Genomic DNA, 70,425 nt, shown 5'->3' on the forward strand with positions numbered 1-70,425 from the left:
TTGGACAAGCCACCGAACCTCTCTGAGCCTCCGACTACTCCATGAAATGCAATTTTGTAAGAATTCAAATAGATACTAAGAGGTTGCTAGCACTAACAGGCCTAAAGGCAATGGCAGAGATTATCAGAGCATTCTGGTGCTTCCCACTCCACTCCCCTGGTGAACTAAATCCTGAGTGAGCACAGTTTAGGCTCTGACTGGGGCCCTAAGTGAGTGGCACTGCCCTGATCAGGGTACCTCGTGTGCCACAAGACCCCGTGTGCCCCACCCAGGTGAGAATGCTGCTGTGGGGCTCCTGTACCCCTCTCCCCTCTGGGGCCCTGGCCTCTGCCCAGCCCCCATCAGCCTCCTCCCCTGCCCACACCAAACAGCTGGGATCTGCTGTGTTGTTGTGCTTTAACAAACTATTTGGGGATCACACAAAAATTACAAATAATAGTTCAGAGAGGTCCCACACACCCTTCGCCCAGCTTCCTGTAATGTTAACATCTTGCATAACCATGGTATCAAAACCAGGAGATTAACACGGCACCATACTGAGCGTCCGGTGACAGCATAGAGATGTCTCAGCCCAGCCCTGCCCTCGAGGAGTCACGGCCTCAGGGAGAACAGATATGGAAGTGAGACAGTCACCCTGTGATGAGGTCCAGAGAGAGGAGGCTCATCTTGCTTGTGGGGTGCAGAGCGGAAGCCCTTCATTCCAGCACAAGAGGGTCCCGGTCTGAGCTGAGCCCTGAAGGACAAGTCTCCAGAAGTCAATGCTCTTCCCCAAGTACTGGTCCAGGGCTTACTGAGGGTCCCTTTCCCAGTGAATTTTCAGGGAAGACAAAGGCCGAACCATAGAGGGAGACGAGACCAGGAGGCAGACAGACGGGGGCCAAACCCCCGCTTCAACACTGTGCGACTCTGAGCAGGTGACTCAACTTTTCTGGGCTTCAGATTCCTTGCTCCTCCCATGCATCTCTCTCCATCTCTGTTTCAGACTCTGCATCTCGGGTCCTCTATCAGATGCAGTGTCTTCCTGCCTCTCTTTCATCTCGCCCAGTCTCTCTCAGCCTTGGCCCTCCCCCCATCCCAAGGCCCTTGGAGTCCCATTAATTTTGAGAGGCTGTCTGGATGCATTGCCGCCTGGCCCCGTCCTGGGGCTCAGAGAGCTGTGTAATTATCCACTTGGAGCTGAGGGGAAGCGATAACCAGTTCTCCCTCCCTCCTTCCCTGCTTGCCTTATGCTCATCCATTTTGCTCAAACATCCCCAGGGAAGCCGATTATGGAGGGGCCCACTGGGGGAGGTGGGATGGGGATCCTCATTACCTCAGACAAGGTCAGTGAAAGGGAATACCAAGGCCCTGACCCCCCAGCCTGGGCCCTTCTGTCTGTCCCGGACATCACAACTTAATCTCTAGACCATTATCTCCAGCCAGGAGCTCACTCCTGTGCCCCTGCCTTGTTCAGCCAACTTTCCCCGGGGCACCTGCTGCATACATCCCACAGGTCCTCAAATTCAACACCTCCAACCTAAACACATCATCTTTCCTCCCAGCCCTGCCTCCCCCATCCCTACCTTCCTCCTCCCACACCCCACTCATTGTCGCCTCAGCTAATGTGCCACAACCATCCATTTCTCTGTTTACCTCGGACCAGCAGGACCAGCTTCTGTGTCTTAAAACGTACCTGGGAGTGGACCCCTTCCCCTGGACAGCCCATGGACCCTGCACACTGGCAGTGTCCCAAGTCTAATTTATATCATCTTACCTGCAATCTCCCTGCCTCTGTGACACCCCCCTTCGCAATCACAGATACCAAATTTCTCCACCTCCTCCTGATCCCCCTACATACAACCCAATAGTCCCCATCCTGGGGCAGGAGAATGGACTTTGGAGTGGATAAGAACTGAGAGATAATCCCAGCTCCATCATTCCCTGACTGTGGCCTGGAGCAGGTCACTTCACCTCTGGCCCTCGGTTTTATAGTCTATGAAATGGGACTAAGGGGACCCACCTGGCAGGGCTGTTGGGAAGATAGGGTGAGAATATCCAGAATTACAATCTCAAATGACTAATGCACCAAGCAAGTAACATGCAGGAGTGAAGAGGCCTGGTGGGTGTGGCCAGACAGTGGATGCTCCATCAAAAGGGGACAGCTGTTCGTCACTCCAGCCATTGATGCCACAGGGGATATGGGCCTCGAATGGCCAGGACTTCCTAGTTCCCAACCATGTTTCCATGTGCAGTCTCCAGCTTTGTATATGTTGGCAATGAATTGAAATGTTTCTTTAGCACCACGAAGGCCAAACTGCCCCAGGGCGCCAGTTTGTAATCCTTGATGTATGCAAGGGGTTGAGCCCAGTGCTGGCCCAGAAGAATCAATAAACATTAATTCCCTAATCTGCCCTTCTTATTCACTCACTCTCTCAACAACCAAAAGTCTCCCCAAGCTATTCCTCCCATGCTGCCCTCACCCTTATCATCTTCATACAGCTCCTAGTGGCCAGCAGCCCCAGGCCGCACCCCACCCAAGGTGCCTTGCCCTGCTGGGCTCCTCCCTGGACACTTCCCAGTCAACAATCCTCTCCCTTTCATTTTCTCACTGCTCTTTCCAATAACATATCAAGGTGTGTAAGTAGTTATGATTGACCTCTAAAATAGTAATTACCACCCCCACCAAACAAATGAGGGAAGTGAGGTCCAAAGGGCGTGAGTCAGTCAACAAATACTGATTACACACCTACTATGCGCCAGGCTCTCTTAAATGGCAAGTCCAAGGTCACACAGAGTATTCTTGGTTGCAAGTGACAGAAACCTAAGTTAAACCTGCTCAGGCAGAAGCCAAGATGGCAGAACAGCATGGAAGTTTTCTGTGTGTCTCGTGTCCATGAAATACAGCCAGACCAACAATAAACCATCCTACACACCTAGAAAACTGCTTGGGGAATTAACACAACAACCTGCACAATCTGAGCCACAGAATTCAGCAGGTACACGGCACAGAGAGGTGAACTCGGGGAGCGAGAAGCCACGGTGGGCAGGGAGGTGCTTTTGCAGGCAGAGAGAGGACAGAGACGTGGGGGGGGGAGAGAATATGGGAAAAACACTCCTCCCCCCCAAAAGCAGCTGGAGAGAAATGGAAAATTGGAAACAGTCACAGGGACTAAACTAAAAAGGGAGAAAAAAGAGGGTTTAAATTCCATTAAGACTGTAAACAAGGGGAGAGCAAAGTCTGCAACTCCACAGCTCGATACCTGGTGCTGCTCTGGTGGGAAGGTCGAATCCCCAGGAACAGAGTGGGGTCTGGGAGGTTCTCAGGCCACATGGGGAAAGGCGGTCCCACTGCTGGAAGGACATTTGGTAGAGATTGTTGAAGCCACCTGGTCCCAGCAGACCCCAGAAAACGGCCACATTTGCTGGTGCTGGAACAAGGTCGTTAAGGGTGAAGCCTGGTGCCAGATGTGTGTTGTGATTTTCCATAATCCCTGAAACGCTGCTGCTACACTATCTCACGAACTTTTTCTGGGGCAGGCTGGCACCTGGCCGCAGTCTCAGGGCACCAGCAGCAGCAGGGTCCAGCAGGCGTTCCTGGATGCAGCCGGCATTTGGCCATTGCTTGGTGAGACCCTCCTGCAGAGGGGCAGAATGGGTCAAAGCCGCAGTCCTTCGGAAGTAAGGGGCCGGGGAAAACAGCTGCATCTGAGACAAAACTCGGGAGAGAGGTACTGCCTGGGGCTTGGTCACAGACAGTGAAAAAGCGGGGAGTGGACGAAAGCTGAAGACAGAGGACGGGTGTATGATTGCTGATCGGGGAGAACAGAGTTCCGATACTAGAGACTGGGTAGCTGGGTGCCGCCATTGTCACCGCTCTGGCGCATGCGCATAGGCACCTACGAGCGCCAGAGCAATCCACCACAGTAGGATAGCAGCGCCATCTAGTGGAGAGCAGAGCTATTACACTGAGACCCACCCAACTGGGCCAACCTCGCTCTTCAAGAACACAAGTCTCACCGCCTGCTTAGTTTATGGATTATAAAGCTCTTCATAGTCTGACTTCTAGGGGAAAACGAAGTAATTTCAGTCCTATTTCAATCTATTAGCAGGTCCATCTATTCAACTTCTTTTTTTTCTCTTTTTCACTTCTTTTCTTGAATGCAGAAAAAGAAAAACTTCATTTTTACTTTCAATTTCTATTAAAAATATTTTTCTTTAATTTTATTACTATATTTTTCACTTTTATATAATTTTTTTCAAATTCTATTTTATGTCCATCATTTTATTTTAGTCTAGTACAGTCTATTCACTTTTTCAAATTTTCAAACGATTTCCGTCTTTTTCTCTTTTTCCTCTTCTTTGTTTCTTTTCTTTTTCTTGAATACAAAAAGAGAAATTTTTCATTTTTATTTTTAATTTTTATTAAAAATATTTTTCTTTAATTTTTTCCACTATATTCTTTACTTTTGTGTAATTTTTTTCAAATTCTATTTTACTCCCATCATCTCATTTTAGTCTACTTCAGTGTATTCATTTTTTAAAATTCTCAAATGATTTCCTTCCCCCCCCTTTTTTTCTCTAATCTGTCAAACCACTTTCAACACCCAGACCAAAACACACCTAGAAGTAGCATCATTTATCCGATTTGTGTGTGTGTGTTTAATTTTTTAATTTTAATATTTTTTTAATTTTAATTTTTTAATTTTAATTTTTCTACCTCATTAATTCCTTTTCTCCCTTCAAAATTAAAAAATGAAGGAAGTCCCCCAAAAGAAAGAGCACAAAGAAATGACCACCAGGGGTTTAACCAACACAGATACAAGCAAGATGTCTGAACCAGAATTTGAATCACGATAATAAGAATACTGGCTGGAGTTGAAAATAGATTAGAATCCCTTTCTGCAGAGATAAAAGAAGTAAAAACTAGTCAGGATGAGATAAAAAATGCTATAACTGAGCTGCAACCATGGATGGATGCTGCAGCAGCAAGGATGGATGAGGCAGAACAGAGAATCAGTGATATAAAGGACAAACTTATGGAGAATAATGAAGCAGAAAAAAAGAGGGAGATTAAGGCAAAAGAGCACAATTTAAGAATTAGAGAAATCAGTGACTCATTAAAAAGGAGTAACGTCAGAATCATAGGGGTCCCAGAAGAGGAAGAGAGAGAAATAGGGATAGAAGGGTTATGTGAGCAAACCATAGCGGAAAACTTTCTTAACCTGGGGAAAGACACAGACATCAAAATCCAGGAAGCACAGAGGACCCCCATTAGATTCAACAAAAAACGACCATCAACAAGGCATATCATAGTCAAATTGACAAAATACTCAGGCAAGGAGAGAATCATGAAGCAGCAAGGGAAAAAAGGAAGACAGATCAGGTTTGCAGCAGACCTGTCCACAGAAACTTGGCAGGCCAAAAAGGAGTTAGAAAAATATGCAGCCAGGAATTCTTTATCCAGCAAGGCTGTCATTCAAAATAGAAGGAGAGATAAAAAGTTTCCCAGACAAACAAAAATTAAAGGAGTTTGTGACCACTAAACCAGCCCTGCAAGAAATTTTAAAGGGGACTTTCTGAGGGAAGAAAAGATGGAAAAAAAAAAAAAATATATATATATATATATATACCAAAAGCACCAAAAGATTAGAAAGCACCAGAGAACACCACCAGAAACTCCAACTGTACAAGCATCATAACGGCAATAAATTCATATCTTTCAGTGCTCACTCTAAACATCAGTGGACTCAATGCTCCAATCAAAAGACATAGGATAACAGAATGGATAAGAAAACAAGATCCATCTATATGCTGTTTACAAGAGACCCACTTTAGACCTAAAGACACCTTCAGATTGAAAATAAGGGAATGGAGAACCATCTATGATGCTAATGGTCAACAAAAGAAAGCCAGGGTAGTCATACTTATATCAGACAATCTAGGCTTTAAAATAAAGACTGTAACAAGAGATGAAAAAGGGCATTATAGCATAATCAAAGGGTCTATCCACCAAGAAGACCTAACAATTATAAATATTTATGCGCCAAATGCAGCAGCACCCAAATATATAAATCAATTAATCACAAACACAAACTCATCAATAGTAATACCATAATAGTAGGAGACTTCAACACCCCACTCACAGCAATGGACAGATCATCTAATTAAAAAAATCAATAAGGAGACAATGGCTTTGAATGACACACTGGACCAGATGGACTTAACAGATACGTTCAGAACATTTCATCCTAAAGCAGCAGAATATACATTCTTCTCCAGTGCACATGGAACGTTCTCCAGAATAGACCATATACTGGGACACAAATCAGCCCTAAGTAAGTACAAAAAGATCGAGATCATACTGTGCATATTTTCAGACCACAACGCTATGAAACTCGAAATCAACCACAAGAAAAAATTCGGAAAGGTAACAAATACTTGGAGACTGAAGAACATCCTACTAAAGAATGAATGGGCTAACCAAGCAGTTAAAGAGGAAATTAAAAACTATATGGAAGTCAATGAAAATGATAATACCACAACCCAAAACCTCTGGGACGCAACAAAGGTGGTCATAAAAGGAAGGTATATAGCAATCCAGGCCTTCCTAAAGAAGGAAGAAAGATCTCAGATACACAACCTAACCTTATGCCTTAAGGAGCTGGAAAAAGAACAGCAAATAAAACCCAAAACCAGCAGAAGACAGGAAATAATAAAGATTAGAGCAGAAATTAATGCTATCAAAACCAAAAAAACAGTAGAACAGATCAATGAAACCAGAAGCTGGTTCTTTGAAAGAATTAACAAAATTGATAAACCACTAGCCCGTTTGATCAAAAAGAAAAAGGAAAGGATCCAAATAAATAAAATCAAAAATGAAAGAGGAGAGATCACAACCAACGTAACAGAAATAAAAACAATAATAAGAGAATATTATGAGCAATTATATGCCAATAAAATGGGCAATCTGGAAGAAATGGACAAATTCCTAGAAACATATACACTACCAAAACTGAAACAGGAAGAAATAGAAAATTTGAACAGACCCATAACCAGTAAGGAAATCAAATTAGTAATCAAAAATCTGCCAAAAAACAAGACGCCAGGGCCAGATGGCTTTCCAGGGGAATTCTACCAAACATTTAAGGAAGACTTAACACCTATTCTCTTGAATGTGTTCCAAAAATTAGAAATGGAAGGAAAACTTCCAAACTCTTTCTTATGAAGCCAGCATTACCTTGATTCCAAAACCAGAGACCCCACTAAAAGGAGAACTATATACCCATTTCCCTGATGAACATGGATGCAAAAATCCTCAACAAGATATTAGCCAACTGTATCCACCAATACATTAAAGAAATTATTCACCACAACCAAGTGGGATTTATACCTGGGATGCGGGGCTGGTTCAATATCCACAAAACAATTAATGTGATTCATCACATCAATAAAAGAAAGGACAAGAACCATATGATCCTCTCAATAGATGCAGAGAAAGCATTTGACAAAATACAACATCCTTTTTTGATAAAAACCCTCAAGAAAGTAGGGATAGAAGGATCGTATCTCGAGACCATAAAAGCCATACATGAACGACCCAAATGCTAATATCATCCTCAATGGGGAAAAACTAAGAGTTTTCCCCCTAAGGTCAGGAACAAGACAGGGATGTCCACTCTCACCACTGTTATTCAACATAGCATTGGAAGTCTTAGCCTCTGCAATCAGACAACACAAAGAAGTAAAAGGCATCCAAATCGGCCAGGAGGAGGTCAAACTTTCACTCTTCGCAGGTGACATGATACTCTGTATGGAAAACCCAAAAGATTCCACCAAAAAACTGCTAGAACTGATTCATGAATTCAGCAAAATTGCAGGATATAAAATCAATGCACAGAAATCGGTTGCATTCCTATACACCAACAATGAAGCGACAGAAAGAGAAATCAAGGAATCAATCCAATTTACAGTTGCACAAAAAACCATAAAAATACCTAGGAATAAATCTAACCAAAGAGGTGAAAAATCTATACACTGAAAACTATAGAAAGCTTATGAAAGAAATTGAAGAAGACACAAAAAAATGGAAAAAGATTCCATGCTCCTGGATAGGAAGAACAAATATTGTTAAAATGTCAATACTCCCCAAAGCAATCTACATGTTCAGTGCAATCCCTATCAAAGTAACACCAGCGTTCTTCACAGAGCTGGAACAAATAATCCTAAAATTTGTATGGAACCAGAAAAGACCCCAAATAGCCAAAGCAATCTTGAAAAAGGAAACCAAAGCAGGAGGCATCACAATCCCAGACTTCAAGCTATACTACAAAGCTGTAATCATCAAGACAGTACGGTACTGGCACAAGAACAGACACCCAGATCGACGTAACAGAATAAAGAACCCAGAAATTGACCCACAAATGTATAGCCAACTAATCTTAGACAAAGCAGGGAAAAGTATCCAATGGAAAAAAGACAGCCTCTTCAGCAAGTGGTGCTGGGAAAACTGGACAGTGACATGCAGAAGAATGAACCTGGACCACTTTCTTACACTTTACACAAAAATAAACTCAAAATGGATGAAAGACCTAAATGTAAGACAGGAAGCCATCAAAATGCTCGAGGAGAAAGCAGGCAAAAACCTCTTTGATCTTGCTCACAGCAACTTCTTACTCAACACGTCTCCGGAGGCAAGGGAAACAAAAACAAAAATGAACTACTGGGACCTCATCAAAATAAAAAGCTTCTGCACAGCGAAGGAAACAATCAGCAAAACTAAAAGGCAACCGACAGAATATATAGGGTTAGTATCCAAAATCTATAAAGAACTTATCAAACTCAACACCCAAAAAACAAATAATCCAGTGAAGAAATGGGTGAAAGACATAATAGACACTTCTCCAAAGAAGACATCCAGATGGCCAACCAACACATGAAAAAATGCTCACCATCACTCATCATCAGGGAAATACAAATCAAAACCACAATGAGATACCACCTCACAGCTGTCAGAATGGCTAACATTAACAACTCAGGCAACAACAGATGTTGGGGAGGATGTGGAGAAAGAGGATCTCTTTTGCATTGTTGGTGGGAATGCAAGCTGGTGTAGCCACTCTGGAAAACAGTATGGAGGTTCCTCAAAAAACTAAAAATAGAACTACCCTATGACCCAGCAATTGCACTACTAGGCATTTATCCAAGGGATACAGGTATGCTGTTTCGAAGGGGCACATGTACCCCCATGTTTATAGCAGCACTATTAACAATAGCCAAAATATGGAAAGAGCCCAAATGTCCATCAATGGATGAATGGATAAAGAAAATGTGGTATATATATATATGTGTGTGTATATATATATATACACACACACACACACACACACACACACACACACACACAATGGAGTATTACTCGGCAATCAAAAAGAATGAAATCTTGCCATTTACAACTACGTGGGTGGAACTGGAGGGTATTATGTTAAGGGAAATTAGTCAGTCAGAGAAAGACAAAAATTATATGTCTTCACTCATATGAGGACATTAACAGGCAAAACAGATGAACATAAGGGAAGGGAAACAAAAATAATATAAAAACAGGAAGGGGGACAAAACAGAAGAGACTCATAAATATGGAGAACAAACAGAGGGTTACTGGAGGGGTTGTGGGAAGGGGGATGGGCTAAATGGATTAGGGGCACGAAGGAATCTATTCCTGAAATCATTGTTGCACTATATGCTAACTAATTTGGATGTAAATTTTTAAAAAACAAAATTAAATTAAAAACAAAATCTTACCCACAAAAAAAAAACCCAAAAAACAAAAAACAAAAAAACCTGCTCTGGAAAAGAGACCATGTAATAGTTCTGTGCCTGCAGGAAGGGAAACAATGTGGCTGGGCTCCACCGGCTAAGGGAGCTGGGATGCAAAGGCCTTTCCCAGAACTCACTTGCTTCTCTCTTGTTGCTGCTTCCACCAGCAGATCCAGAACATCTCTGTGTTTATCATCAGATGGACACTGCCCCTGTCCTGTGTTCAAATGCCCCTGGGAAGGACGCTTAGCAGCTCAGCTTGGGTCTGTGGTCACACTGGGCCAATCAACAGAGCAAGGTACCTATGACTGATTAGCTCAACTCGGGCCGGTCCCAGCCCTGGGCCAACCAACGCTCAACAAGACAGCAAGCCCTGTGGGGAGATTGTGGCTGGTTGGAGAACGGGGATTCCCCAGGAAGTGCTGTCTGTGCAGACAAGAGATGTCTTACTTAGCGCTCTCCCAAAAGCCAGGCCTGAGGATGAGGATTTACGTGCAAGTTGTTTGTTGGGGAGGTGATCCCAGGAAATATCAGCATGGGAATGGGAAGTGAGGCCAAGAAGGAAAGGAAGCTGGTGAAGGGCAGGTGATTGAGTGAGTTGCTTCCTTGGGCAAGTGAGATTAATCCCGCTGGGGGCCTCTGGGAAAGAGTAGGACTTGAGCCTCACAGTTACCTCAACCAAAGGGGGTAGAAGTTGGAGGATTTATTCCCTAATTTCTATCAGTCATTGGTTGAGGGCTACTCCGGTGAGGTGCCAATTTGGGGGTACTTCCAGCCACCCCATCATAAGCAGGGCCCCAGAAGCCCAGACAGCGCCAGGCAGGGCGGCAGGTGCTGGCCATGGGACGTTGGCCTGCCTACTGTAAATCACCGAGCTTTGCACAGTCCTCTTAATCGCCAACACAGAGCAGGCCAAGGAGACACGCAGAGGGCACTGACAGCATGTGCTACGTGTACTCACTACTTGAGGAAACAAACTTTAAAACCATCACTGACCAGAGGTGCAGGGCATTCCTGCCAGAGCCCAAAGGGAGGTCCCTGGCCCTTAGATGCTTGGGGCGAGGTTGTGGGGGGGCACCTGGGTGGCTCAGTCTGTGGAGCCTCTGACTCTTGGTTTGAGCTCAGGTCATGATCTCATGGTTTGTGAGTTTGAGCCCCATATCGGGCTCTGCACACCCGTGTGGAGCCTGCTTAGGATTTTCTCTCTCTGTCCTTCCCAGGCTCACACACTCTCTCTCTCAAAAAAAAAAATTTCTTTTAACCTTAAAAAAAAAAAAGCCTCACAGGAAACTGAGACAAGCTGCTGTGGTCACAGGGCACTAGGCGATGGGGACCATCTCCCCAGTGTTACTGTCAGGCTGACTGGAGCGATGGGGAGGCAGATGGGGGGAGTCAGTGCTGCCATGACCCAGCCCACCCAGAGCTTCAGAGACACTCAGAGATAGTAGAGAGAGACCAAGGGGCGGGGCCAGCTCCAGCCCCCACCCCACCCCACCCCCCGACCCCCAGCCTCAGGCTGAGCTTGGGAGCAGAGGCAGACTGGTGGAGTGGCTCCAGGGGCTCAGGAAGAGAAGGTCATCAGGGAAGAGGATGACGATGAATGCCATGCCCACCGGGGGCTCCAGGAAGGTAAGACAAGAATGTCTACCCTCCCAACTGGCTAGCGACAGCCTTCAGTGCCGGGGAGGAGAGAAGGGTGGGGAGCATGCCAACCGTCATTCCTATGCTTTCCATAGGCCCTGCTGTCTCTTCCATAACAGCTCTGTCACCTGCCACAACACACACAGAACAGGGACTAAGGCTGGGAAAGGAGAGTGGGTTTGGACATGGCTAGGGAGCAGAAGTGGGATTTGAACCCGGGGCCGTGTGGGTTCCATCTGTCGCACAGCCCTCCCCTGCTTCCCAGCTCTGCTTCTTCTCCGCCCTGTCTGCCTCCCACCCTTGCACCCCTACCTCCTTCCTAGACTCCTGCCATACCACAGCACCCATCATTCTGCCAAGGAACAGTCGGGAAGTCTTGCCACAAGCTTTCCATTTCCAGAAGAAAGCGAAGCTTCTCCAGCACAGGAGCAGGCTCTCCCACTAAGCCAGCCCAGGTCCTGAGATAGAGGCAGATCGTCTGCAGAGGAAGCTCTCCCAGGGGCTGGGCCCTGCCCTTCCCCCAGAACTACAGGAATGGGTCTCCTCCATTCCCTCAAGGTCACAAGCAAATACAGGACAGGAACCTGACCTGTGCATCCCTGTATCCTTCCAGTGGTGGTGAAGGATTGGACCGCTGAGGTCCACATGGCTGTTTACTTCCCCCATCCCCCCTCAACGAGTTGAGACAGGCTCCTCTAAAGACTGCCACCAAATAGTGAGGGAAAGAGATCAGAGAGCAGTATCAGCTCGGCCTTTCTCCCAGATAGGGATCCTCGCAGTGAACAACAGCATCTTGCATTTATGAGGTATTTATGATGTGCCAGGCACACACGTTTTGTATATTTTTATTCATCTAACCCTCACAGTAACCCTACAAGATGGATACTATAGTGGTCCCTGTGTTCCAGATGGAGAAAGTAAGGCCCAGAGGGGCTAAGAAAATTGCCCAGGGTTGGAAGCCAGTAAGAGCTGGGTAAGCAGGAGAGTTGGGTGGGAATTTGGGCCGCCTGACTCCAGAACCCATACTCTTAAAACAGCATCTTGACAACACGCTTCTGCTCAAAGATTCAGCAAGGCTCGTGGCTCCTTTGCTCTTGATAAACAGAAACATTCATTCATTCACTCATTATCAATCGCTCATTAGGCAGCTACTACGGGCCAGGGGCTGTGCCAGATGGTAGAGACAAGAATGAGCATGATTCCCATGGCCCAACCTCTGTGTCTGTCGTTTTGAAGACGGCACTCAAAAGGAGGAGAGGACATGAAATACACAGGCACTTCCCAACTACAAGTGCAGTTGTGACACAGTCACAAAGGAGAAGCAGGTGCCAAAAGAATGGGTGACAGAGAACCTGATCTAGTTTCAGGGGTCAAGAGAGGCTTTTCTGAGAGGGACATTTAAATCAAGATCTGGAACCTGAGGTGATGCTAGCTCAGGGAAAATGAGGAAAGATCATTAAGGCACGTGCAAAGGCCCTGACGTGGGAAAGAGATTCCTGTGTTCTAGAAAGTGAGAGAAGGCCAATGTGGCTGGAGCACAAAGATAGAAGGGAAGAGGCTCAGAACAAAGGGTAGCAGAAGCCTCATCGTGCAGGGCATTACCATATTAGCAATATGAGACTTTATGTCAAGACAGTGGGAGCCACTGAAAGGTCTTGAACAGATTTTTTTTTTAAACATGACTTGCATTTATGTGTTTGGTGCACGTAGAGCATTTGACCTAGTTTCTGGCACAGAGGAGGTGTTCAATAATGAAGCTGACATTACTACCCCATTTTCCAGCTTTTCCACCTCTCCTGAGGACAGGGAATGGACACCACCTTGACCCCACAGGCTGACTTCCCTTGTCAAAAGGACCAAAACTTTACTCTCATTTGTGAACAGGGGTTTCAATAGTCATCAACGGGGTGTCAGGCCACAGTGCCTATACTGCCCTTTGTCTGCTGCATTTAGAAGGGAGCCTGGGAGGTGGCTGGTGTCCAGAAGGGAGTCCAGCTCCCACCCACCCCATACCCATTAACAGGGAGAACAGGCAAGAAACAGGAAACAGGTGAGCTGACCCCACAGGGAGGCCAAGACTGTCTCCTGAAGTTAGGGCTCAGGGAAGGGTCCCTCCAAACCGGAAGGACATGTCAAAGATGATGAGGAGAGTCAGGAATGCCCTGGCTGAGGACCGGGGGACATGCGAGTAGGGCCAGAGAACCAGGAAAGAGAAGAGTAAGAGAAAGGATGACAGATAGAACGCATTAACCATTTGCAGGGCAAATGGCCCTCCAGCCTCCTCCCCTCTCCCTGGAAAGAAGGAAACCCTTCTTCAGCTCTGATGCATCGGCCCTGCTTTTTTCCCCTGCAAGCTTCCTGAAAAGGTTCAGTTTCTGCTTTCCCCACCCACTGCCTTCTAGCCTGTGTCACCACAGCCCTGCTGAACTATTCTGCCAAAAGTCACCATGGACCTCAACTGGCCTCTCCGCAGGTGGGTTTCCTGTATTGCACTTTCATGACATACATCCTCCCCTGCTTGCACTGGTTTAGCCTTCCACAGACAACGCTGTTTCTCACCTGCTTCCCAAAATGTCAGTGCTCCCCAGAGCTCTGCCTGGACCCTCTTCTCTTGTCACCCAGCACGCACTCCAAGGCCACCCTCTGGGGCTCCCATCACCTCCTTGGGGCCAGCTGCTGGCTGTGGACAGTCCACATGGCTGTCCTCCACGTGGAGCACTGACCTCACTAACTCCTGATCATCTGGGAAGAACCTGTGCATCCCCTTCCCTCCCCCACCCCCACCAGACAGCCTGCTTTTCCTCCTATGTTCCTTACCTCCAACAGCAAACCCACCACCTGCCAATCACTAACACAAGCAACCTGGGAACCATCGGGGTCTTCCTCCTACCTGCCCCCTGCATCCAGTCAGAACCCATACAGGCAGTGCTGGCTGTACTCATCAACCGCTTCCCAAATCCATCCCTCTGGCTCCTCTCTTGCCTAAATCAATTGCAATAACTTACTAGTCCCGCGTGCTTCTTCTCTCAAACAGAGGGAGCTTTCTAAACACATAGTCGATCCTTATTATTCACAGATTCCATATTTATGAGTTCGTCTATTCACTAAAATGTATTTGTTTAACCCCCCCCCCCCCCCCCCACGAAATCAATACACTCGGTGCTTTCATAGTCATTCGTGGACGTAACCAGGGCAGCCAAAAATTTGAGTCCCCGACTTGCATGTCCCCAGCTGACGCTGTTGGTGGTTTTGCTGTTTAAACTGGCCCCCGAGGGTAACACTGAAGTGCTGGCCAGTTCCTAAGCCCAGGCGGGCTATGTGGAGCCTTAGGGAGAAAACACATGGCGGTTCGATGAGCTTCATTCCGCGAGTTACAGTGCTTTTGGCCATGGGGTTAACGTTAATGATTCAACAATATATATTAAATAAGGTGTCTTTAAGAAGAAACACACATAAAACAAGGTTAGGTATTGATCAGCTGATGAAAATGTGGACAGAACCTGGCAGAACCTGACACTGCATTCCCCCCACTGGCAGTTTCAGTATTTGCTAATTCAGTGTTTGCGGTGACTTTACGGAACATAAGTACCACAAATAATGAGAATCAACTATACCGGTATGACTGTGTAGCTTCCTTCCCTCCCTCATGCCTCCCTCCGCACACAAGGTAAATCCAAACTTTTCAGCACAGTGTTCCAGGGTCTTTCAGGGTCCAGACTGCCCTTGCTTAACCTTCCAGGTGTCTTCTGGTGCTCCCACAGCCCCCCACCCAGTCCACTCTCTAAAGGTCTTCTATCATCTTTCACGGAGCTCCTTTGCATACTCTGGGCCCTCTGCCTCAGAGGCCTCTCCTCCTCGGCTCCTCTTGGTGAACTCCTACACATCCTTCAAGATCCAACTTAAATGTTACCTTGTCCGGATCTCCCTCTGGCAGAATGTGACGCTCCCTTCTCCATTGTATGTCCCTCATAGCACTTCTTACAATGTTGTACCTGATCCATCCGTGTGTCTCCCTCTCCTGGACTTGGAAATCATTTAGCGGGAAGAACGTAGAGGGGGACGGAGATGTGTGTGAATTTTTGCAGGGTGCATGAATTTCAGACATCATTCATTCAGTAAACATAAATGAGGCCTAACTTGGTACGAGGCACCATTCTAGGCACCAGGAGTAGAGCAGCAAACAAAACAAAGCACTGCCCCGTGTAAGTGTGGCCTCTGTGTGTGTGTGTGTGTGTGTGTGTGTGTGTGTACATGTGGGGCTGCACTGTGCTTGCTGTGGACCTGTGCTATTTGTGGCTCCCCCAGGTTTTGCATTTTTAACCCAAAGACAGCACTCGTCCACATGAGGTTTCCTCTGGTATGCCTGTCTCCCTCTCCCTTCTCTGCCTCCCCTCCATCTTGGAGAGAAAAGGCATAAGATTAAGGAAAAGGGAGGAAGTCACTTTTTGTGAGTGCCCACCCTGTGCCAGGCGAGTGGGGCCAGATCAGTTCACACGCATCAGGGGTAGTCCTAAAGAGGGCTTCCTTTGTGCCAGGCACTGTTCTAGCACCGTGCCTCGGTTAGCTGGGTTAATCAGTGCACCAACCCTACCAGGTAGGCGATCTTACTGTCTCACTATGCAGATAAGAAACTGAGGCATCACATAGAGGGGACGAGGCAGAAGTGGGATTCCGGCCACGCACCCTATGTTCAGTCACTGCACTGCATTGTGCTCACTGCCTCCAAGGACACTCCTCATGGGCAAAAAAAAAAAAAAAAAAAAAAAAAAAAAGTCTCATTGTACTTTGGAGAATAGGGAAATTTCCCAGGTCTAACAGTACCAGAGGTTGGGGCACCTAGGTGGCTCAGTCGATTAAGCATCCAACATCGGCTCAGCTCAAGATCTCGTGATCCGTGAGTTTGGCCCCACATCAAGCTCTGTGCTGATAGCTCAGAGCCTGGAGCCTGCTTCAGAGTCTGTGTCTCCGTCTCTCTCTGCCCCTCCCTGCTTGCACTCTGTCTCTCTCTCTCTCTCAAAGATGAATAAACATTTTTTTTTAATAAAAAATAAATAAAAGTACTAGAAGTGAAAATCAAATCCAGAGGGCGTGAGATTCCAGATGCAGGGGTGTGAGGCCCAGAGATGCATGTGTGCTCACTAGCTCACTCAAAATAAATAAATAAACTTTAAAAAATAATAATAAAACAAGGGTTGGTGGAAAGGCTACTGAATGCAGTGTTGGGGGTCGGGGGGTTCTGTGTATGTGTGTGTGTTGGGGAGGGGGTGGCCTTTTGCACAATCCCTCATGCACCCAGGGTAGGGGTGTAATGACTGAACTGGATTCCAGCAGGCACAGGATGGTGGAGAAGGGGAGACTGGGCCCCAAAACCTGTCCCATGGCCTCTTGGCAGTCATGAGAGGCTGTGCAGCTGGTACTGGTCTTATCAGCTAGTAATCAAGGCCAAGTTGGTGAGTTCCTGGAGGTCAGGGGCTTGTCTGCTTTATGTCCTGCTCACAGGTCCCTAAAACTGTCTGTTGATGTGGATTGATTTGTTTATTTAACAGACAGGTCCTACCTGGAACCAGCTCAGTTAAGATCAACTATTCCAATACAGTTACGATGATGTGGAAGTTCAAGGCCGTGGAAGCCCAGAGATGAGGCTCTAAGCCACCTGGAACGGCATAGTCAGGGAAGGCTTCTTGGAGGAGTACCAGGCAATGCGAAGAGCGAGGGAAGGGCATCCAAGGGTGAGCAAGGGATGGGGCAAAGCATTTGGGCTGGAGACAGTGTTTGGGAGTCACTGTGCTTCCGAAGGTAACTGAAGCCATAAGGATGGAAGGCCAGAGAGCAGCCTGTAGAGTCCCAAGAAGCAGCATGGGGCATTTCTGGAGAAGGATGAGAAGTCAGGATGGACCTCAGGTCCTCGCACACAAGGCCAAGGATGAGTGGACAAGCCGAGGTTCAGAGTGGACCTGTGGCTCTACCCTAAGAGGATGCCAGGATTCTGGGCTCAGCACCCAAGGAAGAGTGAACCATGAACCCTTAAGTTTCTGGGCCTCCTCAGAGGCAGTCTGGGGAGGCTGGGGCCCAGCCAATGGCAGTGCCACGTACAGCTCCGCCTCCTCCCAGGCCAGCGGCACACCCGGCTGCCTGCGGACTCTGCAGGCTCCGTCCCAGGAAGGCGCTGCCCCAAACACCCTCCCTGGTTCTGACATGAGTTCCAGCTGCCTCCGACTGCCAGCTGCCAGGACCCTTGAGGAGTAGCCACTCAGGTAAGGCCACCTGTGTCCAGATGGACCCTTGGTGTACCCGGCAGAGGGAGACATCTCTGATGGAGAGGCGAGGGAGGCAGCCTGGACATATTCGCCACCCTGGGTTCTGGTGGGAGAGGAACAGAGGGCTCCTCCCTCCACTGCTCTGGGTTCTTTCAGCTCTCCCCAGCTGAGCAGAGGCACGAGCCAGGGACCAAGTGGGAGAGGGGCTCACAGGGGTGCCAGAAGCTGAGCAAGCGAAGAGACTCTGCCTGGGCTTGCAAAGCCCCACCCCACCACACCCTAGGTGGGCTGGGCCAGAAGCCTCTGGGGACTAAGGGCTGGAGCCTCCTTGGCTGTTCCCTGTCAGGCTGCCAGGAGTTCCTCCCACCTTAGGCAGGACCGAGCAAAGATAAGTTGATGATTCACTACCAAGTGGTAGGTGGTATAGACAGAAGAGTGGAGAGACAGGGTAGGAGACAGGGTGGGAGCAGAGACGCCTCCAGCCTCCCTAACCTGACGTCCACCTCGTGGAGGAGAGGACGGGCACAGACCCCTTTCCTGCAGCTTAGGGAAAGGGGTCCAGGCCCCAGAGTGCAATTCAAATCCCAGCTCTGCTGCTTCCCAGCTGTGCAAATAGGAGCAAATTAATTAACCTCTCTGTGCTCCACTTTACTCATCCGCAAATTGGCAATAAAAAATAGCATACCCTTTCATACTATATTGGTTCGTGCAAAGTGCTCAGAACAGTGCCTGGTGTTGCATAAACACCCTATAACTGTTGGCTGTTATCACTACCCTGCCCATCTCTAACAGATCCCACAGGCAGGACAGGGCAATGCCCAATGCCTAGACCAGCGCTGGAAAGGGCACCAGGAACCCCTTACAGCAAGAGGCTGTGCAGTCTCCCTGAGGTCCTTGGGGATCCCAGCAGGTGAGACCACAGTACATGGGTCTCAGGGAACCACCCCCCAACCCAGGAACCAGGCAGAAGAACTCCAAGAGATCAAGTGGACACCACACACTCAGAATGGCAGTCATACTCCCTAAACGGAGTTAAATCTGATACCTGTGTGTTTATCACACTGAACTCACTGGTGAAACTGACCAGAGCAGAATTTCCCATTTTGCTGTGTTGACAAGACTGTTCCATAAGATGATTTAAAAAAAAAAAAAAAAAAAAGGTTCTGTGGTCAAAGGAGTTTGGGCAATGCTACATATTTCGTCCCCCTTTTGGAGACTCACAGTGTAAACGTATTAGCATGGTCAAGTAAAGGGACCTATTTAACTTTGCTGAACCTGTGTTTGCCTACCTTTCTTGGACACAGAATCCTTTTCTCTTACTACTCCTGTTGCCAAACTATGGACAGGATTCCATGGAACCCCAGTTTGGGAATCCAAACTACAGCATACCAGGCTACTCTAGGAAGGCCATTGGATAAAGAGAACCGTTGTCCCCTACTTTATCTCTCAGCTGGATTGTCATTGGCCTTGCTTCTAGTGAGTTGCATTCCAGCAAGACATTGCCTGGGTATTTACAGATGGCAGTCTGGGGACAAGTTTCCAGCAGCCTCTCCAGACCAGTCCCGCAAGCCAAGGAAAGGGCAAAGACCGGGTTCCCCTTCGGAGGGGCTAAGAGGAGAGAGCGGGGCTCAAAAGGAGAGAAGTCTTCCTGAGGCTTGGCCCCCTGAGGAGGAGGGCCAGGGTCAGGACAGAGGGAAAGGGCAGAGTGTCCACCTACTTAAACCTTCACTCTGCAGGACTGTAAGACCAGAATCTCGGGGCCCTGGGAGGAAAGACTAACTCCCTGGACCCACCTTCATGCACTTTTATGGATAAGAGTTGGGTTCTGGATTGAATTAGCTGGGCTCAAATCCCAGCTCTGCACCTAATAGTTGTGCAATCTGCATAACCCCCAAACCTCAGTTTCCTTCATCTGCAAAATGGGGACAATAATAGAACCTAGCTCCTCTGTGGCTATGAGAATTAAATACAAATGATATACAGTATTTCTATAAGGTGCTCAGAGTGAGTGCTCTATACATGTGGGGAATTCTTATCATTTCTCAGCAGTAGCAGCCAACAGCTGGGTCCACCATGAACTGGGGGATCTTCGAGGGGCTCCTGAGCGGGGTCAACAAGTACTCCACTGCCTTTGGGCGAATCTGGCTGTCTCTGGTCTTCATCTTCCGCGTGCTGGTGTACCTGGTGACGGCTGAGCGAGTGTGGAGTGACGATCACAAGGATTTTGACTGCAACACCAAGCAGCCGGGCTGCTCCAACGTCTGCTTTGACGAGTTCTTCCCCGTGTCCCACGTGCGCCTCTGGGCCCTGCAGCTCATCCTGGTCACCTGCCCCTCGCTGCTCGTGGTCATGCACGTCGCCTACCGGGAGGCTCGGGAGAAGAAGCACCGAGAGGCAGTGGGGGAGGATGGCGGGCGCCTCTACCTGAACCCCGGCAAGAAGCGGGGTGGGCTCTGGTGGACCTACGTCTGCAGCCTGGTGTTCAAAGCCGGCGTGGATACCGCCTTCCTCTACGTGTTCCACTCATTCTACCCCAAATACACCCTCCCTCATGTGGTCAAGTGCCACGCAGCTCCGTGTCCCAACACGGTGGATTGCTTCATCTCCAAGCCCTCAGAGAAGAACATCTTCACTCTCTTCATGGTGGTCACGGCCGCCATTTGCATCCTGCTCAACCTTGTGGAGCTGGCCTACCTGGTGAGCAAGAGGTGCCGTGAGGGCCTGGCAGCGAGGAGAGCCAGGGCCACGGGCGGAGGCCATCGCCCAGACTGTCCCACCTCTTCCTACAAGGAAGACGACCTCCTCTCAGGCGACCTCATCTTTCTGGGCTCGGACTCTCACCCTCCTCTCTTACCAGACCACCCTCGAGACCATGTGAAGAAGACCATGCTGTGAGAGCGGCCTGGTCAAGCCTGGTTGGAAAGGGCCCGGCATCTCCCATGGGTGCAGCCTTGGGGGCGGGGGAGCTGAGCTGCAAGCAGGGGCAGGTAGGAGGGGGCATCCTGCACCTGCCCCCTACTGTGGGGCCTCGGGAAGGTTACCCCTCCACACTGAACCTTAGTTTCTTTCTGTGTAAATTGGAGGTGAAGCCCACCTCGCTGGGTTGTTGCCGTGAGGAGGGGTTTATTTAGAGAATGGATGTGCCAGTGCCACCTGTGGGGGGGCACCCACGGTCAAGGCTTAATAGAAGTCAACTCCTCCACTTGCTTCGAGCCCTGCTTCGTTTCTTCATCCTTTGTGACCCCTGTCAGATCACTGGGTCAACGTCTCTTGCCCCTGCAAAGGGCTGGACTTGAACCAGCCAGGGGGAGGGGCCGTCCCCTCCCCCAGAAAAAGTCCCCAGCACTCCTGGGGGTCATGCCAATTGCTCAAGCTCAAGACAAGCCTTTATCCCCAGTTGCAAATTTAAGCCCAAGGGCTGTCTGCAAACATAATGGGGCTTAGCACGTGGGGACGTGTGTGTTGCAATGGAAAGTTCGTGAACTTTTGAGTCAGAACACTTGCATTCGAACCCATGTTCCACCGGGACTCTGGAAAAGTGACTTCAGCTCCTCTCTAAAGTGGGTTAATAACGTGGAGCCTGGAGGGGCTGGGGGGTGCTGGATGAGCTCATGGCTGTGGATGGGGTAAGCCAGCTGTAAAAGGCCACATAAATGTTAATCATTGGTATTAGGAAGTGCTCAATAAATGCTTGTGGGAAATCAAGCAGAAGAGCCCCTCCCTGGCTGCACATTAATCCTCACTATCCCAGCCACCGGGACAGTCAGAAAGGACACAGGCCCAAGGCCCTCTGCAGCCCCCACCCAGGAAGACCCTGACTTCCCTGCAGGCCTTCCCCAGGGACCCAGGTCTACGGAGACAGACAGGGAGGCTATGCCTGGCCCCATGCCAGCTGGGACGTTCCATGCTGCTGGCCTGCATTCCTTGTCTCCACCCGAGCAGCGGTATCCTTGTCTGAAAAACCAGAATCCGTCCCTCCCACCCCCACACAGCTCACCAGCAGCCCAAGCTCTAGTCCCCAGAAACGTCTCCACCTGGGTGCAACGTGATCCTGGGCTGAATCAAGGTTGCCCCTCTCCACATATACCACCTGCTGAGGACCCCAGAACCGTGCTTCCGAAAAGGGCAAGAGAGAGGCCTGGGGACAGAGGGACTAGGGGCAATAAGGCAACTGGAAGGGGCTAGGAGCAACAGACAGGGGCTAGCGTTGGGGCTGACCTGGGCCCTGACATGAGAATACAAGGCTCCTGCACTGCCTCCCCCCCTCCAACAGTTCCACCTACATACCTGCCAGCCCAGGGAGCCAGACCCAGCCATGCCCATCCAGGCTGGAGAGAAGGCGTGGGCCAGGGGAGAAGAGCCACACAGGTGTTTGCTCTGAATATGTGCCCGGGGAAGTCCGCCCGCCGGCCCACCCGCTCACTCTCCCTTGGCTCATTGGCTCAGAAAGCTCCACCCCGAAGAGGAGTGAGGAACAAAAGCTGCCTCTGGGAGGCCCTCAGGCACACAGACAAGCCCAGGGACCAGAGAGTGGCTGCTAGACCCAAGAAAGGTGAGGACCCAATCGGGCAGGAGAGGGGGCTGGGAAGCAGGGACCAGGTGGGCTGAGGAACCTCGTGAACTCAGGCTGCAGGCTGGGCTCCTGGGAGGAAGAAAGAGGACAGAGGATCCCTGGAGAAACCCCAGGGAAGCCCCAAGGAGGGGAGGGGACATCCTGCCAGACCAAAGGGAGGACAGAGGACCAGAGAAGAGACAAAGAAAAGGAGGGACCAGGAAGAGAGAGTTTCTGCTCAGTTCAGCAAACATCTATTGTGTGTTCACGGGGCCAGGCCTGGTGCTGAGTCCTGGGGGAACAGATGATCCAGGCGTAGAGGCTGCCCTCCAGACGCTGACAGTCTGGTGCAGGAGACAGGTAAACAGACTATTTGAACACCAGTGATCCATTCTGCCATGAGAGATAGAGGAGGGTATTCAGAAAATGTCCCAGGGTGAGAAGCTTTGAAGATGGTGAGGTCTGAGTCAGGGATGGGGTGGGGGGGCTGGGGCAGGAGAGAGAACCTGATGGCTCTCCAGATAAGGGGGTGTGGAGGACAGAGCACATCGGACAGAGGCCCAACCAGGAATAATGGGAGACCTGGCTGCCAATCAGAGAAGACAGGTGTCCCTGAGAAAAAGTACATGATCAGGGGTGGACCGAGCCAGAATCCTGCCTTTGTCCCTTTCCCAGGCCCTCCCTAAAGCCGAAATGGTTGGAATTCCAGAGGAACCCACTGTGGTCAGGACAGTCAGCGCTCGCATGGGTGCAGGGAAGGGGAGGCGCATGGGGCCAAACCGCCACAGCTCCAAAGAGCCTATTTAGTGTGGGAGGAAATGTCCGGGCTGGGGATGCCCTGGGCCTCTCAGTGAGGATGGTTATCACTCAGGGGTTCTTCAAAGAGGCCAATGTGACCACACCCAGCACAGGGCCTGGCTCATGTTGGTGCTCATTAGAAGCTGGAAGATAATGATACACACCCCTCATCCCCTGCCCCTGTCGAGCCCCAGCAGCTGGCAGGAGGGCAAATCATCCAACCTGTACCTTCTTCCTGTTTCTGTAGAAGTCATGCTATCCACAGAAACTTGGGGTCACAGAAGTCGGCAGGCACATCCATGGAAGATGATTACCTTTCACGTTTATCCATTACCCTGTAGAATAAAACATCCCCTGATTTTGGAGCTGGAAGATGGGAGTTCAAGACCAGCTCCACCATTTCCAGCAGGGGGAGGCCTTGGGTAGGTGGCTGTCTAGGCCTTAGTTTACCCACTGCCCCCCCCCCCTCCATGAAATGGGGATAACAGCCATCCCTACCCCCCCCCCCCACCACCACCAAGTCATTGCAGGTGAGGACGTGATGACAAGGTGGTTCTGAAAGGGTTTTGCCAATCGCACCTTCAATAAAGGGCACCCATTTCCAGGCTCTCCCAGGCCTCGTGGCCCCCACTCTGGAGTGGGCACTTGCGGTGTAGACCATCCACGTGAGGAAGCAAGGACACAGTCGGCATGAACTGGGCGTCCCTGCAGGGCCTCCTGAGCGGGGTCAACAAGTACTCCACCGCGCTAGGCCGCATCTGGCTGTCGGTGGTGTTCATCTTCCGCGTGCTGGTGTACGTGGTGGCCGCGGAGGAGGTGTGGGACGACGAGCAGAAGGACTTCGTCTGCAACACCAAGCAGCCAGGCTGCCCCAACGTCTGCTACGACGAGTTCTTCCCTGTGTCCCACGTGCGCCTCTGGGCCCTGCAGCTCATCCTGGTCACCTGCCCGTCGCTGCTCGTGGTCATGCACGTCGCCTACCGCCAGGAGCGGGAGCGGAAGCACCGCCTGAAGCACGGCCCCAACGCCCCGTCCCTGTACGACAACCCCAGCAAGAAGCGGGGCGGGCTCTGGTGGACGTACTTGCTGAGTCTCGTTTTCAAGGCTGCCGTCGACTCTGCCTTCCTCTACATCTTCCACCGCCTCTACCAGGACTACGACATGCCCCGGGTGGTGGCCTGCTCCGAGTCCCCTTGCCCCCACACTGTGGACTGCTACATCTCCCGACCCACGGAGAAGAAGGTCTTCACCTACTTCATGGTGGCCACAGCTGTGATCTGCATCCTGCTCAACCTCAGTGAGGTCGTCTACCTGGTGGGCAAGAGGTGCCTGGAGACCTTCAGCCCGAAGCGCCAGCGGTCTCCGCGCCGGGATCACCTGCCCGATACGTGCCCCCCATATGTCCTCTCCCAGAGAGAGCACCCCCAAGATGGGAACTCTGTCCTAATGAAGGCCGGGTCGGCCACGTTGGATGCAGGTGGGTTTCCATAACCTGTGAGGTTGGTGGCTGGGACCACCGGGTCCATGGTCTGTTCCCTAAGGCCACCGCAGGGCAGTGGCCTCTTTTCTGCAGCAGGGCAGGTGAGGAAGATGGTTGTGGGGCTCAGGAAGCACCCCCATGGGCCAGTGCTGGAGAGCAGCTTGGTCTCTAGGTCCTGAGCCCCGGGGGAGGGAGGTTGATGGCTGGTGGGGATTTTGTATATGGCAATGGGGTATGTCAAAACCTTAATAAATGTGATTTTCCCAGTATTTTGTAGACCAGGTGGGGAGTGGCGGGTAGAAGTGTCAGGGGGGTTCACCATGGACCTCAGAGAGGAGCCACAACCACTCAGTGGGTGCCTGCACCCCAGAACCTCAGATCCAAGGTCATCGATGCATCACACACACACACACCACCACACCACACACACTCACACGCACCGCACAACATATGCCACACATACACACACAGAGTGTGCCCCCAGGACGTGGTAGGAATGCCAAGAGGTGGCTCCAGGGGTCTCTGGACTCTGCAACCAGCCTTGGTCTGCAACCAGCTGGCCAAGGCAGGAGGAGTGGGATCCCAGGAGACCCTGGGCCCAGCACAGGTCAGTTCTCAGTGGGAGCCCCTGCAGTGAATGTGCATGGTTCAGGAGGCCTCGGCCCCTCCCCCATTCCAGCCTCCCTTACCCTGCCCATCACACTCCTCAGAGAGAGAGTCTCCCTGAGGGTATCAGGGGAAGGCTGGGAGGGAGGGGAAGGTGCTGAGAGTGAGCCCAGGGTGGGGAGTCTGTAGAGATATCCCCACAGGCCACGGACCTATTGAGAACATCAGAGCTACAGGTTCCGTCCCGGAGCCTCCAGTCTGAGGAAATCCCCCTCTCTTCACCAGACACACATTTCCTCATCCTCCCACCCCCATCCCCACCACTCAGACCTTGACCCCTCCCCAAATCACACCTCCAGTATGGACCTGCCTCAGAGCCAGAGCCCCCACCAACAGCCCAGGGGAACAACCCTCCGGGAGGCCCCCAGGCCTCCTCCAGTCAGCAGCTCCCATGCTGACCACACCTACCGTCCTCACACATCACCGACTCCCTGACCATGAATGGCACCCCAGCCACCCAGTTGTCCCAGCCAGGAGCTGGCCTGACACCCTCATGCCCTCCCCGTCTCCCAGCCTCTCACACCCCACAAGCCAGCGCCAGTGCAGTTCATCCTGCTAACTCCAACCCTAAATGTCTCTTGAATCTGTCCTTCCTTTCCCACCACCCTTCCACCATGGGGACAGAGTAGTCCTGCTATATATGAACCTGACTCTGGCATTCTTCCTGCTTTAAAAATTCTTCCACTACTACCACAACCCTCCATTGCCCTCAACCTGACCCCTGCTGGCCTCCCCAGTGTCACCCCTGCTTCCTCCCCCCTTGTTCCCACCAATAATACCAAAGGGCTTATGGGTCCCCAACCAGACACATCATGCTGTGTCATGCCTCATGCCTTCGCATATGTGTTCCTTCTGCCTGGAATACCCTTCCAATCTCCCCTGGGATGCTTCCTTGAACCCCACGGTTCAAAACCTTAAACCTAGCCTGTGCCTTTGCCTTTGCCCATCAGTCTGTGAGCCCTTCACGGGCAGGACGCTGACTCACCCAGGTCCCCAGCTACCTTTAATAAATGTTTGGTAAATGAGTAAATGGGCTATGAGCTGCCTGGCGGAAGAGACCTGTCTTGTTTATCTGAATCCTTCACCACACCTAGCCCAGGAAGCACAGATAAGTGTCCTCTCATTTGCTTATAGATTCCATTATTGTTGCTGTTTTAATTAAATCTAGCCTAAAGATTTCATTTATAGTTAAGGAAACTGGCCTGGAGAGGGGCCACCTAGCTGGGCTGTGTCTCTAGTGGTCCATAGAGAGCCTCTGTGCCCCACGCCCAATTACGGGACAAGATCAGGAGTCACTTCTTAGGTCAGGGTCCCTAGAAACAGAACCAACAGCAAGAATTTGTTTGCATGTGGTGGAAGGAGCAAGAGAAGCAGGCTAGGGAGGGGAGCAAACTGAGCTGGGTATGGGCTCAAGGAAACGGCCTTGGCCGGATCCCTGTGGGGTGAGGGGCCTTTGGATCATAAATCCCATCTCTGAGTTGTCCCAGCGAGAAAGGGCATCAAGCTTTGGAACTCCCATACCAGTCAGTCATTGGCTTCAGGCAACCCCATGGGCAGCAGGGCTGACAGGAAGGGGTAGGAGGTTCCTATTCAATCAAGGTCAATTCTCCAGGGACAGCTAGAAGCCATGAGTGCCCTATATTCACAGCAGCTGGGGAATGGTTGTCCCCCAGCAAAGGGGACATGGGCAGGGCACCAAAACCATCCACTGAACTCCTGCCTCCAGGAAATAAGGGTGGCTCTACCTCCAATCCAGACCAGAGCTGTGGCCACCCGATCCCAGAAAGCAGGCTGATGCTCTCAACCAGTTCAGAACTAGGTGACCCCATGCTTCTCAGACCAGCCCCCACCAGCCATAACCATATCCCTCTGAGATTCCAGATTCCCCATTCCAGTTTCTGCCAGCATATGGTGAGTGCATCCTGGGACCTGACTACTCCTGTGGCAGCCCTGTTCATAGGTACTGTTCTCGGAGATCCCAAGTCCTGAGCCAGTGACCCAGAGAGTGGTGGAACACCATCTGAGCCGCTAGCCATGGAACTTTTTTTCTCAGTCCTGCCCACACCCTCAAGGCCCCCCCACAGCCCTCACTACCACTCTCAGACCTTCCCATCTCCCCCTTCTTGAACTCCCTTCGCTCAGCTCAGGCCCCTGCCATCTGTCTCTTCTGCCTTCTGCCCCACCCCCATTGCTGCCACCTCATTGCTTCTAGCTCATTGAAGACTCGAGGATACAAGTCAGGGTCTTTGGGTATTCTCTCATGGCCCAGGGCTGCCGGAAACATCTGGGCGTCACTGTGTCCTTTTCGTTCCATGCCCTCGGTGTCTCTCATGACCTCCTCCTCTGTTCCATTTAGCTACCCACTCACAGGACCACACCCCAGACTTTGTCTTCACCCAGTACTACTCCACCTCTAGAATCTCCCACTTGATTCAAGCCAACAAATATTTATTGTTCACTTTTACGTGACAAGCCCCACGCTAGGTGCCAAGGATCAGACACAGTCCCTAATCTCGTGGAGGTTATATCCCATGAAGAGAACAGCTCTTAGCATCCTGGAGTGCACAGGGTGCTGAGGGGAGGGGGGAGGGAGGAGGGGGAAGGGGATCCAACATCCAGGGATTCAGGAAAGGCTTCCCTGAGACTTCTGAAGCTCACACCTAAAGAAAGAAGAGGATTTTGCCAAGCAGAGCAAGGAGGGGATGCCAGGTGAAGGGAAAACATGAGAAAGGCATGGAGGGAAGAGCAAGGACAGGGTGACCAGGACAGGAAGTAACCCAGAAGGGCTGGAGCCCAGTGAGGGGGCTGGCAGTAAGAGTCAGGCCCAAGTAGGCAAGGCTACATCATGCAGAGGTTTCATGGTAAAGCCCTGTTAAGGATTTTGGACTTCATCCTCAGGACAATGAAAAGTCACTGGAGAGACTCAGCACAGAGGTGAGATGATCTCATGTGCAGTGTCTTTGGTTAATGTGCAGAAGGGCCAAGGCAGGGCTACTTACTTGGAAAATGATGCAATAGTCCAAGTGACAAACAACAATGGCCTCAACAAGGGTGTGTGCATTGGGGATATAAAGAAGTTGCTGGATTTAAGGAAGATTTACGAGATAGAATCAGATCAATTGGGTGATTTGAGTGGGTGTGCGGATCAGGGAGAGAGGAACCATAGTGACGCCCAGGTTTCTTCTCAGGGTGGTGGTGCCATTTCCCCAGGGGAGAGGCAGGTTTGAGGGACATAGTGATAACTTCAGTTGCAGACACATTGAGTTGGGGAGACAAATAAGATATCTTGGTTATCTCCTCTTGTTCCTGGACCAGCTTAGCCCCTGGATCACCTTCTCTCTCTCTAAGGCTCTGCGTATTACCATTTCTGGTGACCACATCTAACACCTACCTCGCCATGCTTTGACTTCCTTGTTCCCCTCCATCTTTAGTCACCCACATATGTCTTGTCTTAACAAGAGCTGCATCATCTCCTAGCTCACCCACTCTGCTTCCCGCTCCAGCGCTCCCTCTGCCACATCTACTGTTTCACCATCCATCATCAGCCCCTTTATGTCCTCCCTCCCCTCTTTTCCCAGCTTAGACTCTGTGGGCCCCTCATAGATGTGTCCTGCTCTCCCTTGCCATTGCCTGCTGCTATAGTCACTCACCAGGCAAGACAAACCCCAGTTAAAACCAGCTCTCCATGTGGCACCCATTCCAGAGCACCTGGAGAATAACATAACTGCACTGACTGGTTTCAGTGGAAACTTCTGAGTACAAAGCTCCGGTGGGCACTCAGCACCTCAGGCAAGTCTACATTTTCCTAAAACTTTAACCCTAGTCTCCGAGATGACTATATCATACCTTCTCCTCTTGCCCCCTTTTGCCTAAACCTCCTCAGCTGACAGGCAAGCATTATGCGCCCCTTCACTCTGCCTTCTCCCTTGTGACACGGATGAGCGCCCCTGCTCCTGATACCCCCTCCTCTTGGACACTGGACCCCTCACCTCTCACCCCTCTGGACTGTGCTCCACAGCTATTGCCTCACAATTCTGTAAAAATGCTATAACGTTGTCCTCTCTCTTTCTGTCATTCCCTCTTGACATCACATCCTTCTCCAGCTACCACCCCCTTTGCAAAAAACAAAACTCTCTAAAGGTGGTCTATACTTGCTGTCTCCACCTCCTCATCACATTTACTCATTCTAGTCAGGACTGTTCTTCCCAAGTTTACCAATGGCCAACAAGCTGCCAAATCCAGTGGTTGGTTCTTCAATCTCATCTTACTCCCCCAGCAACATACGGCCACTGAGAGCTCCCTCCTCAAACACCATCTTCCTTTGGCTGCCAGGAAGCACCCTGTCCTGGCTTTCCTCCCACCACATTGAGGGGCCCTCCTTGATCTCCACCGATGCTTCTTCTTCCTCTTGCTGGCCTCTAAATGCAGGGTGCCTTAGGGCCCAGTTCTCTACCCTCTTTCCCCTCTGTGATCTTGTCCAGTACCATCTATAAAAACCATCTATAAACCGATGGCTCCCACATTTATATGTTCCCACCTAACCACTCCCATGAGTGTTGGACTCATATATCCAACACTTCCTTTCAGTCATCCAAAACAGAACTCCTGATCCTACTAACAGAGAACAGATTTATGTTCTCTCCCAGTCTTCCCACCTTGGAAGAGAAGATCCCCACTCACCCAGCTGCTGAGTTCAAAAACCTACATGCCTCTTTCTTCACAATTATATCCACACCATTAGCAAGTCACATTCATATAATTCTAAGTTCAAAGTCCATTCCCTTCAGACCGTCTCCAAGTGCTTCCATCCCAGGCCAAGCCATCTCACTGAACATCTGGATACCTGCAGCAACTGGCCCCCTCCTCTCTTACTCCTCTGCTGTTCCTTCTGCACGTGACAGCCTGAGAGGTATTTCAACCAAGATCAGTCAAGTCACCCCCTTGCTTAAAACCCTCCGAGTGGCTTCCATAATGGCCATAAAAATGAAAATTAACCATTCTTGGGGCATCTGGGTGGCTCAGTCAGTTGAGCATCCGACTTCGGCTCAGGTCATGATCTCATGGTTCATGAGATCAAGCCCCACATCAGGCTCTGTGCTGACAGGGCAGAGCCTGCTTGAAATTCTCTCTCTCTCTCTCTCTCTCTCTCTCTCTCTCTCTCTCTCTCCCTCTCTCTCTCTCTCTCTCTCTCTCTCTCTCTCAAAAATAAATAAATAAACATTAAAAAAAAGATTTTGTTCCAAAATTATCCCCCAGGTAGGAAGGATTTGTTTTATATCCAAGTCCTTACCAAGTCTCTCACATTGTGGGGCATGCTCTCAATTACTGCATTTTGAAAAACAGAATGCTCTTTGGGGGAAACTCATTAGCCTGAAATAACCCCAATCAATGAAGTCTTGGATATCCACAGAGGTCACTGGGGGTCACTGGGTAGAATCAGAAAAAATGGAGGCAAAGACATTTCACACAGATTCCATCATTACTCCCAGTGGTATGACCTTCCAATTGCAAATATTTTCTTCCTAGGCAAGCCCTTAAAAAAACAAAACAAAACCACATTAAGAACAATAAAAAAAAGTAGTTGTGTTAAGGAGATGACATATACACACCTACCAGATGATTTTTTTTTAAGTCATACAACCTAATATTACGCAACCGGGTTTTGTGGAGAGAATAAAGTTCTCGGTATCATTCACAGACTTAAAAAGCACTATTTCACAAATAACTTGGACAAAAATAAAGTTTGTGTGTTTTGTAAAGGTTAATGATATAAAACAAAACTCTAATGACTATTAACCCAGGTGTTACAGAAAAATGTTCAAAGTTTAAAGAAAATTGCTTCATAAACTATTCAGGGGAGAAAAAAATAATAGGTTTACTACATTGTTCTATATAATGTGATTTTTTAATTTTTTTTTAACGTTTATTGATTTTTGAAACAGAGAGAGACAGAGCATGAACGGGGGAGGGGCAGAGAGTGGCAGACACAGAATCTGAAACAGGCTCCAGGCTCCGAACTGTCAGCACAGGGCCCAATGTGGGGCTCGAACTCACGGACCGCGAGATTATGACCTGAGCCGAAGTCGGATGCTTAACCGACTGAGCCACCCAGCCGCCCCTATAATGTGATTTTAAAAACAGGTTGCAAACTCTAGAGAATATTATGCTAAGTGAAATAAGTCAGAGAAAGACAAATACCATATATATGATTTCACTCATGTGGAACTTAAGAAACAAAACAAATGAACATAGTGGTAGGGGGGCAGGAAAAGAGAGACAAATCAAAAAACAGACTCTTAACTATAGAGAACAAACTGATGGTTACCAGAGGGGAGCGGGGTCCAGAAATAGGAGAAATAAGTGATGGGGATTAAGAAATGCACTTGTGCGGGGCGCCTGGGTGGCGCAGTCGGTTAAGCGTCCGACTTCAGCCAGGTCACGATCTCGCGGTCCGTGAGTTCGAGCCCCACGTCAGGCTCTGGGCTGATGGCTCGGAGCCTGGAGCCTGTTTCCGATTCTGTGTCTCCCTCTCTCTCTGCCCCTCCCCTGTTCATGCTCTGTCTCTCTCTGTCCCAAAAATAAATAAAAATTAAAAAAAAAAAGAAATGCACTTGTGGGGCGCCTGGGTGGCTCAGTCGGTTGAGCGTCTGACCACGGCTCAGGTCATGATCTTGCGGTTTGTGAGTTCAAGCCCCACGTGGGGCTCTGTGCTGACAGCTCGGAGCCTGGAGCCTGCTTTGGATTCTGTGTCTCCGTCTCTCTCTCTGCCCCTCCCCCACTTGTGCTCTGTCTCTCTCTATCAAAAATAAAATAAAAATGTAAAAAAAAAAATTAAGAAATGCACTTGTGATGAGCACCAGGTATTATATGAAAGTGTTAAATCACTAAAATCTATACCTTGAAACTAGAATCACACTCTATGTTAGCTAACTAGGATTTAAATGAAAACTTGGAAAGACAAAAATATATAGGTAGCAAATTAAGTTAAGTAAATTATTATTTTGGTCACACTAAAAAGTTTATGTGTCCATATAAGCCCCCAACTTTTTAGAGGGTCCCCTCACTGGGAATATAGAGGGTTGCTTTTGTTTTTTTAATGTTCATTTTGAGAGAGAGAGAGAGAGAGAGTGCAAGCAGAGAAGGGGCAGAGAGAGAGGGAGACAGAATCCCAAGCAGGCTCTGCCTTGTCAGCACAGAGCCCAATGCGGGGCTCAATCCCATGAACCGTGAGATCATAACCTGAGCTGAAACCAAGAGTCAAAGGTTTAACCAACTGAGCCACCCAGGAGACCCTAGGGGGTTGCTTTTTACTTGGAGTTATCATATATCTGGGCTTATGGTAGGTGGTAACTCAAGCTGTGAAGGTGGCTAATACTGTACAGAGCCTGAGGGGGGAGAAACGAGAAGATGTCCTAGGATGGAGGCTTAGAGGCCAAAGAGAAGGGGGGAAAGCCAGCAAAGGGGACTGCAGGGTAAATTGATATCATAGAAGCCAAGGAAGTATGATGTCACAGAGGAGGAAGGTGATGTCACAGAAGCCAAGAGATGATTGTTCTAAAGAAGTTTGTAGAACTTCTAGAAGAGGAGTCTCTAGAGAAAAAGAAATGATCATCAGGGCCAAACATTGCCTTGGGTCAAATTAGATAAAGACTGAGAAGTGTTCATTCAATTAACATAGATGGTCACTGGTACCCATGGCAGGAGCCCATCTGTAGAGAATGGGGTACCCACCTGGTACCCATCTGTAGAAAATGGGGTGAGGAAACCAGGTCCCAGTGAAGTGAGGGGACAGTGAGGGCCAAGTAAATGGAGATAGCAACCATGAACAACTGGTTGGAAAATGGTGGCTGGGAGAAGAAAAGAAAATGAAAGGGTGTTCGTTGCAAAAGGATGGGAGCAGTCAATTTTTTCCTTTTGTTACGGTTTAAGAGACTTGGGAATATTTAAATAATGATGAAATGAATCCAGTACACAAGAAAGGAGGTCAAGGTCCCCCTAGAGCCAGAGGGAATGGGATGCAGAGCCCAGATGGAGGCACATCGGCTACTGTAACAGGAGGGAAGGAAGAAGTGGGGAGACAGGTGCAGGTCACCCCCGTCTCTTACCACAGCCTCCCCACCGCCCTCTCGCTTAGCTCCTCCCTCAACATCTGTCCATGTTTATTCAACAGATCGACAGGGGACCTGAGAGGCACCTCCAGACCTGACCCCATGACCTCCCAATCTGCTAGCCCCTCCTACATTCACTTCCTTCTGAATCTAGCCTAGGATTGGGATCCAGAGTCTCTCGCACCACCTCACATGAGAGCTCTTCGACTGGTGTCTGTCCTCCCCTCTAGACTGCAGTCTCTCTAAGAGCCAGAACAGTACCCATCTGGTTTGTCAGTGTATCCTCAGGCCCTGCATCATGCCTGGCATACAGTAAAAGGGTAAGAAGTATTTGCTGATACAGTAAAAGGGTAATAATGAGATAATGACTGGAATGAACTGCTGTCCTACCAATATCCCCATCGTCCCTCTGTCCCTCCTATCTAGCAGGACTCCAGGCCCAGATCAGTCCAACAGTGCTTTCCCATGGTTGCACCCTGTGCTGGGCTCTGCTCCAGTGAACCCAACAGCCAACCAGAGTGAGGTCACTGCAAATCCGTGTTCTCCTGCCCCACCTGACAGCCCTCGTTCTTCCCTGCTTTGGTCTGTCTGCTGTCATTCATGGTGGCGTTTGGCCTTCTCAGCCTTCTCCACTCCCCTCGAACCCTCTAGCCAGTTCTATCGTATCTTTATCCCACGTCTCAGAGAAAGCAAAAGCTATCCAAGAATGCTCTCCTGTTGACTGCCACCAGACCAGTCGCCCTCCCTCCTTTCCCCCAGCACAGTAAAAGGGGTGAGCCCACTCCCGTTAACGCTTTAAAACCCCCACCCCCACACCCTATGCCGAGGACTCCTCTCTCCCACCCCCTCCTGCCTTCCTGTTTCTTCAACCTCTAGCTCTCTCCTGGCTCTCCTGGCACTTAAGCAGGCTCACACCTCTCCCATCCAAAAATCAAAACAAAACCCTTCCTTGACCCCATGTCTCCCACAAGCATCTCCTTATCTCTCTCTTGGCTTTTCCAACTGTGCATCCTAAAACAGGTCTACACTCACCATCCTGACTTCCTCATCTCCCACTCCCTCCCACCAGCTATGATCAGTCTCTGCTCCATCACCCCACTCAAACCACCCTGCCCTTGCCAAGGGCACCTAAGATTCCTTTGTCACCAAGTCCAGTGAGCACTACCATTCCTTGAGCCAGGAGCCATTTAACAGGGTAAACAGCCCTCCCTCATTGTACCTCTTCCCGTATCATAGACACCTTGTACGTTCTGTCCACCTGGCCCTTCTCCAAGGGGGAGCTAAAGGCGACTGCCAGGCGTGCCACCGGGCCTCTCGACTTCAGGGTGGATGTGTGTTCCAGGTGGGACCACTCGGTGTTCTTCCCCAGATTATTTGAGTCTTTCCTAAGGGAAACTTGGGAAAGTGTGAGCTCAGAGCCCATGACCATGAGCAAAACCATGTGCAAAAACCCATCAACACATGGAGAGAAGCCAACGGTCAGAGAGGAGCAGAGGTGAGGCCAGCTGGAGAGGCTCTAGACACAGCCAGACGTGGCTCTACTGAGTGCTTCTGGGGCTCCAATACATCCCTCCCCTCCTCGTGTTTCTACAAAGCAATCAAGTGCCCAAACTAATTCAAGTCAGATTTCTGTCATTTGCAAGCAAGAGCACTGACTAATACACTCAGGCTTCTTCAGTTTTCCTGATGCTCCAGTCATACCCCCTCAATCTCCTTCAACATCCCCCGTTGGGGTGGTCCTTGGGGCTCTTCCCAAGCTGTTTGCTCCCCTCAGGCTCCACTCCCTCCCTGAGTGAGCTCCCCCTTTATCATGTCCTTCATCACCATCTGGACACTGCTGACTCCAAATCTGTATCTGCTTACAGATTATTTCCTCATCTCCTATTTTTCCCTCATAGTCCTCATTTTTCTTAATATTTCTATTGTGATAAGATATACGTGAAACTTCCATTCTAACCATTTTTAACCACACAATTCAGTAGAGTTAATTTCATTAATAACATACAACCATCACCACTATTTCCAGAACTTTCTAATTACCCCTAACAGGGGCACCTGGATGGCTTAGGTAGTTAAGCGTCTGACTCTTGATTTCAGCTCAGATCATGATCTTACCATTTGTGAGACTGAGCCCTGTGTCAGACTCTGTGCCAACAGCATGGAGCCTGCTTGGGATTCTCTCTCTCTCTCTCTCTCTCTCTCTCTCTCTCCCCCTCCCCTGCTTACATGTATATGTGTGCTCTAAATAAATAAATAAACTTTAATTCTCCCTAACAAAAACTCTGTACTCACTAAATAATAACCCCCACTCACTCCTCCACCCAGCCCTTGGTAGCCTCTAACGACTACTGTCTATGGATTTACCTATTCTAGACATCCAGAGATCATACAATATTTGTCCTTTTGTGTCTGGCTTATTTCAGTTGGCATATTGTCCTCAAGATTCATCCATACTGAAGCATGTATCAGACATGACTCCTTCGTATGGCTGAATAATACTCTACTGTATGGACATACCACCTTTTTGTTTGTCCGTTCTTCCTTTTGATGGACATTTGGGTTGTTCCCAGCATTTGTCTTGGCTATTGTGAATGGTGCTGCTATGACCACCCATATCTGAATCTGAGTCCCTCTTTTCAGCTCTTCTTGGCCTTTACCTAGGTGTGGACTTGCTGGGTCATATGGTCATCCTGCATTCTTTTGGAGGCACTGCCGATCTGTCTTCCACAGCAGCTGCACCATTTTCACACTGGCACCAGCAGTGCATGAGGGCTCCCCTTGTTCTTCTCTTTCCTGTCCCTGTCCCATGCATCCAGATACCTCTTGCACATCCACACACGTGTGTTCCACGGATTTGGATGCAGAGGAAAATTTGGTTGTGTGAACAACCAGTGCTGAGCCACACCCCACCCCTGAGGATCTGGGATGGGCTGTGTTGGGCATGAAGTGAGGCTCAGGGTTGGAGTGACACTGTCTGATGCTCACCTGAATCACAAAAATGGGGGGTTTACAAGTCATGTCTGAACACTCTCATGGCCTTGTCAAGATGACTGCACTGGAATATCATCAAACACACCTGTCATTTAGCCAGCTCCAGATACAATGAGCCTATCATTTTTTTTTTTTTTTTTTTTTTTTTCTGCTTCTCCCAACCTGCTTTCTGTCTTGTGCTTCCCAGCTTGGCCAATGGCAAACCATCTACTCAGGTGCCTATGTCAGGACCTCCCCAGTTCGTAGAAACAGCAAGTTCAGGAACCACAGCCCTGCAGCCCAGTCCCAGTCTAGGCTCTACTTCCTGAGGCCCAGGGCCTATCACCTCCTCAACCCAGAATCAAGGCTCCAGAAGCTCCCACACTGCAGGTGGCAGGCTGATTTCAGGCATCTGGCACACATCTCACCCCAGGCTGGCTTCATCAGCCCACACCTTTGCAGCTCAAAGGACAGCCCAAGCAAAGACTCCTTCCTCATCCAGAAGGAGAGCAGAGGCTGGGTGAAGACAGACAAACTCAGACAGACAGACAGCCCACCTGCCCCTTAAGTACCAGGTGTTTGAGCCTAGTAGCAGGAAGGAGGGGAAAGAGATGAGGCTTAATCAGTGAGGGCTTCCTGGAGGAGGCAGGTGGCCAGGGAAGGGACTTCTAGAGGATAGGTAGCTGGGACGCTAAGCTAAAAGGAAACTGGTGAGGGGCGCCTGGGTGGCTCAGTCGGTTGGACATCTGACTCTTGATCTCAGCTCAGGTCATGATCTTGGAGTTGTGATTTCAGGCCCTGCATTGGGCTCTGCACTGGGTGTGAAGCTTACTTTTAAAAAAAATTGAAGAAGGGAACTGATCAAATACCTGCTCTGTGCTGGCCTGGGATGGGGGTTTATTGTGTGCATGTATTTACTCGTTTGGCAAGTACTTTGTCTACAAAGTGCCAAGCACCATTTTAGGCACTGAGGATACACCAGTGGACACAACAGACCAAAAAAAAATAGCTGTCCTCACAGCTTCTAGTGATGGGAGAGACAATTAACAAGAAGAATATGCAAAATATAAAATATGTGATGTGATCATAGTTGCTAAGGAGAAAATTTAAGCAGGAGAGAGAGTGTGGGGAGGGAAAGGTCAGTTCTAGATGGGGAGGCCAGGGAAGGCAAGGCAGTACCCGGCACAGAGAAAAGCAAGCACGCAGGCCCTGAGGCTGGAAAGACCCTATGCAGACCCATGCACAGCAAAGAAGTCAACAGGCCTGGCAGCAAGAGAGCTGAGGGCCGTGGAAAACAAGGCCAGAGTCCTCAGGTGAGGCCTGAGAAGGACCACCTCACACAGGCCATCCTGATGCCCCTGGCTGTCACTCTCAGTGAGCAGGAAGCCTGAGCAGCGCTTTAGGGAAAAGAGGGGGCACAATCCCCTTGGTGGCTGCGTCAGCAATGGATAAATGGGGGCAAGGACAAAGCAGGGCAATCCGTTATGAGGCTACCGCAATAATCCAGGAAAGAAACAAGCCGTGGGTTTGATGTTACCAGGATAACCTTAACAGAATCTGTGAGAAGCGACCAGACTTTGAAAATATTTTGAGAGTAGCACCAAGATGATTCTGTGGCACTGAACATGGGGTATGAATAAAAGGAATCAACAATGACTCTTAAGTTTGGGGCCTTAACAAGTAGATGAGTAACATTGCCATTTACTGGAAGAGTAAGTAAGAAGGATGGAGAGGGATGTAAGGAGCAGGTTGCCGGGTAAAACACAGGACAGCCAGCTAAATTTTAATTTCAAAAAAAGAATAGATAAGTGTCGTTTAGTATAAGGAAGTCCCGTGTACAATCTAAAATTCAATTTTAACTGAGCACGTGATTCGGGGTATGGTTTTACTTAAGGGGGGGGGGGTGCGTTTACTTGTTTGCTTTGTCCCTAAATCTGACAATCCTACTAAAGGAAGGAGTTAGATCGGGGACAAGGTGAGTCTGCGATACTTACTAGACACTGATAGGAGAGGTGGACGGGCGGCTACGCACATGAGCCCAGGGTTCAGGGGGCTGGTCTGGCTGGAGATAAATAAGTATCTAGGAGTTGTCAGCCTAATTCTGATATTTTAAGCCCTGAGACTGAATGGCACCACCAGGAGAAGGAGTGGGGCCAGAGGAGAGAAGGAGCCTAGGACTGAGCCCCAGGGCACCTCAATACTTCAACGTCAAGGAGATCTGGAGGACCCAGCAAAGGAGACGGAGAAAGAAAAACCAGAAAGGAAAAAAAGTCAGGAGAGTGTGACATCCTAGGGACCAAATTCCTGCTGGGAATGCAGAGCCTTAGCTGTGGGAAGCCGGGCAAGAGGGTTCAGGTGGAATGTGATGAACCAGGGACTGGTTAGAGTGACTTCAAGAGGGGACAGAGGGAACAAATGGAGATGATGCATCAAGACGACTCTTTTGAGGAGTTTTACTACAGAGGAATGGAAAGAAACGAGGCAGATGCTGGAAGAAGGGAGTGAGGGAGGTGTGTTTGTTTTTTAAGACAAAGGACTACCAGCACATTTATTGTAAAGGGAAAGATCCAGTAAAGAGCAGAAGGGAGAAGATGGAGGAGAAAGAAAGGAGGGAGGTCCGGGGCGGGTGAGAAGGGGTGGGATTCAGGACACATGTGGAATCTTGAAGCTTGCCGGCAACTCAGAAAAGCCAGGCGTTACCTCTATTTGACGATAAAAGCTGTGTGGGCAGAAGTTCCAAGTAAGTCCCCGTGTCTTGGAAGGAAAGCAGTATTCTAGCCTGGATCCTGGGACATCTCTTCCTTCCTACCCACAGCCCCAGGCATGCTGCAGCACGGCTGGAAAGCCCCCATTCTTCCACCTGACCTGCTTCCTAGCTGGTTCTGCCTGCCCCACTCTGCTCAAGGGAAGAAAGAGCCCCTGCCGCACATACACAAATGCAAGGAAACCCTCAGCCAGAGAGGGAAGCCCCTACCTGAGGCCTGGGCAGAGTTTCAGACACTGGGGGAGGCCTGGAACAAAACCAGCCCCTGCCAAGGCCTGGGCCAGAAGAAGTACAGTGCCAGGCTTAGGGCCTGCCACCCCCAGAGAACAGGTGTAGACCCTGAAGGGAGTGTGGGTGGCTGGGGCAGCTTCCAAGCCCTGCTACAACACAGTCTTGCCCTGAGGCAGGGGGCTGGCCTACATGGCCTCCCACACCTTCCCCTGCTCAGGGAGCAGGACTTGGAAGTGGGACGACAGGGCCTCACAGCCTCTTTCTGGGATGGGGACTTGTCCAGATCCCTCCAGAAAAAGCAGAGGCCGGTTGTTGGAGACACTGCCTGATGTCAGGAGGGAGGGGGCAGCATCTGGCAAGGTCCGAATGATAAGGAGCTCGGCAATAAAATCACCTGGTCACCAGAGCAGAATAACCTGACCACACACAAAGACCCTGCCACACGCCACCACCTCACAGACAACCACACATGCACACTACCTCACAAAAGCCTCCCAGCCACCTCTGCAATCATACCCGTTCACAACCACACCACCAACCATACACCCATATTCCCCACACCCCCCCCCTTAACACACAGCTACCCAATCGCACTTACCAGACAGACAGTCCCCACACATAACTTTCTGTGCACCCAGCATTTACTTTGCAAACAATAACTGAGTGCACTCTGGAGAAGCAGCAGGAGTGCTACTGGCAAGCCCGCTGCCCTCTTAGAATGTCAGGGAACGTTCTGAAGCGACACTGCTGAGGAAGTGGATGAGGTGACTTCAGATGGGGTGCCCAGGGAATACCTCTTTCAGAAGGTGATGAGTGAAAAGCAGTCCGGGCAGAGGGCCAGGCGTCCATGCAAAGGCCAGGAGGCTGGACTGACTGTGGTGTGTTTGTGGAGCAGAATGAAAGCCGGGGTGACTGGAGAAGAGTGACCAAGGAGATGTGGGATAGGAGACAAAGCAGGACCAGGTCGTTTGGTGCTTTGTAGTCCAATGTCAGGAGAGTGGGTGTTAGTATAAAAGTAATGGTAAGTCACTGCGAGGTTTTCATAGGTGAGTGACATCTGATTTACATGATGAAAGCATTACCTTAGCTAGGAGAAACCATGGGAGGAAAACTTTTTCAGTTCCCAGAGTAGGGAAGGCATTTCTAATTATGACCAAACCCAGAAACCAAAAAGATAAGATGGATACATGTGACTGCATAAAAAGTATGTTAATTCTGTATGGCAAAAATTCCATATTCAAAGTCAAAAATACAAGTGTGTAACCAGGGACGGTATCTTTTTTATTCGTATCATAGACAGAGGGCTTACTGCTTTAATATATAAAGAGCCCCTAAGAAATCAATAACTTAAAAGGCAACCATCCACTAGAAAAAGGGCAAAGGCAGGAGCACCTGGGTGGCTCAGTTGGCTAACCATCTGACTCTTGATTTTGGCTCAGGTCATGATCTCCCAGTTCATGAGATCAAGCCCCGCATTGGGCTGTGCGCTGACAGTGTCAGCCAGCTTGGGATTCTCTCCCCGCCCCCCTCCGCCCTCTCTCTCTCAAAATAAATAAACATTAAAAAAAAAAAAAAAAAGAAAAATGGGCAAAGGCAAAGGACAGTTCACAGAAAAACAAACAAAATGGATGTTAAGTATATCAAATGATGCTCATCCTCAATCATAATAAGAGAAATGCAAAATAGAAGTATAATGAGATACCACTGGCAAAGATCATACAGTTTGATAATGCTCTACACTAGCAAGGACACAGGGACGCAAGCACTCACGTCTGGTGGCAGCATAAACTGATACATCTACGGAGAGGATTTGGCATTATCTATAAAAATTAAAAAATGAGCATACAACTTTACCCCAAAAATTCCACTTCTAGGAATGTATCCTATGGACCTAATTTTAAAATGTGTTAAATGATGTTTGTCCAAGCATATTTATTGCAATGGTGTTTATAATAGAAAGTAGGAAATATATGATTGGAAGCAGCCTTACGCTTCATCAGTATGTGACTGATTAAATACATGATAGTACACATACTATTTAGCTGTTCTATGCACAGAACCATGTGCATAGCATACCCACATTGGGTAAATGTCAAAAGGAGAGTATCTATATAGTCAAAGATGCATAGCTGATCTCAGGAAGGAGAAACAAGTAACTGGAAACCTGGTGGTCATGTGAGCAGCTCTGGTCACATAATCTGGGGTTCGGGGAGAAGTCAGGAGTAGCACCACAAGTGTGGGGACTCCTCAGTGCTGGATAGTATTGAAAGCCCCCAGACTGGATGAGTTCACCCGGGAGAGAAGAGGCTAGAGCCTGGGACATGCCCACCCTGGACACCAGCATGTGGCCTCCAAGGTGCAAGAAAACTGGGAGTGTGGTGTCAAGGAAACCCAGGGAAGAAAGCGTTCTGAGAAGGAGGCAGTGGTCACCCGCTGTGTCAGGTGCTTCTGTAGGTCCAGGAGGGTGGGGATGGAGACACGACTGTTGGATTTAGCATCATGGAAATCCGTGGTGACCTTGACAGGGCTGCCTTTGTGACACAGTACCGGGATGGAAACGTTGTTCAAATGGGTTGAAGAACAACTAGGAGGGAAGGAAGTGGGGAGCAGGTTTGCTCTGAGATGCTGGAGAGCAACAGGCCGCAGGGAGCAGATGGCAGAGTCATGGACCCTCACAGGACGCTCTCATGTTCACACATCCCCCAACACTGGCACATACACAGAAGCACCGAGACCACCGGGCATGGGGTCTCAACAGTGATGTTCAGGGGCCATGACCCAGTGAGTAAAAGACGGCCTCTGCCCTGTGGCTTTGCCCCATCCAGAAACCACAAGGCTGAGACCTCCAGAGCTGGCTCTGCTGCTTAGCATCTGTATGACCCTGGGTAAGTCACCTAACCTCTCTGTACCTCAGTGGGAAGGGTCACACCTTCCTCCCCACTGTGAGGATGAAATAAAGTCTGCCAGCCATGCCTGGCGCAAAGATGTCTCTGAACACGCAATGCAGGGTTAGTCTCTATCGAAATGAGTAGTCGGTAGGGTGACCGTGTAATGGATCTTCCCAGGTTTGGGGGCACTCTTGAGAGTAAGGGGAGGATGCGAATTACACTGGACCACAGGTGGCAAACCCGTACAGTCCTGGGGAAATCCCATGTACAGTCACCCTTGTGTTAACCACACCACCTCTATGTCTCCATCTCTATGGAGACAGCGAGGGCTCAGCCCCAAGGTGACTAAGACCCCAGGGCTCCCAGGGAGGCCAGAAACGCTGGGGTTTCTCCAACAAGGCTGGGAAAGCTCCTTGTCACAGCACACTAATAAATAAGACAAAGCCTCTTTGTACCCAGAGCCGAGCCCAGCTGCAGGCCCGCCTCCTTCCGCAGTCTCTAGGGCAAGGGCGCTCTCGCCCCAACATCCGACTCCCTCGCACAGAATCCGCCCCTTGTCCTAACTCCAGGCGACCACCTCTGCCCTCACCCCTGGACAAAGGATCCCCCCATCTCCTTTCCAGGCACAGGACTCGCTGTGTCCTTTCCAATGTGGACGCAGAGTCTGCTCCCCACCTTGGAGGCCACAGAGCCTGAGCCAGGCACCGCCGTGGAGGCTCATCGTGCCAAGAGAGCAGACCCCTAGAGTGCCCCCAAGCAGGGTCCCGGCCGGGCGCCGGGCAGGAACAGAGACCCGCAGGGCGCGGGCACAGTCGCCGTGGCAACGCGTGTGGGCGAGTCATGATTGCAGGCTGTCCCGGGCCACGGCACTTAACAGTTTAGAGTGCCTCCCGCCCCTGATCTCATTGGAGCCTTTGCAACAGCCCTGCCCATGGCCACCGATGCCCCCATTTCCCACATGAAGAAACCGAGGCTCGGAGCAGCGACGAGCCCCTCAGAAGGCCGCCCCGGCAGCGGGTGGCAGCAGGACTAGACGCGGACCCCTTGCGGCCGAGCCGGCCCCCAGGCTCCTCCCCGGCCCTCCCTCCTCCGCGCCGCCCCCCTCGCTGAGCCCGCCGCCGCCGCGCGCCTGGCCTCCACTGCAGAGCCCGGTTCCCGCCCCTCCGCCGCCGCGCGGGGCTCCCGGACGCGGGCTCCCGGTGAGTGTGCGGGTGGGGTGGCGGGACTCGAGCGCTCCCGGGCGACCCCCAGCGGCGGGGACGGCTGAGGAGGGGGGGCGAAGGAAGGGAGGTGGTGGAAGGGTCTCCCCCAACACCCCCAGTGCCCTCTCGCCCCTCGATTCTGGGCGAGGTGGGGGCTCTAGGGGGCTTGGAAGGTTCTGAGACACCCCCCTCCCACGTCCGCAAGCTCCCGAGCTGCCCCGGATGAAAGGAAAGTGGGTGAGGGGAGTGGGGAGAGACTGCAGTGGCATTATAGAGTGTGGCGACAGTTGGGCAAAGTTTGGTCCCGGGCTGGGAAAAAGAGGATGGCTGGGGGGTGAGGGTGGGGGGGAGTGTTGGTGGCCGGCTGGGGTAATCAGAACTGGCTCCACCTGTCCCAGTTCTGAGCTTGGAGGGAAATTCTTTGCAGATGAGTGGAGTCCCTGGGGTGTGTTGGGCGGGACTGGACAGACAGGACCGGAAGGTGGAAGGTGGGGACCCAGAAGGGGGCTGCACCCAGGTGGGTGTCGGGTGACAGGGCCCCTCTCCTCGGGAAGGCTGGCAGACTGGGCTCCAACCACCACTTCAGTCTTTTTGAGCTCCCACCAGGTGAGTGGCAGGCTGGGGAGGGAGTGATCTTAAGATTCTTACAACAGCTCAAGAAAGTAGGAATTCTTTCCCTTTAGAGATAAGGAACGGAGGTCAAACTATTAAGGGATTCTTGGAAGTCACCTGGCTAGTAAGGGGCACAGCTGAGGCTGGAATCCAGATGTGACTCCATGCTCAGTGCACGTTTCTCTGCTTGTCCCCATAAGGCCAGGTCTCAGAGGAGCACGTGGGGGAGAAGAGGGTCTGCAGGGATGGGGTCTTCTGCAGTCACACCCTGCTGTTGGCGATTCCCGGAGAAGAGGCATCAGAAGAGCTGAGGTGTTGAGAAGCAAATGTGCCTTCTCCCTCTGGCCAGAGCTGGGAAGTCCTTCCCCCAAGCTACCTTATCCAGATTGTTCTGCAGGCTACCTACCTGCCCCCACCTCACAGCCCTTGCCTCCAAGCTGCCTCTCTGAGAAGTCAGCATGCATTTCTTTATCACCCAGCACTTACTGAGTACCTACTGTGTGCCAAACACTAGGCACTAAATATAACTCAGTAAGCAAAACAGCACTGATATTCTAGCGGGGGAGACAGACAATAAATAAGAACCAAAAAATAACAAATACTTTAATTTCAAATGGTGATTAAATTCGAGGAGGAAAATAAAGGAGACAGGAGCAGAGTGACTGGGAGGGCAGGGCTCCCAGACCCAGGGTAATCTGGGGAGTCCTCAGCGATGAGAAGGACCCAGCCATGCAAGGTTCTGGAGAAAGAGCATTCCTGGCAGCAGGAATAATTGCAGAGTCCCCAACTCTCCCCATGTGGCTGGAGCAGGGAGAGGCAGGGTGAGAATGTAGGAGAGGAGGGCAAGAATGTAAAATCTGGGGTTTCATCCTAAGCGTAATGTGAAGCTAGTAGAAAGTTTTAAACAAGGGAGTGACACGGTCCAAGTTAGTAGATTCTAGGGGCCCAGGAACAGATGCCGAAAGGCCAGCGAGGAGGCCCTGGCAATAATACCAGCAAGAGTGATGGTGGTTTGGAGCAAGGTGGTAGCAGTAGAGGGGTGAGAGGGGCCCTGCAAGATTTGGACCCACAGGCATCATGCATGCTCAGAGGGGCATCGTGTGCTCCAGGAGCGCCCACATGTGCACACAGGCCCACACATGCACATGGAGACACATGTTCCCACACCCGTGGCAGCAGGCAGACACTAGATGTACTCAGGCAGACCCACCCATCCACACCCTCTGAGTCATCCCAGGACTGGGAGGAAGATGGGTGGTTCTGGGGCCTGAACAAAGTATGTCTCCCCACCACGGAGCCCGGGCATCCAGCATGGCTGGGGTGGTTGGGGCTCCCCCAGGCTCTGGCACAGGGAGAGGGATTGTCTCTAGATTTTCCCTGGATCTGGTGTGCCAGGAGCCAAACCACCTACCATCCCCCACTCACCCCCAATCTGAGTTGTTCTCCCAACATCACCACCTACTGACTGGGAGACCTTGAGGAGGTTATTTCTCCTCTCTGAACCTCAGTTTCCCCTCTGCAGAATGGGCTTGCCAGGGAGCAAGAAGATCCTCTGCCCTTCTACCTGGACTACAGTCCTGCTAGCTGGACTAAGAATGAAATTAGAGACAGATAAACAAGAGAAAATCTAATTTAATTTCATGTGAATGGGGAATCCACATGGATGTGGAAATTCCAAAGACAGGTAAAAGGAGGTATATATGCCCTCCTGAAGTAAAGAGAAGGGAATAGGGGTCTGGGACTTCAAAGGGAAGAAATACAATTGACCAAGGATGAAAATGAGTAAATATTTGGTAAACAAAGGTTTGCTGGGCCACTCAGAAACAATGGGATGTAGAGGACTTTGATCAAACAGGCCTTGCTAGGCTCCTCTCTGTCTACCCTCCTTAGTTTGTATAACAATGTAGTTATCTCCGGTGATGGCTCTCTTCCTGGAGCAGGTCCTCTATCTGAATACTTCTAGGCAGTTGAAGGAGAGATAAAGAGCTTTTCCTGAATCTGATGAGCTTTGATTGCTTTTAACTCAAAATCATCTGCATGCCAAAGTGGCCTATCTTGGGGCGGCCTTACTTGGCCCCTACAGGCTCATGACCCCACCCTCACAAGATGGTAGCAAGGAATCAGTGAAGTAAGTTGCAAGAACCTGGTCTGGGACAGGCATCCAGCAGAGGAGGGGTAGGAGGTGGTGGAGAGCACAGCCTGCCCCCCCACACCCCCACACTGACAGCCTGGCCTGGAATCCAACTGCAGTTCTAAATGAGTGATTTGGCCTCTCTAGATTTCACAATGAGTGGCCAGCATTTATTGAGCACTTACTATGTGTTAAGTGCTTTGCAACGGTTATCTTCATCTGTAAATGAGAAGCATAATAGTATCTACCTCATGGGGTCATTATAAGGACTAAAGGAGATAGTGTTGCACAGCTTTTAGCTCCTCGGCTGACCCATAGTAAATGCTCAATAAATGGTCATTGTTATTATCAGCAAATGCACATTCCCTTCCTTCATGCATACAAGCTCTGTGACTTTTGGCAGGTTACTTAGCCTCTCTCTAGGCCTGTATTCTGCCCGTAGCCTGGGAGGAATAATAGTCCTGATCTCAAAGGGTCATTGGCTGATCAAACGCATCTATCCACATAAAGACCCCAGAACAGTGCCTGATACACGGTAAATGCTCACATCAAATGTTACCTATGCGGAGCACCTGGGTGGCTCAGTCGGTTGAGCATCCGACTTCAGCTCAGGTGGTGATCTCGCGATTCCTGGGTTCACACCCCCCCATCAGGCTCACTGCTGTCAGCCTGTCAAGACAGAGCCCGCTTCGGATCCTCTGTCCCCCTCTCTCTATCCCTCCCCTGCTTGCAGTCTCTCAAAAATAAAAATGAAAAAATACATAAATATATACATATATATGTGTGTATATATGTATATATATACACACATATATATAACAAAATAACATATATATGTAACAAAATAAAAAATTAAAATAATAAAAAAATTTTAAATGTCACCCATACATTAAACATGGACTTTTCCCTTGCATGCCGTCAGGTGGGCACGGCCCCCGGCACGCCCGCCAAGCACCATGGACTGGAAGACGCTGCAGGCCCTCCTGAGCGGCGTGAACAAGTACTCCACGGCATTTGGGCGCATCTGGCTGTCGGTGGTGTTCGTCTTCCGCGTGCTGGTGTACGTCGTGGCCGCGGAGCGCGTGTGGGGGGACGAGCAGAAGGACTTCGACTGTAACACCAAGCAGCCCGGCTGCACCAACGTCTGCTACGACAACTTCTTCCCCATTTCCAACATCCGCCTCTGGGCCCTGCAGCTAATCTTCGTCACGTGCCCTTCGCTGCTGGTCATCCTGCACGTGGCCTACCGGGAGGAGCGCGAGCGCCGGCACCGCCAGAAGCACGGGGACCAGTGCGCCAAGCTGTACGCCAACGCGGGCAAGAAGCACGGCGGCCTGTGGTGGACCTACTTGTTCAGCCTCATTTTCAAGCTCCTTATCGAATTCCTCTTCCTCTACGTGCTGCACACGCTCTGGCATGGCTTTGGCATGCCACGCCTGGTGCAGTGTGCCAACGTGGCGCCCTGCCCCAACGTCGTGGACTGCTACATCGCGCGGCCCACCGAGAAGAAGGTCTTCACCTACTTCATGGTGGGTGCCTCTGCCGTCTGCATCGTGCTCACCATCTGCGAGATCTGCTACCTCATCTTCCACAGGGTCCTGCGAGGCATAGCCAGGAACAAGCCCCCGAAGGGCCACAGCCTCCCATCCTCCACCAGCCGGGCCTCCACCTGCCGCTGCCACCACAAGCTGGTGGAGGCTGGGGAACTGGGCTCCGACTCTGGCGACGACAAGAGACACGCGTCTGCACCCAGCATGACCCCCATCTGACCACAGGCTGGGGAGCGACGCTGGAGCTGCCAGTGGGGACAGATGGGCAGTACTGCACGGGGGGAGGGGTCCTACAGGTGCTGGGTGCCCCCACTTTGAATTCGCTAATCTATCCCGTTTCATTTTTGGCAGATTTTTTGAGCACTGGGCACTGTGCTGTCTACCCAGGTATAAGTCACACCCCAGAACTAGCGCCAGTCCTTGGGGGAGACAGACATCGAAACAAACAAATCAATGACTGAGTGCGAGGGGACCCCCAGGAGGCTCCCAGCAGAGCTTCCGCCTAACCCAGGAGGGAATGATCAGGAGAGACTACCCTGAGTACAAAATGTTTGAGAGAGGTGAGAAGGGCTTCCTAGATGAGAAAGCGGCAGGTGTTTGCAGGTGAGATGTTTGCCCTGGTTTGGAAGCACTGGATCAAAGGGAATTTCATTCCCTTGGGAGAAGCACCCAGGTTCTGGGCTGGAAAGGAAGTAGTCTCTAAGCAGTGGGAGGTCCAAAGTCCTGAGGGTGAGCTTGTGAAGGGGAGGAGGAGATGGCTCTGTGACGCCACCTGCTGCTCGAGATACTCAGGTGTCCTCCTGGTCCCCACTGTCCTCAGGGGAAGCCCCCTTTCGCCCAGTTCTGCTCCTCCCAGGCTCAGACAGCTTTTCTGCCGTCTTCTTGCCACAAACGTGCTCAACCTAGTGCCAGCCTCTCAGACTCTGCTGCCAGAGACTCAAGGTAGATGTTCCTTGAAATCAATAAAGGCTGTGTTTTATACAGGTTGGCTCCATCCTCTGTTCTGTACTCCCACCCACAAGACCCTGAGGGCAGGGAAGGTAGCCCTCAGGAGGGCTGTACGTCTGGGGGTGAAGGCAGACTGGGGCTGGGGTTGATCTGGGTGGGGATGTGGGTGGAACCTACTGGTATATATGTTGTGATTGTAAGTGTGGTCACAAGAGGACGCTGTGCTCCCTCTGCAACAGCGCTTCCCGCGTTTCTAGTGAGAACACTGCTCTGAGCACACACACAATCATTGTTCTCCCCATAGATAAACCACACTCCCTCCTCCTTTATAACCCAATCACCACCATCAACAATCCACGTCCCCACCCTGTGTACACAAATCTCTGTTATTCATATTCTCCTTATAATATGCCACAACAGGATGGTTGTCTCCTCTAAAGGTGGGAGTCCCAGCCTCACTCAAGCATTATTCAGCAGCTCCTTCCATCTGCCCTGAGCATCGTTGGCTCACCGGGGCCCTGGCAGGAGGTGGAGACTGCATAGGAGAACAGGAGCTGAACTCAAACAGCTCTGAGTCAGGGGAGACAGTAACATACTCGTCTCCTGCAGTAACCAACAGTTGGGGTGGTTAACAGCCGCCCCCCCCCCCCACCCCACGCCCCAGTACTGTGTGGTGACCTGCAATTTAGGGGACACCAACATTCAAGCCAGACTGGAATGGAAAGCAAAAGGGGGTGCAAGGCTCCACTAATGAGAGACACATTTAGTGGCCATCAAAGCCAAGGCCAGGGGCCAGAAATCTAGGAGCAGTGAACCAAGAGCCAATGCAGGCAAGGAGGGGGCAGATCACTATGTCCACAGAACAGGCTGTGGTTCACCTTTGCTCTTTCGTGTGGCTATTAGTGGGGTGGGTAAGCCAACCAAGCTTAAAGGGCCCAGGGTTGGGCTGACACCCACCCCTCACAGTCTGAATCATAGCTTAACCACTTCATGACCACAGTCACCACGCTGCACCTTGGGCAAGCTTTCAGAACGGCAGTCTTGCCATCATTACAATGTGAATTGCACCAGTCAGGGTCCCAGCAAAAAACGGATGGCACATTCAAACCCAGTAACTTTAAAGAGTTTCCTTGAGGGATATTTTTTCATGTTTATTTATTTTGAGAGAGAGAGAGCCGGTGCGTATGCACATGAACACGTGCACAAGTTGGGGAGGGGCAGAGAGAGAGAAACCCAAGCAGGCTCCACATTCAGCATGGAGTTCAATGCAGGCTTGATCTCACGACCATGATATCATGACCTGAGTTGAAAGCAAGAGTCAGATGCTTAACCAACTGAGCCAATTTGTCTTAAAAAGTATGGGCATGATCAAGGAAACCACAAACACTACTGCAGTGCCCTGGGGCTTGTACCAGGGTAGCCACAGACTGGGTTGCCACACTGGAGCTGCAAGGATGCATTCCACCCCAGCGACCAAATAAATACCCCAACTTCACTTTCTCATCTCCTGCTCTCCTGCCAGTGGCTCCCACTGACACAACCCAACCAGGATCCAGAGAGCAAGGGAGCCAAATGAGGCAGCCAGTTATCGCTCAGCCTCCTGGGGCACAGAGCAGGGTGGAGAGTTGACCCGAGGGACAAAGGGACCATATTCATCCCAGCACTCAGAGCAGTACTACTCCTGGGGTTGCTGTAGAGATGAGACACTGAAGGTAACCCAGCAGTATGGTGCTAATGTGTTCAGTAAATATCCAGGCAGGAGCTTGCCTGCTGCCCAGGCCACAACAAGGCCAGTCCCAGCCTGGCCTGGATGATTGCAAAGGTCTCAGGGAAGGTCTCTCCTACTTGCTGCCACACATTCCAGCATCTTCCAGGGCAGTTTCAGCTGCCTGGCCAAGGATGGCTTGGAGGCCAGAGCAACCAGAGGACATCACTGGCTAGCTCAGCACAGACTGAGCCTCCAGCCCCAGGCCCCTTCTCCAGGCTGGGGGTGAGGACCGTGGTTGACAGGATGTCCCAGCCCTGTCCTGAGATGTGCCACCTTCGGCCTGAGAGCTGTTCTGAGCAGTGCACCTCACTCTCCTGATCCAGGACACCTGGAGCTAATGTTCACCATCCAGAGTCCCCAGCACACAACGCTGTCACCACAAGGTGGCTCTCATGTCCCCTGGCCTTCTCTTCTCAGGGTACACGCTTCTATCTCCTCCTTCCCCAGCACATGAGCATTCACTGCAAGCCTCCTTCCCTCACGCACATGATAGATTTAGATTTCACGCACACACAGCCTTCACAACCACACCTACTGCACGAAATAACAGCCACCACGCAGCCCAAGCTAAACAGGAGATTATCTTGTGTCATCACCCTGGTCTCAGCTTCCTATTATGGATTGAATGTTTGTGTCCCCGCAAAATTCATACCTTGAAACCCTAATTTCTACTGTAATGGTATTAGGAAGTGGAGCCCTTGGGAGGTGAAGCCCTCGAGAATGGGATTTGTGCCCTTCGAAGAAGACACAGAAGAGGGAGGACCTTTCTCCCTTCACCACGTGAGGACACAATGAGAAGACAGCCCTGTGTAAACCGGGAAGAGGGTCTTCACCAAGAACCTTTTTGGACTTCCAGCCTCCAGAACCGTGAGAAATAAATTTCCATTGTTTAGGGCCCCCGGTGTGTGGCATTCTGTTACAGCAGCTTGAGCTGAGACAACCACATCATCTCGCACCTGGATTACTACAACAACGTCCCTGCTTCCTGCCCTAGCTCTGGGAAGCAGAAGAACGGAAAGGGGAGGAAGCGGGACTGAGCGACAAGACCTGTTGTGCTGTGTCCATCAGGCAAAGATTGTCGGTTAGAGGCGGTCACGTGGAGTTGGCTGGGCCCTTGACCGCTGCTTGGCTCAGTCACTGCCTGGGGCCACCCCCCGAGCTTGGCCACCTGGACAGCTGGAGTGGACCTGAAAGGGCTAACAGCTGGAGGCTGTCAGCTGCCCAGACTCCCACAGCTGGGCAACAAGTCCCATCCCAAAGGGGGATGTCCATATTCACCGCTCACCCCCACAGTCCATTCTCGGCACCATAGACCCAGGGATCCTTTACAACCCAGGTCAGGCCGGGTCACCCCCCTGCCTGCACCTCCTGAGACATCTCACACAGCCCTTGAGGGGCCTCTAAGATCTGCCCACCCCACACCTCATCTGCTCTCTCTCAGAATGCACCCCTTCTCTCTCACCTCACTCCAGCCACACTGACCTCCTTGCTGTCCTCAAGCAGGAAATGTTCCTGCCAGGCATGGTCCTGCCTCGGGGCCTTTGCACTCTCTGTTCCCTCTGTCCAGAAGGCTCTTTCGCTCCATCCTTTCCTTCAGGGTGCGCATCAAATGCCCGCTGCTTAGTGAGACAATCTCCTCTCTTCTACTCAACATCAAAACTGCACCCTCAGCATGCTCAACCCTCCCTCCCTGCTTTCCACATAGCTTTGTCGCCATCTAGCAGGTTCTGTGTTCTGTCTCCCCACAGCTAAAGTGTAAAATCCCCAAGGACAGGGAGTCTTGTCATTCCCTGGTTGGTCTCCAGGGACCACTGTCTAAGACAGTGCCACAACAGCAGGGGGTGCTCAGTAAAAATGTGCTGAATTAATACGTTCATATATGGGGCTGGTGCTCTGCTAGGTGCTGGGGATGTAAAGAAGACCCTGCTGCGTGCCCTCTAGGGGCCCTCAGTCTCATGCAGTAAGTGACACACCCGGGGTGGGAGGAAGGGAAATGGGGTGGGGGGAGGTTTAATCGGTAGAGAGTTTCAGTTTTGCAAGATGAAAAAGTTCTGGAGCTCTGTTGCTCAACAATGTCAATGTACTTAACACCACTACTAAATGGTACATTTTTTAGCAGTTCAGATGGTAAATTTTATGTGTTTTTTTTTTTACCACAATTAAAAATAAAATTTTTAAAAATAGCCACCCAAAAACCCAAAATAAAACAATGCACCCAGGGGCAATACGTGAGCCACTGAGGGCACCAAGGCTCACCTAACCCATGGGAGACAGCAAGGGGGCTTCTGGGAGAAGTTGACATAGAGCATAGAAAGACTTGTAGGTTAGGCATGTGAGGGCACTCCAGGCAGAGGGAATGGCATGGGCACAAGTAGAGCGCTCAGAGAACTACAGTAATGGAGTATGGCTCAATCACATAGTGAAAGGGGGAGAGGGATAAGGCTGGAGGCCTTACTGAGAGCACACTGAGTGGCCTAAACAGGGTCAGGGCAGTGGGAAGAGAGGGAGGTGTGGGGTTCCAAGGATGCCTTGCCCTCTCCACCTGCTCCTCTCTCCCTCCAGGAGAGGGGATCAGAAAGGCTTGGGAGAGCCTGGGCCCAGCAGCGGGAGAGGAACTCAGAGTGAGGCTGTCTTGGGGGCGTGGTAAGAACCCGCCTCCAGGGACCTCCGTTCTCATGCCCTCCGAGGTCAGAACTAAGTGGGCGCAGTTGTCAGCTTTGGAAATCCGGGAGGAGGCTCTGCTCAGCCTGGCCCTGAGGGACAGGCCTGGAAGGGGAAGCAAGCTCAGTCTGATCCTGAAGTTTTGAGGTCTGAGCCAGGCCCAGCACACTTGCTGCCCCAGAAGTCTGCTTGCCAGGGCTGAGGGCAGGACCCTCAGGGACCCAGCCCTGGGGCACTGGGAGTCCGAGGACTGAAGCCTGCTGCAGAAAACCTACTGCAGAAAAACCAGGACCGTTCCACCACCTGCCCCAGGCCTCAGCCCCCACCTGCCACGTTTCCTTTCCTTAGCTGTCCTACCCCCCACCACTCCACTCTGGGTCTCCTTCCCCTCAGTCCTCTCTGCTCCCATCAAGACCAACCCACAGACTCTTTTTGTCACAACTGTTTCTTCACGACATTTTTAGCCACTGCTCACTTGAAAACTCCTTGTGTACCACTATGCTGTGTGCTGATTGGATCTCCTATCAACTCCACACAGTAGGAACAATCACCATCCCCATTCTACAGAGGAAGAAACTGAGGCACAGGGGTTTAAGCAACTTGCCTAAAGGCACAGGAGTCCTCAGCAAAGTCTCAACTTCTAGATTCTTTGGCCTCCTCCCCGCAAAGTCTCAGCACCCTAGGGGCAGCAGCCAAGGTCTCGAGACCTTGCAACCCAGGCTCTTGCTCACACTGTTCCTTCTGCCTAGAATGTTCCCCCTTGCAGCCCCTTCAACCGGCTAATTCAGTCTTCTCAGGAAACGTCCCTAACCAAGTCCCCTCTGAGTCACCCTGTAGTCCTCAGGAGAACCTTCCAGATTTGCTACTTTACTCTTACCCAAGGGCTGATATGCTCGATTCCGGCCTCCTGTAGCAGCCAGTGAGAGTGGGAGACCAGAGACCACACCTGGCTGGCTATGGTCAACCCCCCAGCTCCACTTACAATGCTGCAGCACAGCAGACCCTCATTAACTTTCATCGACAGGGCGATGCCTGAATGAAGGATGGCAGGTTCTGCCCCCCACCCTTTTTCATTCCTTTGGGAGCCCCCTCCCCATTTAGAGGCATAAGCAAGGGATCCAAGCTAAAGGTGGAGAGCCCCTCCTCTTCAGTCTCCAGTGATCTATGGGAGTTGCTTAGTGACCTCTGATCGCCTGCCCAGGAGTGGAGATGTTTGAGAATTCCGCAAGAATTCAGGCTGGGTTGAGAGCCCAGCTCCACCACGGACTCTAGGGAGGGCAGATATAACCCCTCTCTCCCGATGTGGTCCCCACGTCCTGATGAGCCTCGACTGCCAAGTCTGGGCACAGTGCGGGGCACACGGTGGCACCCTGAAAAATGAGTGGTCTTCTCTCTTTTTTCTGACCAAGGGCAAGAGGACCCCATGGTCAAGGAAAGGTCCTTCCCTGGAGACCCCCACACCCTCATCCGCATCTGCCCATCCCTCACAGCCCTCAGGTCAGTTGCAGGATCAGAAAGTTCTCTCTATGATCCTTTCAAATCCAGCCACCTGGGAAAGGTTTGGCCCTGCAAAACTCCTGTTCCAGAGCCAAAGAAACTGAGGCTGGGAGGGTTCCGGGCCGAAACACCGCGCAGAAGGCGAAGAAGGGGAGCCAGAGGCCTCTCAAGCCCCCTCCGCCTCCTAATTCCCAGTGCCAGTCCCGGGGCCCTTTCCTTAAGCGTCGCTACAGGGAGTCGGCACCTCCTGGTCCCCGCCCCCGGCTCTGAGAAGCGCCCCGCCGCCCTCCCGTGGCGTTTCCTGCCCCCACCCCGCCCCTCCGCGCTATTTAAGGCGCCCCCGCCGTCCGGCGCCGTCCAGCAGGGCTCCCGCGGGCGCCGCTCCGCCGTCGCTCTAACCCCGCCGCCACCTGGGCCACCCGGCAGGCAGGCGGTGAGTTGGGCTTGGGGGTGGGGAGGGCCAGGACGCCACCTGCTAACGAGCGAGCGGGGCGGGGGGGAGGGAGACGCCTCCGCCACCGGCCACTCGGCCGCCACGGGCTGAGGGTTGCTGGGGGTCAGGGGAGGCGCGACGGCTGCGGGCCAGGCTCTCTGCTAAGCCACGTTACTGGCTTCTTTCACTGTATCCTTATAACCCTAGGAGGTGGGAGTATTATTTCCATTTTACAGGAGAGGAGACTGAGGTGCTAAGGTTGACGCTTACCCAGGGTTAGTTAGCAAAAGGGAGCCAGGACCAAAGTCTCATTCCAGAGCCTGGCTCTAAAGAGCTTTGCTCCTTGAAGAAGCGCCTCCCCTGCCCCCTTCCCTGCATTTCTTCCCCCAGCTCTCTGCCCACCCACCTCCCCCATACCCCGTGTTCTGGGAACTTGGTGGCCTATGCCTCCACCCTGCTATGACAGTTCTTTTAAGAGTCTAGAATTTATCAACAACAGCTTGGGGGCCCAGGGGGTATGGAGGAAGGGGGTAGGATCAGTGTCCATACTTAAGTGGCAGGTGGTCACTATTGTTGACAGGTGGAACTAATGCAGGATGTTGCCTTTAGCATCTAACACCCTTCCCACCTGCCCCTTACCACAGCTCAAAGGTTAGAGTGAGGTCAGCTGGGTGACTTACCATGGGCAGGGGGGCAGGGACCTGAGGTTTTGGGCCCCCTGAGAAGCTGAAGATAGCACCACCACTGCCCACAGTCGGGGACAGCCAGCCCATCATGGGCAAAAGGAAGGAGGGGCATAGCACAGCCATGTGACCTGGGGTAAGTTCCTCAGATTCTGTTCCCATAAGCTCAGGAGCCTCAATTTGATCCAAATCTTGAGCTGTGTTATCCTGGGACTTGGCCTGGGAACAAGAGGGATACAGAGGTATGACAAAACAAGGACCTAGTAGCCATCATCCAAAGATCAGCTTTTAGTCCTGACCACCCTGCTGGCTGTGAGCCCCCAAGCCAGTCCCTTCCCCTCCTTGAGCCTCAGTGTCCCTGTAGGTAAAATGGGTGTGGCCAACCTCCCTGCAAGCTTGTTGCCAGGACAACTGAGAAGGATGTCATGCTGACTGTGTCGTCTATCTCCCTGCAGACGGAGGAGGCCGGGTAGCCATGGGTGACTGGGGCTTCCTCGAGAAGCTGCTGGACCAAGTCCAGGAGCACTCGACTGTAGTGGGCAAGATCTGGCTGACGGTGCTTTTCATCTTCCGCATCCTCATCCTGGGCCTGGCTGGCGAGTCCGTGTGGGGCGACGAGCAGTCAGATTTCGAGTGTAACACGGCCCAGCCGGGCTGCACCAATGTCTGCTATGACCAGGCCTTCCCGATCTCCCACATCCGCTACTGGGTGCTGCAGTTCCTTTTTGTCAGCACACCCACCCTGGTCTACCTGGGCCACGTCATCTATCTGTCCCGGCGTGAAGAGCGGCTGCGGCAGAAGGAGGGGGAGCTGCGGGCGCTGCCAGCCAAGGACCCACGCGTGGAGCGAGCACTGGCAGCCATAGAGCGTCAGATGGCCAAGATCTCGGTGGCAGAGGACGGCCGCCTGCGGATCCGCGGGGCGCTCATGGGCACCTATGTGGCCAGCGTGCTCTGCAAAAGTGTGCTGGAGGCAGGATTCCTGTATGGCCAGTGGCGTCTCTATGGCTGGACCATGGAGCCAGTGTTCGTGTGCCAGCGCGCCCCCTGCCCCTACCTCGTAGACTGCTTCGTCTCGCGCCCCACAGAGAAGACTATCTTCATCATCTTCATGCTGGTGGTCGGACTCATCTCCTTGGTGCTCAACCTGCTGGAGCTGGGACACCTGCTGTGCCGCTGCCTCAGCCGGGGGGTGAGGGCCCGGCAGGGCCAGGATGTGCCCCTGGCCCAGCGCACCTCCTCGGAGCCCTACCCTGACCAGGTCTTCTTCTACCTCCCCGTGGGCGAGGGCCCCTCGTCCCCGCCTTGCCCTACCTACAATGGGCTCTCATCCAGTGAGCAGAACTGGGCCAACCTGACTACGGAGGAGAGGCTGGCTTCTTCCAGGGCCCCCCTCTTCCTGGACCCGCCTCCCGAGAGTGGTCAGAAATCCCCCAGTCGCCCCAGCAGCTCTGCTTCCAAGAAGCAGTATGTGTAGGGGGCTGGGGCTTATGTCACCCAACAGAGGGGCCCAGGGAGGTCTGGCTGCCTTGGATGCCCTCTCCCTAAAGACTGCAGGAAAGAGGGGAGCAAGGGAAGCAGATGCTTGCTGGCCAGGAGCCCTCATTGCAGATTGTGTTTGAGCATCTGGGGCTTTCCTGGTGACCAGAGGGGCACCATGGATCCCCCTCCAGAACATGACTCTGCCACAGGCACAGACAAAGCCAGCTTGGGGTGCTCCAGACCAAGGGCCTTGTGGGGCCTCTGGACTTTTTCACCTGGTTCAGAGCAACCCGGAGCCAATTTACCCCTCCCTCATGAAAGATTCACCTCTGCCCATGTTGTCCTCACAGGAAAGGGCTGGTTGAGGCTGCTGGGTCAGAGAGCTCACACACAGCCTGTGCTGGATCTGGCCCTGTCGAGGGGACTGGTGTCTCGTTCTCACTCCTTCCTAGTTCCACTGTTTATGCTTCTAAAATAAACAAGACTTGGTCACAAGCTACGTGTGTCCTGATGCTGTCATGATGTGCCTCCTGGGAGGTTGGGGGGCAGTCGCCTGGCCCGGCTTCCTTTTCTTTGCAGTCTCGTATGATCCGTCTTTGGGCTCTGCAACCCCAACTCCACCCAGCGTCTTAAACCCTCAAACCCCTACATCCTGCCTCTCAGCAGCCCTGAGTCCTGAACGCTCACCTTTTGAAATGCCTCTACCACGCAGCCCCCCACAACGGCCAAAGCCCCTGCCTGTCCCCATCCTGCCCCATGGCCATCCAGTGCCCTGGCCATGCTGAGTGCAGTGTGCTTCCTTACTGGACACTCTGCTCCCAAGCCCTCTACCCTATCCCAGCTCATTCTGGACCCCTTGGTATTTGGGGAGGCAGATTTAGATCACTTGCCTCCTCCTAGGCCCTTTCTAGTCTGCCCCCGCTAAAGGCCTGCAACATATCTCCTCCCCATGCACTGAGTACAGAGAAATCTTGCCTCTGAGTCACAAAGTTTGCAGTAAAAGTAGTAAAAAATGGAACTGGATGGGGCGCCTGGGTGGCTCAGTCGGTCAAGCGTCCGACTGGCTCAGATTGTGATCTCGCAGTTTGCGAGTTCGAACCCCGCATCAGGCTCTGTGCTGACAGCTCAGAGCCTGGAGCCTGCCTCGGATTCTGTGTCTCCTTCTCTCTCTGCCCCTCCCCAGCTTATGCTCTGTCTCTCTGTGTCTCAAAAATAAATAAAATGTTAAAAAAAAATGGAACTGGATCGTGACGGATGAATAGTTCACTGGGAAGGGCAAGAGGACGCTGAATACTCGGGCAGAGAAAATTGTTTTTGCAAAAGCACAGAGAAGGGGAATGGGCAGGGGGTCCTGGGGGTGCTTAGGGCCTGGTGAGCCATCCAGGATGGGGGAAGTACGGGTGAGGATGAACCCAGTATTGGCAGAGTTGACCCTTCATGGAAGGTGACCCAGGTGGTGGCAAGCACTCAGATAGTGGCCCTCAGAGGCAAGCTGGCTGTCTTCCCCTAGTCAGGGAGATCTGGGGCTGGACAGGGACCTGGGGTCCATCCCATGTGGCCACACGCCTCTCCTTGAGAGCTTTACAGCATGTTGGCAGCTCATCCCTACTCTCATCAAGATAGGTCTCCAAACACCAGCTCTGTACCCCTCACCCTATAACTAACTTATTCACGACTTACCCATCAAGTTTGGATGCTCAGCCTGAAAAGTTACAGCCCTATAATTCCTCCGGCTTCTGTTGTTCCTTCTGAATCCCAGAGATCTGACAGACCAGCCTCCTCATGGCTCCCCAGACTCATCCAGGTATGTTCCCACCTTGCTCCTTTGATGATCTATAGTGCCCTTCCCCCCACTTCCAAACACCACACTACATCGAAAAAGGCAGTGCCTGAGTGCAAAGAGAAAGATGAGCTTTGATATCAGAGGGTCCTCAATTTAAATGCTACTTCTGACATGTACAAAGCCTTGTGGTCTTAAGTCAATTGTTTCCCTTCTTTAAGTCTCTGTTCTCTCTGTAATATGCAGATAACACTGCCTGCCTCACAAGTTACAAGAAACAAAAATAAGAGAATGTACATGAGTCTGCCTGGCTCATAGTAGTCATGTAGTGAAATTCAGCTCAGCCTCTAGCAAGGTTATCACAGGAAGCCTGTGATAAGCCTTCCTTCTTCCTCCAGGAAGCCCTCCCTGATTTCTCCAGCCAGTCCCCAGTGATGATCTCTACCTCAGGAAACTGAACCGCTGCTTAGTATGAGCCTGTTTTATCTCCCCAGTGAGTCTCTAAGGATCACCACAGAGTCACTTTTATTCCCCATGGGCCTAGCCCATCATTCACTTCCATCATTCACAATCCCACATGTCTATGACATGAGGGATTGAGATAGACTTGTCAGAAAGCAGGCTGTTTGTGAATAAGAAGGGCATGATCTGGGACACTGAGGTCCTCTTCCAAAGCATTCTTCCCCAGCCAGGGTGAGAGGCCAGATCTGCGGCTTAGAGGTCAGTCTCTAAGCGCCAGCCCAGTCTGAGGGCTCTAGAAGCCTGTGCTTCCAGTAGGTATTCCCTACCTGTCCTAGCTTGGAAAGGTAAGAGAAGAAAGGGCTAGGTGAGTAAGGAAGGTATCCTTCCCCTCCCTCAAGGGTCGCCTGCTCTGAGCTTGGAGTTGGGTCTGGGGTCAGGCCAGGGACCTGGCTCTTGGGCAAGGCTGGGGTTGGGTCCTAGACTGGTGGCCACACAACCACGAGGGCAAATGGGCTGTGGTCTGAGGATAAGAATAGTGCCATGGGAATGGAGCCACACAGGGTGGGTGGGCCCAGTGCAGTAGGGTGAAGACTTATGAATGCAGAGGGGCTACGAGTTCCATGCCACTTGGCTTTTGTGACAAAGTACCACAGACAGGGTGGAGGGGACTTCAACCACAGAAATTTATTCTCTCACACTTCTGGCCACTAGAAGTCTGAGATCAATGTGTCTGCAGGGTCAGTTCCTTCTGGGGCCTGTGAGGGAGAGTCTGTTCCAGGCCTCTCTCCCAGCTTCTGGTGGGTTGCCAGCCGTCTTTGACATTCCTCGGCTTGCAGAAGCATTGCCCCACTCTCTGCCTTCATCTTCACATGGGATTCTCCCTCTGAGTGTGTCTGTCTCTGTGTCCACGTTTTTTTGTAAGGACATCAGCCATATTGGATTAAGTTCCTCCTAATGACGTCATTGTAACTTGATTACCTCTGTAAAGACCATTTCCAAATAAGGCCACATTCTGAGGTACTGGGGGTTAGGACTTCAGCATGCCTCTTTGGGGGACACAGCACACCACCCCACCCGCCCCGCCTCACCTCTAAGCACTAGTGGGGCAAGGCCAAGGAGTACGTGAAGTGCGTGTTGGTCTCAGGCACCTCCTCGGAGATGCGGGCCTGGATGGAACACAGCAGATTCCAACTCGCTTCTTCCTCCCACCTGCCTATTCCTCACCACCACCCAAATCTACGTTGGCAACAGGCAATTCTTGGTCACAGAAAGAGCCACTGGGGGCTTTACTCCTGACTCTCCTCACACTCACTTGACTCCAGTCCCTGTCCCTCTCTGGGCCTCAGTTTCCCCCTGTGAAATGAAAGGGTTGAATGAGAAACAGGGAGTAACCTGTCACTAATCACCAGTCTAAAGCTCACGAGTGATGTGCTATTTTTCATCAATCAGAACAGATTCAACTTTGTTTCTATAATAAGATCAGTTCCAGTCACTTGAATTCACATTGCCTTCCTAAGTAGGAAAGAAAGGGACAGGATTATTTGGAGTGCACTGGGAATTTTGCATAACCCAAGGTCATCTTATCTGTGACCCAGGGGAGCATGTGAACGTCATGAGCTGCGCATAAACAGAGCTGTCAGGGTTGGGTGATGTCAAACTTCTTTCCAATCTAATGTGCTGGCTCACTGGCCGCTGGGTTGCTGACCTCATGATTCTGCAGACAACCCCCAGTTCCTTGAGTGTAGATCCTTTTGTTTCCTTTTTACACTAACCTCAGCATGCCCACGGACGTTTACAGGAAGGGATCTCCATCACGGAATTGTCAGAATTTCTTTCTCCACCTTACAACTTCCCCCACCGGCCCTGGCTCTGACCACAAGTGCCTCACAAAGCTCAATCTTTCTGTCCTTCCCATGCAAGAACTATAGCCACATGCAGGTAGCCACCAGGCTGGTCCTGAGTCTGCTCTTACCCTATTTTTCCAGCTGACTGATTTCCAGAAGTCTCTGGCCAACCAATAAATTGTCTACTTTCCTCTTAACAGGTGCATCACTCCCCTCAGTGCTAGACATGATAGTTCAAGTGGTCAGAATCCAGATTATCAATCTCTCTTGACTCAAAACTTCTACCTCTATGAATGCAACGTAGGATTATATTAACTTTGCTATTTTCTCCTCTTTTCCATATATAGAAATTTTTTTCAGATTATAAAGGTCATGCATGATCATTGTAGATAATGAGATCCCGCCATCCAGGCATACTAACTATTAATATTCAGAAATAATTCCTTTCAGGCTCTTCCATGCATATTTTTTTAAACTTTTTCAATGTTTATTTATTTTTGAGAGGGAGAGAGAGAGAGACAGAGACAGAGTGTGAGCAGGGAAGGGGCAGAGAGAGAGGGGGGCACAGAACTCTAAGCAGGCTCAGGCTCCAAGCTGTCAGCACAGAGCCCGATGCAGGCATCAAACTCACAAGCTGTGAGATCATGACCTGGGCTGAAGTCGGACACTTAACTCACTAAGCCACCCTGGCACCCCCTTTCCATGCATATTTTTAAATAAAATCTGAATGAAGTTGTACCTACAGTTTTATATTCTTTTTTCATTTTACATAAGTCATAAAGCTTTTCCCCATGTCATCAAATTGGAAACACCACTTAATGGCTTTATCATACGACTTTATCATTCTCTACTTAACCATGACCGTGATATTGGATTTTTAGATTGTTTGCAATCAATTATCCTCTGTTATAAATTGTACCATGATGTAGATGCCTGTACATAAGTGTTTTCCAAATTGCCTATTTCCTTAAAAGAAAGACATTCCAAGCAGTGAAATTACTGGGTCAAAGGTATGACATTTTTTCATTTTAAAAAGCTAGGGGCTTTTTTCTGATGGTGGAAGTAATCCATTGGTGGGTTATTCAGAAATGCAGAAACGCACAAATTCTAAGAAGTGGAAGCACCAGCCACCTCTGATCGTGGGAGAAAAGGTGGAGCTGGAAACAAGAGAGCTGACTGAAGGCACTGGGCACTGAGGACCCTCCTTCCCCCACCCTTACAGGGATGGGAGCTTATTCTCAGGAGAAGACAAAGCAGAGGAGGAGGGGGAGACACCATAGAGAGTACAGGGTGGGAGTAGTATAAAGACCAGAGGGCAGTTGAATGGAAGTTTACATACTTAATAGTGAGACCCTCAGCCTTCTCCCCCTCCCTCCCAGCTGGCTCCCAGAATGCTGCTTCTAGATGAGGCTATAAAAAGAGAAGACTGCTGGCCACAGAAGGCTGCCTTGAGGAAGGTGAGGAGGGATGCTCCACAGAAGAGATGGGGAGAGCATCCCAGACAAAGGGAATAGCATTCTCTAAGGTTCTGAACAAGAAAGCTTGATATATTATTCATTGTTCAGGACTTTTTTCTATATGACCTGCAAGTTGCTTTCCAGAAAAAAATATTTAAATATTCAATAGCATTGCATGAAAGTACCCATTTCGGGGTGCCTGAGTGGCTCCGTTCGTTGAACGTCCAAATTCGGCTCACGTCATGATCTCGTGGTTCATGAGTTCAAGCCCCGTGTCAGGCTCTGTGCTGACAGCTCAGAGCCTGGAGCCTGCTTCCGATTCTGTCACCCTCTCTCTCTGCCTCTCTCTCTCTCTCTCTCTCTCTCAAAAATAAATAACCATTTAAAAATTGTTTTAAAAAGTACCCATTTCAAGGCACCCACACTAACATTATTAAACAGTATTTTAGGGGTGCCTGGGTGGCTCGGTTAAGCGTCATACTTTGGCTCTGGTCATGATCTTGCAGTTCATGAGTTCGAGCCCTGCATCCAGCTCTCTGCCATCAGCACAGAGCCTGCTTCGGATCTTCTGTCTTCCTCTCTCTCTGCCCCTCCCCCATGGCTCTCTGTCTCAAAAATAAACATTTGTTTTAAATATTTAAAAAATAAAATAAAATCTGGCAGAATATATTCTCCTTTTATTTTTTTCACTCCTCTTCAGAATCCTGAAAGCCATGTATATATTCTCTAGGCAGGTGTTTGGAAGAGTCTTCTCAGTGGAATCTGACAGACCCAAAAGGAAAGACCTAAAGAAGTGGCCACTAAGGGCTCCCTAAGGAAATAGAGCCACTCTATGTCCATGCAATGAAGATCAGTCACAAAGCCCCACCCATTCACTCTGAACATCCCAGTATCTTAGTGACCCTTTCTTAGATATGAGCACACAGCCAAGGATGCCAGGCATTTGAGGAAAGCATCTTACATGAAAGAGTCTGAAACAAATCACTGAGTGCCCAGCCCAATGAACAAGATAGGTCCACACTACTGAAAATGTTCAGAACACAGAAGACAAAGAGATGAGCCTTCAAGACTGCAGAGAGAGAACAGAGTTCCATATGTGGTCTCAAGAATCAGAATGGCACCACAGTTTGCAACAATACTGGAAGCTACAGGACAATGGATCAATGCCTTCAAAATTCTGAGAAAATTGATTTTCAACCTGGAATTCTATACTCAGGCCAAGGACCAATTAAAGTAAACTCTACACTCTGCAATTGTTTTAATAGCATGATCCCTTGAAGGTTTGAATAAACTTTTTTTAACTTAATGTTTATTTTTGAGAGAGAGAGAATGCCCAGGAGCAGGGGAGGGGAAGAGAAAAAGCTAGGCAGAGGATCTGAAGCAGGCTCTGTGCTGACAGCAAAGATCCCACCATGGGGCTCAAACTCACAAACCACGAGATCATGACCTCAACCAAAGTCAGACACTTAACCAACTGAGCCACCCAGGTGCCCCAGGTTTGAACAAACTTGTCTGTAAAGCCCATCAGACTTGATACCTTTTTTTTTTTTTGCCTTCATTTAGTATTTTTTTAATTCCAGTATAGTTAACATACAGTGGTGTACAATATAGTGATTCAACAATTCTCTACATCACCCAGTGTTCTTCACAAGTGCACTCCTTAATCCCCATCACCTATTTCATCCATCCCCACCACCACCTCCCCTCTGGTAACCACTGGATTTGTTCTCTGTAGTTGAGTCTGTTTCTTTAATTTCTCTCCCCCTCTCTTTTTTCCCCCTTTTGCTCATTGTTTTCTTAAATTCCACGTATTAGTGAAATCATATGGTATTTGTCTTTCTCTATCTGATTTTTTCACCTAGTATATACTCTGCAGCTCCATCCACGTTGTTGCAAATGGCAAGATTTCATTCTTTTTTATGGCTTAATAATATTCCATTATATTCACTTCTTCTTTATCCATTCATCTATTGATGGACACCTGGGCTGCTTCCATAATTTGACTATTGTAAATAATGTGGCAATAAACATAGGAGTGCATATATCCCTTTGAATTAGTGTTTTTGTACTTTTTGGATAAATACCCAGTAGTACAATTACTGGATCATAGGGTAGTTCTATTTTTTACTTTTGAGGAACCCCCATACTGTTTTCCACAGTGGCTGCACCAGTTTGAATTCCTACCAATAGTTAGAGAGGGTTCCTTTTCCTCCACATCCTCCCCAACACTTGTTTCTTTTGTCTTTGGTTTTCACCATTCTGACAGGTGTGAAGTGATACCTCATTGTAGTTTTAATTTGCATTTCCCTGATGATGAGTGATATTAAACATATTTTTATGTGTCTGTTGGCCATCAGTATGTCTTCCTTGGAGAAATGTCTGTTCATGTCTTTTGTCCATTTTTCAATTGGATTATTTGGATTTTTTTTTTTTTTTTGGTGTTGAATTGTATAAGTTCTTTATAGATTTTGGATATTAACCCTTATCAAACATGTCATTTGCAAATATCTTCCCCCATTCAGTAGGTTGCCTTTTAGTGTTGTTGACTGTTTCCTTCACTGTGCAGAAGCTTTTCATTTTGTTGTAGTCTCAATAGTTTATTTTTGCTTTTATTTCCCTTGCCTCAGGAGATAAATCTAGAAAAATGTTGCAATAGCCAATATCAGAGAAATTACTTCCTGTGCTCTCCTCTAGGATTTTTATGGTTTCAGGTATCACATTTAGGTCTTTAACCTATTTTGAGTTTATTTTTGTGTATGGTGTACAAAAGTGGTCCAGTTTCATTCTTTTGCATGTTGCTGTCCAGTTTTCCCAACACCATTTGTTGAAGAGACTATCTTTTTCCCATTGGCTATTTTTTCCTGCTTTGTTGAGGATTAATTGGCCATATAATTTTGGGTTTGTTTCTGGATTTTCTATTCTGTTCCATTGATTTATGTCTACTTTTGTGCCCATACCATACTGTTTTGATTACTACAATTTTGTAATATAATTTGAGGTCTGGAAGTGTGATAAATTCCAGCTTTGTTTTTTCAAGATTGCTTTGGATATTTGGGGTTTGGAAATTTGTTGTTCCATACAAATTTTAGGATTGTTTGTTCTAGTTCTGTGAAAAATGCTGTTGGTATTTTGATAGGGATTGCATTAAATCTGTAGATTGTTTTTGGTAGTATAGACATTTTAACAATATTTGTTCTTCCAATCCATGAGCATGGAATGTCTTTCTATTTCTTTGTGTCATCTTCAATTTCTCTCATCAGTGTTTTATAGTTCTTGGAGTACAGGTCTTTCACTTCTTTGGTTAGCTTTATTCCTAGGTGTCTTGTTATTTTTGTTGCAACTGTAAATGGGATTGTTTTCTTAATTTCTCTTTCTGATACTTCATTATTAGTGTATATAAATGCAACAGATTTCTGAACATTGGTCTTGTATCTGCAACTTTATTGAATTCATTTATCAGTTCTAGTAGATTTTTGGTGTAGTCTTTCGGGTTTTCTATATACAGTCATGTCATCTGCAAATAGTGAAATTTTATTTCCTCTTTACCAGTTTGGATGCCTTCTCTCTTTCTTTCTTTCTTTCTTTCTTTCTTTCTTTCTTTCTTTCCTTTTTTTTTTTTTTTTTTTTTTGTCGGAGTGCTATGGCTAAGACTTCCAGTACTATGTTGAATAAAAGTATATAGCCTTTATTATGTTGAGGCACGTTCCCTCTAAACCTACTTTGTTGAAGATTTTTATCATGAATGGCTATTGTACTTCACCAACTGCTTTTTCTGCATCTATTGAAATGATCGGATGGTTTTTATCCTTCTCACATTGATGTGATGTCTCACGTGATTGATTTGCAAATATTGACCCACTCTTGCAACCCAGGAATAGATCCCACTTGATCATGGTGAATGATTTTTTTTTAACGTATTGTTGGATTCAGTTTGCTAGTGTTTACTTGAGGTTTTTTGCATCCATGTTCATCAGAGATATTGGCCTGTAGTTTGCTTTTTTGGTGTCTTTATCTGGTTTTGGTATCAGGGTGATACTGACCTGATAGAAGGAATTTGGACGTTTTCCTTCCTCTTCTATTTTTTGGAATACTTGGAGAAGAATAGATATTAACTCTTATTTCAATGCCTTTTTTATGTCACTCTGTAAAAATTTTTTTACTGTCTCCAGCAACAGTTTGTCTACTCAGATTTTCTTCTTCATGAATCTTAGTACTTATTACTATAGTCCCTCCCCCCCCACCCCCACACACAAATGCTATTTGAATTAGGTGTTTGGACAGCCTTAGGTAATCACACCATCTATTCTCACTTTGCTTACACTTCAACTAAAAGCCCTAAATAAAACTGTTCCTTGGCTTCTCTGTGTGCCATGTAAGATGTTTTGTATCAGAGTGATACTAGTTCGGTGCGCTGCCACTAACTATTACTAATATGAGCTTATGTAATTGGGAATTTGGGTACTAAAAGTGACACATGTGACATCTGCAACAGCAAAATGCCATCGTGTCCACTTCAGCCCATTATGCCAACTGATGAGAACCATCCTCCTAAATCTGGATGTTCACCCAGAGTATTAGTGACTCTTAGCTTTGATAAATCGGATTTATCCTTCATCCGATAAGTCTGAGAGTTTAATACAATTAAGTGGCTTTCCCTGGTGGAATCTACATTTATTCCTGCGTCTGTATGTGTGGAGTCTTTGTTAAGTGCAAAATACTATTTCTAAAAGACTGTACCCCTTTTTCTACCCCACTCCAGGAAGGGGGGTAGCACAGCAAAATATCACAGAGAACCTGAGGGTGTGGGGGACCTGATTACCTAGGCCATACCCTGAACTCAGAGAACCTCAATCATCCCAGCTCAGCTGTGATTCAGAGGATCTCTAAAAGCAGAAACAGAAACTCAAGGGTGGGGGGGATGATGAATTCTTAAAAGGGGGAATGAAGGACAGACACGGGAAGCCAAGCTCAGCAAAGGATCCAAAAGCTTCTCAAGATCAGATGCCCAGGCATTAGGTTAGGACCACAGGTGCCCAAGCCAAGCTTTAGCCATGAGAAGAACTATTGTCAGCCTTATAGCAGTCAGTCCCTGTAAAGAACAGAACACAGTATGGCAGGGAGCTCAGATGCCTTCCCAGGACTGGCTTAAGAGAGGCCTCCAGAGGGACTAAGGAGATGACAACAGGGTATATGTGAGTAGAGACAGGGAGGGGACAGGCCAAGACTGAGAACACCAACCCAGCAGTAACATCAGTGGAAGTTTTGGCACTATTTCCAAATGAGATCATACATACCATTACACTTCAGCATATGTGTCAAAAAGCATTCAAATTTTACATCTTTGGGGGATGCCTGGGTGGCTCAGTCAGTTAAGCAACTGACTCTTGATTTCGGCTCCGGTCATGATCCCACAGTACGTGAGTTCAAGCTTTGCGCTGACAGTGTGGAGCCTGTTTAGGATTCTCTCTCTCTCCATCTCTCTCTCTCTCTCTCTCTCTCTCTCTCTGCCCCTCCCCCACTTGTGTTCTCTCTCTCAAAAATAAATAAACTTTTAAAAAATTTTACATCTTTGAAACATACCATAATTTTTATATACAATTACTTACTATTTAATATAGCAAGAGCCTCAAGAAGTAAAAGTGGCCTAGGCTTTTCAACACCTGAAAGGCTTTGAAAAGAGAAACTTGGACTAAGAATTTTGATAGTTGAAGTTTCTAGGTCTCCTCCACTAGAACATGAGATCCCTGAGGGCCTGGACTATGCATCCCCAAAAAACCAAAATCAGGAAATTCCCACAAAAAGTAATGATTTTCTGAACCAGAAAAAATGTATTCATTAAGGTTTATAGAATTTAATTGAACTGAACTCAGAGATTCTGACAGGGCTCAGAAAGAACACTTTCAAAAGAGCTAAGCCCATGAGCTTATCTGCACAATATGAAGTAGAGACTAAGAGATTTACAACCAATTTAGGAGAAGAAAACTCCAAAATATTGCGTGGAGGCAGGTAAGCATCACAAAAAGAAGGGAAAGGAAACTATATCCCTGAAGCATGGGACAGAGGTAGGGGGAAATGGGGCAAACAGAGACTCAAGCAGGTAAGAGAAGTTCAGCTGCCTCTGAACAGGCATCCACACCCTTCCCAATGAGGAGGGAGTGCCTAAGAGGCAGAGTCTACCTCCCATTATGGAAGCTGAAATGAGAAGAAAGCACCTTTCAGGCTTGGGACGATGCTTTGAGTTCAGCCAATCAGATGTTTCTGCCCAGGTTCCTCCCAGGATCCAATATCCAATAATGATAATTGGAACAGGAGACAAGCCTTTGGGCCCAGTTGTGGCAGAGTTGGAAGTGACACTCCTGCATAAAAGCCATTGGTGCCTCTCTCTCCTGGCCCTGGTGCTGGTAGGAGGGGAAAAGCCCTCCCTTGAGATTTAGTAACTACAGACATGTTCTCACACAAGTATGGATTTCAGTTTCTACTCTTTGTGAGAGCCAGATACCCCAAATAGTCTTTATCCAACATGAGCCTCAGGGGACTTAGAAGAAAGTCACTTTTGAGGGATGTTTCCTCAAGGAAAGCCACGTGGAAGTCCCATAGAAAAAGCCCCACCATATGTGAACACACAATCCAAAATTACAAAACACTGGAGTGCCTGGGTAGCTCAGTTGGTTGAGTGTCTGACTTCAGCTCAGGTCATGATCTCACAGTCCATGAGTTCGAGCTCTGCATCGGGCTCTCCGCTATCAGCACAGAGCCTGCTTTGTATCCTCTCTCTCTCTCTCTCTCTCTCCCTCTCTCTCTCTACACCTCCCCCACTCACCCTCTCTCTCACATAAATAAATAAACACTTAAAAAAAACACAAAACAAAATTACAAGACACACAAGAAAATAACACACTATGAATTAGAGTAAACAAAACAACATACAGAACAATTTGACCCCCCCAAAACTTTGAATCACTGAACCATTGAATAGGTTCAATAGATTGAATTGTGACAGATTGAATTATTACTGGCCCCAACACTCTATCCCTCTTTGCATTGCACCCTTGCAATGGCCTCATCAAAGGTAGAATGTACTTTTACACCCCTTAACTTAGAGCTTAAGTAGATGCCTTGTTTTGACCAGTGGCATGTGGAAGAAGTAACCATGGATCAGTTCCCAGAGTAAGTCTTAAGAAGGCTCATATATTTCTGTTTGTTCTTCTGTGACTCTTCAGTCATGATGAGAAGATCTTCCCCTGAGTGGCTGTTGCCCTTTCAGCTAGGGCCCTGAAAGAACACTCTAGAAGCAGAGCTGTCCCGGCTGCCCACAGATCTGCAGTGAGAAGTGAAGCCATGCCAGCTGCCACCATGTTAAGCAGAAGTTCCCAGGTGAGCCTAGCCTCACTCTGCAGACCTGCCCCAGCCAATCAGCAGATGCATAAGAATAAGTGGTTTTGGTTTTAGGCCTCCAAGTTTTGGGATAATAACTTACACAATGTCAGTATGTAAATAGGTAAGTTATACAAACAAATATGTTTAAAATGATTAGAAAAAAAAGAATAAAAAGGGAGAAAAAAGATCTTGTTAAGAAATTAAGGTCCATACATTTTAGAGAACTAAATCAAACTTACAGAACAAGTTTTAGAAGTTATTAAAATTTAAAACTAATGGAGAATTGTGCTTCTACTCACAAAGAATCAACTGCTATGAAAAATGCCCTCCCATTAGAAACAACTAGAAAACCCAGATGAAATATTATGAATCAACTCCTTTGGACACTGGG

At 49.8% G+C, this 70,425-nt stretch overlaps 4 protein-coding genes across 7 annotated transcripts; all 4 read left to right on the top strand.

Annotated features, from left to right (window-relative positions):
- Positions 1 to 17,530: 17,530 nt before the first annotated feature.
- GJB5 (gap junction protein beta 5) lies at positions 17,531 to 20,892 on the top strand. Its single transcript, XM_015070285.3, has 2 exons — positions 17,531 to 17,687; positions 19,737 to 20,892. The coding sequence occupies exon 2, from the start codon at positions 19,764 to 19,766 to the stop codon at positions 20,583 to 20,585; it is 822 nt and encodes a 273-aa protein (XP_014925771.1). The 5' UTR covers positions 17,531 to 17,687; positions 19,737 to 19,763; the 3' UTR covers positions 20,586 to 20,892.
- A 1,199-nt stretch (positions 20,893 to 22,091) lies between these two features.
- Positions 22,092 to 30,347, top strand: GJB4 (gap junction protein beta 4). Its single transcript, XM_015070253.3, has 2 exons — positions 22,092 to 22,242; positions 23,646 to 30,347. Exon 2 carries the CDS (start codon positions 23,731 to 23,733, stop codon positions 24,529 to 24,531), a length of 801 nt encoding a protein of 266 aa, XP_014925739.2. The 5' UTR covers positions 22,092 to 22,242; positions 23,646 to 23,730; the 3' UTR covers positions 24,532 to 30,347.
- GJB3 (gap junction protein beta 3) lies at positions 24,389 to 48,613 on the top strand. Of its 3 annotated transcripts, none has more exons than XM_027059733.2 (2): positions 24,389 to 24,517; positions 47,015 to 48,613. In XM_027059733.2, exon 2 carries the CDS (start codon positions 47,049 to 47,051, stop codon positions 47,859 to 47,861), a length of 813 nt encoding a protein of 270 aa, XP_026915534.1. In that variant the 5' UTR covers positions 24,389 to 24,517; positions 47,015 to 47,048; the 3' UTR covers positions 47,862 to 48,613. The 3 variants fall into 3 exon arrangements, with proteins under 3 accessions (XP_026915534.1, XP_026915533.1, XP_014925774.2); XM_027059732.2 differs by lacking the exon at positions 24,389 to 24,517 and adding an exon at positions 36,153 to 43,346; XM_015070288.3 differs by lacking the exon at positions 24,389 to 24,517 and adding an exon at positions 43,761 to 43,955.
- A 6,216-nt stretch (positions 48,614 to 54,829) lies between these two features.
- GJA4 (gap junction protein alpha 4) lies at positions 54,830 to 57,609 on the top strand. Of its 2 annotated transcripts, none has more exons than XM_027059731.2 (2): positions 54,830 to 54,949; positions 56,088 to 57,609. In XM_027059731.2, exon 2 carries the CDS (start codon positions 56,108 to 56,110, stop codon positions 57,107 to 57,109), a length of 1,002 nt encoding a protein of 333 aa, XP_026915532.1. In that variant the 5' UTR covers positions 54,830 to 54,949; positions 56,088 to 56,107; the 3' UTR covers positions 57,110 to 57,609. The 2 variants fall into 2 exon arrangements, with proteins under 2 accessions (XP_026915532.1, XP_053067091.1); XM_053211116.1 differs by having other exon boundaries at positions 54,870 to 54,953.
- Positions 57,610 to 70,425: the final 12,816 nt, after the last annotated feature.

The sequence above is a fragment of the Acinonyx jubatus genome, chromosome C1, assembly GCF_027475565.1.
Source record: "Acinonyx jubatus isolate Ajub_Pintada_27869175 chromosome C1, VMU_Ajub_asm_v1.0, whole genome shotgun sequence".
NCBI lineage: Eukaryota > Metazoa > Chordata > Mammalia > Carnivora > Felidae > Acinonyx > Acinonyx jubatus.

Excerpts from the sequence above, each read along its gene's own strand:
- GJB5 (XM_015070285.3), top strand. The coding sequence starts at position 19,764 with ATGAACTGGGGGATCTTCGAGGGGCTCCTGAGCGGGGTCAACAAGTAC.
- GJB4 (XM_015070253.3), top strand. The coding sequence starts at position 23,731 with ATGAACTGGGCGTCCCTGCAGGGCCTCCTGAGCGGGGTCAACAAGTAC.
- GJB3 (XM_027059733.2), top strand. The coding sequence starts at position 47,049 with ATGGACTGGAAGACGCTGCAGGCCCTCCTGAGCGGCGTGAACAAGTAC.
- GJA4 (XM_027059731.2), top strand. The coding sequence starts at position 56,108 with ATGGGTGACTGGGGCTTCCTCGAGAAGCTGCTGGACCAAGTCCAGGAG.